The sequence below is a fragment of the Eretmochelys imbricata genome, chromosome 23, assembly GCF_965152235.1.
Source record: "Eretmochelys imbricata isolate rEreImb1 chromosome 23, rEreImb1.hap1, whole genome shotgun sequence".
In the NCBI taxonomy this organism is placed as follows: Eukaryota; Metazoa; Chordata; order Testudines; family Cheloniidae; genus Eretmochelys; species Eretmochelys imbricata.
This window is the reverse complement of record NC_135594.1, coordinates 15,932,553-15,998,220: the sequence shown is the minus strand read 5'-3', so window position 1 is coordinate 15,998,220 and position 65,668 is coordinate 15,932,553. Positions and strand designations below refer to the sequence as shown.

Below are 65,668 nucleotides of genomic sequence, written 5' to 3'. Positions count from 1 at the left end.
TGCCCCGAGAGGCAGGCCGGGGAGGGGAGGAAGGGCCCGGCCACACCGACAGGCCAGCTGGGCGCGGGGGGCATTCCCAGGCCGGGCACCTACCTGGGAGGCCAGGTCTGCCCACTGGGCGGGCTCGGGGTCGTGCAGGGTGACCGACTTGACACCGCCCAGGGTGATGTTCTTGGCAATCTCCACGCCCAGCCCCCGCAGCCCCGACACCAGGACGCTGGCATTCTGTAGCCGCTTCATGGCCTCGTGGCCCAGCACGTACCTGTGGGGAGGGTGCAGTCAGGGCGGGCGTAGTGCAGGGTGCCCCAGCCAGCCTGTGCCCACAGCTCCAGGAGCCAGGGGCCCTGGGCCCATTCCCCACGTGTGACCCACCACCGCGCCCCTCGGCCTCAGTTTCCCAGACAGGGAAACAGCCTTTGTTCTGGGGCGGTTTTGACGGGGTCCGGGGCGGGCAGACGGGCCCACAGGCTCCTGCTGGGGCCCCTGGGTGTGCCCCCCGCTGGTACTTACAGCTGCCTGGAGTACAGGCCCTCGTCAATGTCGGCGTCGCTGCCATTCTTAGCCATGCCCTGTGAGCAGAGGGATCAGAGGTCAGCAGGGCCCTGTGCAGGGGGAGCCCGCTGTGGCCGGGTCATGCCCCTCCCCCCGTGGCGCTCGCTGCCAGGGTAGGCCAGAATCGGAGAGAGGGCCCTCAGTCTGATCCAGGGGTGAGGGAGATACCTTGGGAGGTCTGATCTGAAGGAGAAGGAGGTAATTGCAGGAGGGTGGGTGTGTGTGGGGGCCCCCCACAACGTGCAGACGTCCCCTGGGGGCAGGGCAGGCCGGCATTAGTTCTGGTCCCAGACTGGCAGGACTCCACCCCCCCGAGTCCTGCTGGGCAGCCAGCGACTGCAGGGTTAGCAGCACCTTAGGAACCCAACAGCCATGGCTGCGAGGGCTCTCGCTTGGGGGGCGCGGGGCTGGGTGCCCCGCAGACTCACGTTGGCGGGCGCTGCGCGCGGGTCACTCTGTACGGAGTTGCCAGAGGAGCAGTTTGAACCCGTCTTCGGCTCAGATCCAGACACGCGGCGCTTCTTGGACAACGGCGAGCTGGACATCTGGGGGGGGGGGGTACGGGGCAGAACAGGGGGTCAGAGCAAAGCCCACATCCCCCCAACACCCAACCCTGGGGACACCAAGGGAACCACGCAGCTACTGGATTCCTGAGCAGAGCCAAACACAGGGCGGGGGCTGCTGGGAGGGGGCTGGGCAGGGGTCAGTCTCCCAGGCAGGCAGGGCCTGGGTACTGCTCAGCCCTGCCCCGGGTGCGCTGAGAACTCAGGGCCCCCAAGGGGAGAAGGGAAACCCCAGATTGCTCCACTTCCCCAGGGTCTGAGGGGCCCACACTCCTCCCACAGCTGCAGAGAGAACCCCAGCGTCCCAGCCGAAGCATTGCAACACACGCTCTTCCTACGCCATGCCTCGCAGTGCCCAGCGGCCCGGCACCGCCCGCGTGGGCAGAGACAGCTGCAAGGGGATCAGAAGGGTCAGGATTCAAGTGGTGCTTCCCCTCTGCTAGCAAAAGACGCCACCCCGATGCTCCTCGAAGGGGCTTCCCCCAGCACCGTACCAGCTTCAGCAGCCTTACGTCAAGCTTAACCCCGCTCCTGCGCCAGCCCACTCTCCCTTGCAAGCCGGCCAACGGTCACACTGCCAGTTAGTGAAAGACTGGTTTATCCACCGGACTGAACGATCTCACTTCAGGGGATGCACCCCCGGCCCTGAGATGCAGCCACCTAGGTGGCAGGGCAGTGATGGAAGAGCCACACAACACTGCACGGGACAGCTCGCCCGGGGCTTTCGGGTGCTCTCGTTCAGCTGATTGTCCCCCAAATCTCTCAGATCGCTGGCTGGGGAAGGGCTCTGCTAATGACTGATCCTCTGGTAATTAACCTACCCCCACCCCAGTTGCTGCCAAAGGCTGAGCTAACCCCGACATGCTCCCACAGGAGGCTTCTCTGCAACTCCCAGGCGCCTCCCCTGCTGATTTCACACAACGCTGAAGACCAGAGTTCTTTGAAAGTCATCACCAGGCGGCCGACTTTAAACGTCCGAGCCCTGGGGCAGAGCCAGCCCCGGGCGCAGAAACACGGAAATTCCAGGCGGACTCAAACCACCACCCACCGGCCCCAGTGCCCGGGACAGAACGACACAGAGATCCCACAAGCCCCACGGATGAGGACGCAGCAGCCACCCCAACTCTTCAGTCCTGTACCACCCGTCTAGTCAGACGGGCGTAAGCCCTGGTGGTGGACACCTTTATCCCGGGAAAACCCCGGCTTTTTCCAGTTTAAACTGAAACCCCTTCCCAAGTGGCATGAACACCCCCCAGGGTTTAAATTCACACCTTCGCTTCTACTGATGCACCGTTCCCAGGCAGAAAGGAGAGCACGCTCACCAGAGCAGCACATGGGCTGCCTCGCCCCACCCCAGAGACAGCCGCATTTCAGAGCCTCCTGACAATAATCTCCCCCAAATATATCCACTAAAAACCTCATCCTCCCCTCCCCCCGCTCCCACCCAAAATTATCCTGCAATAGCTACTTAAAGGGGAATTTAAACGAACTAGGCCCCTCTTCCTCAGCACCAGGCCTATGCTGCCCTTTAAATTCACCCCGTGCCATAATCCAAACTCACTTTCAAGTGCAGACAAGCCCCAGAGCAGCGTTCCCCCAGCATAGGGGGCCCCAGCAGAGGAGAAGATGGGCAGATCTCCTCTTAACAGTTTCCCAGGGGCTTACTTTCCTTTTGAAAATAAGAAGCCTGTCTCTGGCCATAACGGTGGAGAAAAGCCAGTGTCATGACACAGCAACACCGCCTGAGTCTGCAGAGAGCCTGAGCCCATTGCTGCCCCAAGTACAAGAACCCGAACTGCTGCCCAAACCCACCACTCTGAGCCGCGCGCCCCATTCACTCCAACGGCGTCATTCCATTTCAACACCGGTGACTATCTCACTCCTTAGTGCACATGAAGAACCCCGAGGGCTGGGAGGATTCCCAGAGGCAGGGCCCCAGACAGGATCCAAATTAAGACAAGCAAGCCATAGGCACCCCGCCAGGGGCTGAGATGGGCTTCCTTTTCCCAAAAGGGCCGGCTGCAGGCTGTCCTGTAACTGAGGGGCAGGGGAGGTCTACACAGCCAACTGGACTGGGATAGACAGGACACTGAGCTGGACAGAAAAGTGTCCTGACGTTCACGTGTCCCTGAGCCACACGTTTAACCAAAACAGAAACAACCCCCCGCTGCCCGTCCTAGGACTGCCCCCGAAGGGTTCTGCATTTAAATTCCCTTTTGCTTCGATCCTAAGAGATCCCCGTGCACACACCCTGCCCCGAGACACAGAACAAGCAGTGGCTGAGAGCAGAAGAAAGGAACGAGAGACAGGCAGCGGGACGGAGATTGGGACTGTTTGAGCACAGAGGGAATGGTGGCAGATTAAAGGCATTTCCCCACTCAGTGGGTGTCCCTACACACCCTGGCTGGGGTGACTGGGTGCCTGCAGAGACTACACGTCTCAGACCAGGCGTCTGGCTCAGCTGGACTCGCTGGGCAGAGCTCACGGGGCAAAGCAGGAGGGCGGGAGCGCAGGGGCTCAGTCTCGGAGGAGTGGAGGTCCCTGAAAACAGAGTGAGACCTGACAGTGGACCGGCCCACTGATGCGGTTCCTCCAAGGGAGGGTTTCAAAGCTGGGCCAGAGCACCAAACCAGTAGCTGCATGACAACAGGACTCCAGAGAGGGACAGGAATAGCCGGTCGTAACCATCAAACTATGACCCTTCTGGGGACCAACAGCAACGGATGCCACGACACAAGGGGAGGGTGGATTGTCCATGCAAGCGGCTGGGACGCTGGGCTAGATGGAGTCTGCGCCAGGCCTCAGCCCCTGGAAAGCCGCAGCGTTCACGAGCTTCCGACAACCCACCGCATTTCGGCAGCCGCGGGCTCACAAGGCACATGCATCCCCTCACTGAGCTGAGAGGCCTTTTGGGGCCAGAAAAAGCCACCAGGTGGGTTGAGGGCTGATCCACAGCCCGTCAGGCCGGATGAAATGGAGAGGAAGGGGAGCGGGAAGCAGATGAATACGAAAGAGAAACCAGTGTCTCCTGTGCCCCCAACTCACTGCCACAGGCCCGAAGGCAAGGCTGACTCAGCTCGCAAGGTTTAACCCCCCAACAATCATTCTTGCTGTGACCCCCCGTGTCTAATGGCGCCCTCTGGCACAGGGCGGGTCCCAGCCTGTCCCCTGTGGGCACCAGAAAGGCAAATGGGCCTCATCTTCTCAGCTGGGTTAGAGGCCGAGATGAGCGACACCCCCTGCCCCGGTGCCCGAAGGCTCAGAGGGCACAAGACGGCAGGGAGCGGGACAGCAGCTGGTTGTCAGTCAGTCACACCAGGGGCTAGCCCAGGACTTCTCCTCAGGGAAGTCAGGGGCTCTCAGGGGAATCCGCCAAGGCGGGAAGATGGCAGACAGGGTGCGGCGGGAGAAGGGAGCCCCAGCTGGGCAGGAGAGCAGGAGGCCCCAGACTGCTAGGTGGCTCTGTCACTACCTGGAGTCATGTTTCCTCCGATAGAAACTGCCATCCCCAGAGACCCCCCCCAGGCCTAGCACTGCTGGGAAAGCAGAGCTGGGCCAGCCAGATTCGCAGCTGAAATGAACATGCCTAGCGCTGGGAGGAGAGGGAGCCTAGGAACTGGGAACCAGGAATCCTGGGTCCTATCCCCAGCTCTGGGAGGGACGTGCTCTCACGTCTTAGACTCCACTCTCCTCCCAGAGCCGGGGAGAGAACTTAGGAGTCCTGGCTCCCAGCCCCCCTGCTCTAACCCACCAGCCCCCACTCCCCTCTCAGAGCCAGGGAGAGAACCCAGGAGTCCTGGCCCCAAAGCCCCACTGCCCAAGGTAACCATGGTCCCACAGGAGGCACAGCCCCCCCAGCTCAGGGCCACAGGACACGAAGTCATGCCAGGGCTCTGCTTCCCAAGCACCCCCTGCCCCACACTGAGCAGGGGGAGGGGCAGTCCCCTCCATCGGGTGGAGTAGCCGGCCGGGCTCAGACCCATCCCCAGGAGCTGGTGAAGGTCCCACGAGGACACCATGAAGCCGCACCCCGCACAGGGGGCTGTACTGCAGGGGCTCCCCCAAGTCCCCCAGCACCAGGGCTCCCAGATCCCTCCCTCAGGGGACCCCCAGGCCCGGGCAGACAAGGGTCCCTGTCAGCTCAGGAACGTTGGGTTGGGGGATCCAGGTCGGGTCTGAGGAGCCAGGAGAGGACCCTGGCTAGGCTTGGGGGGCCGTGGATGGGTCAGGGGAATCAAGGGGCAAGGGGACGCTGGCCAGGCAAGGGATCCCGGCCTGGGAGGATCGGGGGGACAGGTCAGTCCCAGGGGGGTTCGGCCCCCACCCCAGGCGCTTCTCGGCCCAAGGAGAATCAGGGACGGGGGGTTCGGGACGGGATCCCGGAACAAGTGAGCCCGGCTGGTCTCTGGGGGGGTCCGGTTCGAAACCCGGTCTATGGGTGGTGGTTTCCCAGCCAGCTGGGCCCGGTCTCGGAGGGGGGGGGGGATTCGGGGCCCGGTCTAAGGGGGGGGGGGTTTCCCAGCCAGCCGGACCCGGTCTATGTGGGGGGGTCCGGTTCGAAACCCGGTCTATAGGGGGGGTTTCCCACCCAGCCGGACCCGGCCTATGGGGGGGGGATTTCCCAGCCAGCCGGACCCGGTCTATGGGGGGGGGTCCGGTTCGGGGCCCGGTCTATGGGGGGGGGGGGGGTGTTTCCTAGCCAGCCGGACCCGGTCTATGGGGGGGGGTCCGGTTCGAAACTCGGTCTATTGGGGGGGGGTTTCCCAGCCAACCGGACCGGTCTATTGGGGGGGGGTTTCCCCAGCCAACCGGGCCCGGTCTCGGGGGGGGGGGGTGTCCGGTTCGGGGCCCGGTCTATTGGGGGGGGGTTTCCCAGCCAGCCGGACCCGGTCTATGGGGAAGTCCGCTTCGGGGCCCGGTTCCCAGTTACCAATGAGGCTGGCCCGGCCCGGCCCCGCTCGCTTCCCCCGCTCGGCTCCTCTCACAAGATGGCGGCTGCCGGGCCCGGAACAAAAACCCCCCTCTCGCGGCGCACGCCAGGCCCCGCCCCCCGCCGCCCATTGGCCGCCCGGCCCGACCGACGCGCCCCGCGACGCTTACGCCGGCCGCCCATTGGCTGGAAGGGAGAGCGGCCCGCCCCGTGACCCGGGACACGCCCCCTGCCGGCTGCAGACACCCGGATGTGGGGAGAGGAACCGGATGGGACGGTACCCCCGCCCATCTCATGAATAATGCATATCGTAATGAATAATAACGGCCTCGCCCCCTCAGGTCTCCTACAGGGAGTGGAAGGGGCAGGGCTAGAGATGCGAGAGGGAAGGGGAGGGGCTGGGGGCGGGGCGTGGGGCAGGGCTGGGGGGCGGGAGAGTGAAGGGGCGGGGCTACAGGGGCAGGGCAGGGAAGGGGCGGGGTGTGGGAGAGGGAAGGGGCGGGGCTGGGGGGCGGGGCGTGGGGCGGGAGAGGGAAGGGGCGGGACTGGGGGCGCGGCCTGGGGCAGGGCTGGGGGGGCGGGAGGGGGGCAGGGCGTGGGGCAGGGCAGTGGTCCTCACTACCCACCAGATAACCATTCATTAAATTTGGACCCAAAGTGGGCTGCACAGGATGAAGCAAATCCAGAGCCCCCCCACACACACACACACGCCCGCACATGCCCACCCGGACACACACACACACACGCCTGCACACGCCCGCCCGCACACACACACGCCCGCACATGCCCACCCGGACACACACACGCCTGCACATGCCCACACTCACACACACACACACACACGCCCGCCCGGACACACCTGCCCGCCCGCACACACACACACACACACGCCCGCACACACACACGCCCGCCCGCACACACACACGCCCGCACATGCCCACCCGCACACACACACGCACACACACACGCACACACACACGCCCGCACATGCCCACCCGCACACACACACGCACACACACACGACTGCACATGCCCACCCGGACACACACACGCCTGCACATGCCCACCCGCACACACACACGCACACACACACGACTGCACATGCCCACCCGCACACACACACGCACACACACACGCCCGCACATGCCCACCCGCACACACACACGCACACACACACGCCCGCACATGCCCACCCGCACACACACACGCACACACACACGACTGCACATGCCCACCCGGACACACACACGCCTGCACATGCCCGCACTCACACACACACACACGCCCGCCCGCACACACACACGCCCGCACATGCCCGCCCGGACACACACACACACCTGCCCACACACACACACGCACACACGCCCGCACATGCCCGCCCGCACACACACACGCCTGCCCCCACACACACACCCGCGCACACACACGCCCGCACATGCCCGCCCGCACACACACACGCCTGCCCCCACACACACACACACGCCTGCACATGCCCGCACTCACACACACACACACGCCCGCCCGCACACACACACGCCTGCACATGCCCACCCGGACACACACACGCCCGCACGCACACACACACGCACACACACGCCCGCACGCACACAAACACACGCCCGCACATGCCCGCCCGCACACAAACACACGCCCGCACATGCCCGCCCGCACACACACACGCCTGCACACGCACACACACACACGACCGCGCATGCCCACACACACACATCCACCCACGCACACACGACCGCACATGCCCACCCGCACACACACACGCCTGCCCACACACACACACACGCCCACCCACGCACACACACGCCCGCACATGCCCACCCGCACACACACACACCTGCCCACACACGCACATGCCCACACACACACACGCCCACCCACGCACACACATGCTCGCTCATGCCCACCCGCACACACACACGCCTGCCCACACACACACACGCCCGCCCACACACACACACGCCCGCCCACACACACACACACGCCCGCACATGCCCACCCGCACACACACACGCCTGCCCACCCACACACACCCGCCCACGCACACACCCGCCCGCACACACACACACCCGCACACACACACACCCGCCCACGCACACACACGCCTGCACATGCCCACCCGTGCACACACACACACGCCCGCACGCCCAGTGGCAGAGGCCCCAGCTACCCGCGCTCAGCGAGCCGGCCTGGCCCCTGCCCCATTCCAAGCGGGTCGCTCGCCCCGTCCAGCCAGCGCTCGCTGTACGGGCCAGGGAAGCGGCGGCCGCGCTGCAAACCCAGCCCCGCACCCGCGAGCCTGAGCCCGGCTCCAGTGACTCGGGCTGGCGTGGCGCGCTTCACACGGCATGGCACAGCCCACTGGGGCTCTGGGTCCTGACGTGCGGGGCCAGGCTCAGAGCCCCAGTGGGAACGGCAGCGTGCCTGCTTTTAGACCCATAGCAGGGTCAGGGAGAGAACCCAGGAGTCCTGGCACCCAGCCCCCCTGTTCTAACCCCTAGACCTAACTTCCCTCCCAGGTAGAAAGAAGAGGAAATAACAGTGAGAGGGGAAGATTGGGGGGCCCAGGAATGTGGGGCACACAGAGCCCCAGGCAGGGGGGAGGTCGGGGACCCTGGTATGGCAAGGGGGTGACAGGGAGGCATACCCAGAGCAGGACTCTGAGCCCTGCCATGTGTGCGTCCCTGGTCCCTACTGGAGGGGGCGAGGCCTGCTCTTTTCCCTCCCGGCGGGACCGATTCTGGAGCCCTGTGCCCAGTTCTGGTGGGGGGCGACTGCCGAGGGGGTGGAGAAGAGCCCCTAGACCTGCTCTGGCCTATCTGGGAGGCCAGCCTGGGTGGTCTAGAGACCCCTTCTGCCCTCAAACTCTGGGGTAGTGTAATGGGGCCCAGAGAGGTACACGCCCAGGATCAGAAGGGCACATCTAGCCCGGTATCCTGGCTCCAGCCCTCGCCAGCCACACAGGAAGAGGGAATTACCCTGGAAGGGGGGGGGGCTTTCTGCCCCCCATGTTAGCTCAGTCCCCCAGTAATAATTAAAATTGGGTTTAATCCCTGAGGGAAGAGGCTCACTATCACTTCCAGAACGCATCAACCTGGATTAGAACTACCCTGGAACCTTGGCAGATGGGGGGAGATGCCCCACCTGGTGTGAATCCAGCTCAATCCATACACCCAGGGCCCTAAAGCCAGAAGGGTCTGTTACCCCGTCCAATCTCACACACATGGCACAAGCTGGAGAATTCCCCCTGGATTAGCCCTCCTGGCCACAGCGTCGTCCTAGGAGCTGACAGGGAATGGCCGGGTTCTTGGCGTCAATGACAATCAGTGGCAAGGAGTCCCACTGGCTAACATCTCCCGCTGCCTTTGAGTCCAACCCCTGTCCATGGCATCGAAGGGCTCCTCGTTCTCCTCAGGAGCCGGGGCAGGACTGCACACACGGGCAGACGTCCTGTATGCTCTGACCCCGTGACCCATAGCGCCCTCTCAGCAAAGCTCTGGAGTCTGAATATTCGGGGACTGAGCAGCGTCCCACATGACAGGGGGCCCTGATCTTGGTTGGGGTCTGGGCAGTGCCCAGCATAACAGGGGGCCCTGATCTCGGTTGGGGTCTGCGCATTGCCCGGCACAATGGGGCCCTGATCTCAGTTATGGTCTGCACAGCACCCAGCACAACGGGGCCCTGAACTTAGTCAAGTGGCTTGCACAGGGCCTGGCCTAACAGGGCTCTGCTTGGCCATACCCCAAACAATCACAAACCTAATCTAAATTTTGCTGGTGCGATTTCCCAGCCATCGCTGTGGTTTTGGTCCCATTAACCCAGGTTTCAGTCTGACTTTCCCTACGTGGATTTTTTTGACTCTCAACTAAGTTTTTGCACATGGAATTTCCCAGCCCTGGTTTGTTTTTCTTTTCTTGTTGGCTGCAAGAAACCAATTTGTTGTTTTCGTCAAAGGCCCTTTGGTTAATTGTCTAGATCACCCTAGAGAATCCCAGGATCACACCCTGTGACCATCCCTTGTATGTTCCCCCACACCGGTGTTGAGAGCATCGCATCTGGGAGTGAAAAACACAACTACACGCACAGGGCAGGGCTCTCAGTGATAACCAGCTTGGCAGGACGCTCAACCCTTCCTACCACAGCTAGATCAAACCCCATCTTCACCAAGGGAACCATCTCCAAGGCCCATATTGGTCCCCCAAGCCCGACTCTCCAAGCTGTCCCCTTTCAGAGCTCAAGCGAGTGGGAGGAGCCATCAGAAACTGGATTTGGTGGGTGGGGTTTACAAAGAAATAAGATGCACACATGCAAATCAGCATTCGCAAAATCGCTCCAATCAGCAAACCAGACCAACAAAAAGCCAGTTTGGGGAAGGTCCAAACGAGTGACAATCATAGAATATCAGGATTAGAAGAGACCTCAGGAGGTCATCTAGTCCAACCCCCTGCTCAAAGCAGGACCAATCCTCAATTTTTGCCCCAAATCCCTAAATGGCCCCCTCAAGGATTGAACTCACAACCCTGGGTTTAGCAGGCCAATGCTCAAACCACTGAGCTATCCCTCCCCCCCATCTAATCAATGACTGGCAAGGGAAAGGCTGACACAGCTTTCAACCCCAGGCCTCTCTGGACTCCCCCAACAGCAAGAAAGTGTCCCCTGGGCGCTGAGATGGGGAAACTGAGGCACAGAGAAAGGAAGTTATGTGCACAAAAACACGCAGCATGTGGGAGAGCCAATACACAGGAGCCCTGGATTCCAGGCTCCCCTGCTCTAACCCACTAGACCCCACGCCCCTCCCAGAGCCAGGCAGAGAACCCAGGAGTCCTGGCTCCCAGGCCCCAACCAATACACTACAGAGAAGCGTGGGGCAGGGAGTGGAGGCTAGATATACGTTGAGCGTCGCTGATTCTCAGCAAAGGATCAGACATTTCGGGGGCAGCCAAAGCAGCCCCCCCAGCGCAATGCGGTATAAAGGATTCTCTGGGCACAGAGGAGCAAACCAGACAGTTGGGGGGACAGCACACAAAGGGGGGTCCCCACTCACACCCCTAATAACAAAACGTCAGGGTCACGTGGTGAATTCCCCCTCCTTGCCTCATTCCCCCCCACCACCAAGGGCTGTGCCCCTCACTCCCCACTCCCTACCAATGCTGCCCCCATCTCCCTCCTCCCAGCCACACCCTGGTGCCCCCCATACTCCTCGCCCCACTGGCTGTGAATCTCCAGTGTCCTAGCTCAGTCACCATCCCCCAGCCCCGCTCCTCCGCCTCCTGACCCCCACCTACCTCCTTACATTCCCCAACATCCCTCCCCAGGGTCCCTTCCCTCCTACCCCCCACCCTCTCTGGTCCCCACCGATTTCCCCCCCAAGGTGCCCCCACCCCACTCTACCTGCCTCCAGGGGGCCCCCTCATAAGGGCACCCCTGCCCATCCCTCCCACAGCCCTTCCTGGCCACCTCTGAGGGTCTCTTAGCTATCCACCTGTGCCCCCACCCCTTACCCAGGCCCCCCGTTCCCCCTTACCCGGGTCCCCAGCTCCCCCCAGCCCTGTGTCCCCCTGCTCCCCCCTTACCCGTGCCCCCCTGCTCCCCCTTACCCAGGCCCCCAGCTCCCCCCACCCGTGTCCCCCTGCTCCCCCTTACCCAGGCCCCCCTGCTCCCCCCACCCGTGTCCCCCTGCTCCCCCCTTAACCGTGTCCCCCTGCTCCCCCCACCCCTGTGTCCCCCTGCTCCCCCTTACCCGTGTCCCCCTGCTCTCCCCACCCCTGTGTCCCCCTGCTCTCCCCACCCCTGTGTCCCCCAGCTCCCCCCACCCCTGTGTCCCCCAGCTCCCCCTTACCCAGGCCCCCAGCTCCCCCTTCTTACCCAGCCCCCCCTGCGCCCCCCAGAGCCCCGCCCCCTTACCCAGGCCCCGCTGCCCCAGGCCCCCTGCTCCCCCCCTACCCAGGCCCCCCCTGCGCCCCCCAGAGCCCCGCCCCCTTGTGCTCCCCGCGCCCCGCCCCCCGCTCACCCCTCTCTCTCTCTCTCTCTCTCTCTCTCTCCCCCTCGCGCCGCTCTCGCCGCTGACGGACCCTCCGGGTTCGGGCTGAACCACGCGCCACGCGGGGGCGCGGGGCCGAACCATCCGGGGAGGGAGGGGTACCCGCCCCCCTGCCCGCATCCGCATGGCCCCGAGAGCCCGCGGCCCCCCCTCTCCTGCCGACGGGATGGTCCGGCCCGGCCGCGCGGGGCCTACTGGGGGCTGTAGTCCTGGGGGCGCAGGGAGGGCCAGACAGACACGGGGACAGACATAGGGACAGGAACGTGGGGGAGAGATCACCGGGGTGAGGGGGGTGGACAGACAGACAGGGGGGTGCTGCGGGGGCGCGGCTGGATGGGTCCCCACTGCCCATCCCCTTAACTCTGCCCCTTTGGGCCACCTTGACGGCAGCAATGACCCCATCACAGAGGGATGTTGGCGCCCACTCCCCACCTCCTGCCACACCCGAGGCGGGCCGTGCCCCGGGGCTGGGTCCGTAGGACGCCCCACCAGTTGGCGGGCATGGGGTGAGGGAAGCAGGACGGCCTCGTACTCAGGTGGCCATAGCCCGGCCTCTGACGGACACGGCCCTGCCTCAGTTTCCCCACTCTGCCACGTCTATTCCCCTGGTGGCTGAGACAAGCGCTCGACAGTTGGCGGGGATCCTGTGTGACACGCCACGGTGGCCTTACGGAGTCGATGGGGTGGAGAAGGGGACCCCGGTCACCGGGAGCAACTTTACCAGGCATGCTCCTGCTGCCATGAATCCTGGGGTGTCTGAACCCCGCAGACCTTGCTTGGCTGCCTCAATCGTTGTCTTTTAACCAACGGTGTTTGCATGGAATTTCCTTTGCTTTTATCCCTGGCTCTGGGAGGGGAGCGGGGTCTGCTGGGTTAGAGTTGGGGGGGAGCGGGGGCTGGGAGCCAGGACTCCTGGGTTCTCCCCCTAGCTCGGGGAAGGGAGCCCTGTGGGTTAGAGTCGGGGGGGGTGGGGGCTGGGATCCAGGACTCCTGGATTATCCCCTGGCTCTGGGAGGGGAACCCAGTGGGTTAGAGTCAGGGGCTGGGGGGCTGAGAGACAGGACTCCTGGGTTCTCTTCCCGGCTCTGGGAGAGGAGTGGGGACTAGTAGTTAGAGCAGGGAGGCCTGGGAGCCCGGACTCCTGGGTTCTCTCCCCAGCTCTGGGAGGGGAGTGGGGTCTGGTGGGTTAGAGCAGCAGGGCTGGGAACCAGGACTCCTGGGTTCTATTCTCGGCACCAGGAAGGAAGTGGGGTCTAACTGTTAGATCCTTCTCTCCCGTCCTACTGCTCCAGGCTGTTCCCCGCCTACCTTGGAGGGACGACAGAGGAAGAACTGACCATAAAGGCTGCCAGAGACAAAATCTCTGTTTATTTTGTTATTTCCAGGCTCCCTGTAGGGGCAGGGGGGACAAGGTCAATTCCGCGGGGGGACAGCCTGGGATTTCTGTATTAAAATAGCATCTTCACAAAACATGCAGCTGCCCTGGTGGGTGGACGTGCACATCCCAGTGCTGTGGGTCGGTCCTGAGCTGGGGCCACGGTTGGGGACAGAGCCAGGTTGGGAGTGGGACCCAGGGCCTTTCCCCTCTCGGGGGCGCTGGGTCGGATCCAGGTGCACGGAGCTGTACAAATGGGTTATTGCGTCTTTTCTTTCGTGGGCTCTGCTGGCTCGCTCGGTCGCCCCGTGTTGGGGGGTTCTGTGGGGCGGGGGCGGGGCTCTTCCACCGTCACCTCGGGGAGCGACACGGGGGGGCGGGCGCCAGGCTCCAGGGCACGGAGCCTCTGCATGAAGGTGGTGACTCGAATGGCCTTCTGTGGGGAGAGGGGAGAGGGTCAGATAGTCCCACAATACACCGCCCACTGTCCCCCCACGGCACCCCCCAGCGCCCGGCACAGCCTGCCAGGGGAGAGCACCCCCTGCCCCACAGCACCCCCCAGCACCCGGCCCACCCTGCCAGGGGAGAGTGCTCCCTGCCCAGCCCCCACCCTGCTCCACAGCACGGCACCCCCCAGCACCCAGCCCTGCCTGCCAGGGGAGAGCGACCACTGCCCAGCCCCCCACCCCACAGCACGGCACCCCCCAGCCTCGGCCCTGACTGCCAGGGGAGAACGATCCCTGCCCAGCCCCAACCCTGCCCCACGGCGCCCCCCAGCCTCGGCCCTGCATGCTGGGGAGAGCGCCCCCTGCCCCACAGCACCCCCCAGCACCTGGCCCTGCCTGCCAGGGGAGAGCACCCCCTGCCCCACAGCACGGCACTCCCCAGTGCCCGGCCCTGCCTGCCAGGGGAGAGCACCCCCTGCCCCACAGCACGGCACTCCCCAGCGCCCGGCCCTGCCTGCCAGGGGAGAGCGCCCCCTGCCCAGCCCCCACCCTGCCCCACAGCACGGCACTCCCCAGCGCCCGGCCCTGCCTGCCAGGGGAGAGCGCCCCCTGCCCAGCCCTCCACCCCATGGCGCCCTCCAACACCCCTGGGGAAACTCACCCGCCATTTGGCTTTGGCAAAGTTCTTCTCGATCTGGGCACAGACCCCCTCCTTGAGGTTCTTTTCCGAAGCCACGTTGCCCGCGATCCTGGGGGGTCGGGGTTGAGGGGCGTCCAGGATGGGGGGAGGATGCAGTGGGGGGGCCAGGTCGGGGTGGGGATCAGGGGTGGTGGATGCAGGTGAGATGGGGGGAGGGGAGATTGGGGGGATGTGGGGTGTAGATGGGGGGATGCAGGTGATCGTGGGGGTGGGGGGCACAAAAAGACCCAGTGTGTGGGGGGGAAACATAGGCAGCCATTAGCCTGGGCTGTGAGGAGCAGGTTTGGGGGAGCTGACCCCAAACCAGGGGTGTCAGGCTAAGGCCTTGCAGCAGAGAGCCGCCCCCCCCCACACCCTGGCCAGATGGCCCCACGTACCTCCCTGCCCCCCAGCTGAGAGTGAGTGACCCCCCCTTCAACCTCCATACTCTCCCATGCCCACTCGCCACTCGCCTGCCCCTCCCCCCACTCACTCGCTCTGACCCTCCCCCACTCACCTGCCCTGCTCCTTCCCCCCAGCCCCCCCGCCCCTCACCAGACGTGTCCCAGGGCCTCCTGTGCCGTGATCCTCTGGTCCTGATCCACGTCCAGCAGCTGCGACACCAGCTTCTTGGCTGCAATGGGGGGCAGGGGAGGGTCAGTGCAGGGTAAACGCCCCCCCCCATCCCAGAGTGGCAGGGCCATGGGGGAAGAAGAGTGAGGTGGGGGGGTCTCATCAGTGGGAGAGACCTTGTCCCAGCAGGGCGGGGCGGGGCAGTGGGGGGCAGTGTGGGGGCTGTGGGGGGCTGGGGACTCACCGGCGGGGGAGAACTCATCCCAGTAGGGGGGTCGGGGCAGTGGGGGGCTGTGGGGGGCTGGGGACTCACCGGCGGGGGAGATCTCATCCCAGTAGGGGGGTCGGGGCAGTGGGGGGCTGGGGACTCACCGGCAGGTAAGATCTCGTCCCAGTAGGGGGGTTGGGGCAGTGGGGGGCTGTGGGGGGCTGGGGACTCACCGGCGGGGGAGATCTCGTCCCAGTAGGGGGGGTCGAAGCTGTACTCCCCAGCCAGGATCTGACGGAAGAGCTGCCGGTCCTGCCCCCGGCCGGACTCCTGCTCCTCCTCAGCGTAGAACGGGGGGTTCCCTGACAGCCTGTGGGGGAGGGGCAGTCAGGGGGGGTCGTGGGGTCCCAGGCACCCCCCAGGGACACCCTAATGCCACCCTCCTGACCCCTAGCCCCGACACCTCCCGACCCCCCGGGGCCCCAGCCCCACTCACAGGATGAAGAGGATGACCCCCACGGCCCAGCAGTCCACGGGGCGGCCGTAGCGCTGGCGAGCGATGACCTCGGGGGCTGGGGGCAGAGAGAGACGGGGTGAGACCCCCAGACATAACGGCGGGAGATGAGGTCAAAGGTGGGGGTGGGGCGGTGGTACTCAGGGGAGGGTCCCACACCCAGGTACTCAGGCGGAGGAGGGGGTGTCGTACCCAGGTACTCAGGGGAGGGTCCCATACCCAGGTACTCGGGGGGATGGGGGGGCCGTACCCCGGTATTTGGGGGGGGCGTACCCAGGTCCTCAGGGGAATGGGGGGCCATACCCAGGTACTGTGGGGGGTACCCAGGTACTGTGGGGGGACAGGGGGCCCGTACCCAGGTACTCGGGGCGATGGGAGGGGAGTACACAGGTACTCAGGGGGGGCATACCCAGGTACTCAGGGGGATGGGGGGCTGTACGCAGGTACTTGGGGGGGTACCCAGGTACCCGGGGGGATGGGAGGCCATACCCAGGTAGTTGGGGGGGTGTATCCAGGTACTCGGGGGGCAGGGGGTCTGTGCCCAGGTACTCAGGCATGAGGGCAATGGTACGCAGGTGTCATAAATATAAAGGGAATGGAAAACACCTTTAAAATCTCTCCTGGCCCAGGGCAAAACCCTTTCACCTGTAAAGGGTTAAGAAGCTCAGGTAACCTGGCTGGCACCTGGCCCAAATGACCAATGAGGGGACAAGATACTTTCAAAGCTGGGGGGAGAAACAAAGGCTCCGGGTGTGTCTGGGTGAGGCTTTTGCCAGGGACAGGTCAGGAATGGAGTCTGAGAGGTGGATCTCGTAAGGGGTCTCGTTAGATTCCGATTCCTTTAAACAGCCGGTGAAATAGGCTGTGCTGGAGGGAGCGGAGATTCCTGTTTTTGTGTCTTTTTATCGCTGAAGGTTTGGCATAGAGGGAGTCTCTAGGTTTTGAATCTGATTACCCTGTAAGGTATTGACCATCCGGATGTTATAGAGGGGATTCTTTTACTTTTTCTTCTATTAAAATTCTTCTTTTCAGAACCTGGTTGCTTCTTCATTGTTCTTAAGATCCCAGGGTTTGGGTCTGGGTTCACCTTGGCAAATGGGTGAGGATTTTTATCAAGCCTTCCCCAGGAAAGGGGGTGTAGGGCTTGGGAGGATTACGGGGGGGAAAGACGTTTCCAAGCGGGATCTTTCCCGGTTATATATTTGTTAGACGCTTGGTGGTGGCAGCAATAAAGTCCAAGGGCAAAAGGTAAAATAGTTTGTACCTTGGGGAAGTTTTAACCTAAGCTGGTAAGAATAAGCTTAGGGGGTTTTCAGGCAGGTCCCCACATCTGTACCCCAGAGTAGGTACTGAGGGGTGTGGGGGAATGGGGGCCATACCCAGATACTCAAGGGGGAGACAGAGGAGGCTGTACCCAGATACTCAGGGTGGGGAGATGGGGGCCATACCCAGGTCCTGGGAGGCAATGGGGGGGCCATACCCAGGTACTCACAGGGGGGTGTACCCAGGTACTCGAGGGGATTGGAGGCCATACCCAGATACTTGGGGGGGGGAGCGTACCCAGGTACTTGGGGGGAATGGGGGGCCATACCCAAGTACTCAGGGAGGCATACTCGGAGGGATGGGGGGCCATACCCAGGTACTCAGGGGGGTACCTAGGTACTTGGGGAAAGGGGGGACATACCCAGGTACTTGGGGGGAATGGGGGGCTGTACCCAGGTACTTGGGGGGTACCCAGGTATTCAAGGGGATGGGTGACCGTACCCAGGTAATCGGGGTGAAGGGCGGGGCATACCCAGGTACTTGGGGGGCATACCCAGGTATTCAAGGGCATGGGGGGCTGTACCCAGGTACTTGGGGCCATAGGAGGGGTGTACCCAGGCACTCGGGGGGGTACCCCGGTATTCGAGGGGATGGGGGGCCATACCCAGATACTCAGGGGGGGCATACCCAGGTACTTGGGAGGAATGGGGGGGCTGTATCAAGGTACTCAGGGGGGCGTCCCAGGGTACTCGGAAGGATGGGGGGCCATACCCAGGTACTTGGGGTGCATAACCAGGTACTCGGGGTGATGGGAGGGGCGAACCCAGGTACTCGGGGGAAATGGGGTGTGTACCCAGGTACTTGGGGGGTACCCAGGTATTTGAGGGGATGGGGAGCCGTACCCATATACCTGGGGCGATGGGAGGGGCATACCCAGGTACTCGGGGGGGTGTACCCAGGTACTCGGGGTATGGGGGGGCATACCCAGGTACTCGGGCGTCCCGCAGGGCTCGGTGATGGCTCCATTCTCGAAGCGCGACAGGTAGAAATCCCGGAGCACGACCTTGGCGTGGCTTTGCTGGGTGTGATAGACCAGGTTCTCCAGCTGGGGGGCACACCGGGCATCAGACCCTCCTGCCAGCCCCACAGCACCAGCCCCACAGCGCCCCCTTCCCCCGCCGGCCCCACACCATCCCCTCCCCTACAAGCCCCACACACCGTCCCCTCCCTTCCCACCAGCCTGCCCCACATCACTCCACCCCTTTCCCCACTCCCAGCCCTCCCCTACCCCTTAGACCCCCACCTCACCCTCACGGCACAGAAATGGCCACTGGGGGGGATGTGAGCTAAAGAAACCAGCCAGCGAGCCTCGCTATGCATGAAACCTGGGGGCCTGGCAGCCAGGACTCCTGGGTTCTCTCCCCAGGGAGGGGAGTGGGGTTTAGTGGTTAGAGCGAGGGGGAGCTGGAAGCCAGGACGCCTGGGTTCTCTCCCCAGCTCTGGGAGGGGAGTGGGGTCTAATGGCTAGAGCGAGGGGGAGCTGGGAACCAGGACGCCTGAGTTCTCTCCCCAGCTGTGGGAGGGGAGTGGGGTCTAGTGGCTAGAGCGAGGGGGAGCTGGGAGCCAGGACACCTGGGTTCTCTCCCCAGCTCTGGGAGGGGAGTGGGGTCTAATGGCTAGAGCGAGGGGGAGCTGGGAGCCAGGACGCCTGGGTTCTCTCCCCAGCTCTGGGAGGGGAGTGGGGTTTAGTGGTTAGAGCGAGGGGGAGCTGGGAGCCAGGACTCCTGGGTTCTCTCCCCAGGGAGGGGAGTGGGGTCTAGTGGCTAGAGCGAGGGGGAGCTGGGAGCCAGGACACCTGGGTTCTCTCCCCAGCTCTGGGAGGGGAGTGGGGTCTAGTGGCTAGAGCGAGGGGGGGCTGGGAGCCAGGACACCTGGGTTCTCTCCCCAGCTCTGGGAGGGGAGTGGGGTCTAGTGGCTAGAGCGAGGGGGGGCTGGGAGCCAGGACGCCTGGGTTCTCTCCCCAGGGAAGGGAGTGGGGTTTAGTGGTTAGAGCGAGGGGGAGCTGGGAGCCAGGACTCCTGGGTTCTCTCCCCAGGGAGGGGAGTGGGGTCTAGTGGCTAGAGCGAGGGGGGGCTGGGAGCCAGGACGCCTGGGTTCTCTCTGGCTCTGGGAGGGCAGTGGGGCCCGGTGGGTAGAGCGGGGGTGGGGGCAAAGCCCAGATGCCTGGCTCCCTGACCTTGAGGTTGCGGTGCACAATGCAGAGGCTATGCAGATAGGCCAGGGCCTCCAGCACCTGCCGGATCAGGCTGCTGGCGTCTCGCTCCGTGTAGCAGCCCAGGTCCAGAATCCAGTCGAACACGTCCCCGCCCGTCGCCCTGCAGGGGGCGGCACCGGGCTGGCTCAGCCCTGGGGGACCCCCGAGCTCCCCATGAGCCTGGAGCCCCCTCCCCCCTGCTCCCTGCCCTGGGGGTCCCCCCACCCATATCCCCTCGCTCCCCCCATTTCCCTCTGCTCCCAGGGTGGGATCAGCCCCCTGCCAATCCTCCCCAAACCCTGGCATCCCCCCACAGCTATGGGACCCCCCCACCCTGTTCCCTGCCCCGATTTCACCCCCTCCCCACCCCCGGCCCCTGAACTCACAACTCCTGGATGATGTAAAATTCCCTGCGTGTCTCAAAGGTGTCAATCAGCTGGAGGATGTTGGGGTGACTCACCCTGGGGGGGGAGAAGAAATTGGGGGGGTCAAGCAATTGGCACAGCTTCCTTCCTGCCCCCGGCTTGCCCTACCCCGCTGCTGGGAGCCCCCCTGGCCTCCCCGCCCCCTCTACAGAGGGATACCCCCCCCACACCTGGCACAGCAGATACACACGGGCTCTTGCCCAAAGAGACACCCCGATTCCCACATGGCAATTCTGACAAGCGCCAGGTGTGACGAAGCAGGACTGTTCTTAATGTTTCCTCTGAATAGTGTGGGGGTGCCTCAGTTTCCCCTACGCAGTTCTTAAGTATCTAGGTGGTGGGGTAAGGGTGTATGATCATTGCAGAGCCCTAGAGGGCAGGTGTGTGCAGGGGTCTGGACACAGAGAATGGCCGACACCCTGTTTCCTGGCCACCGATGGCCTGGGCCCTTCCCCCCTGCAAGCTGAGAGCTAAAGGGTTGGAGAACAAAGGAATCAGGTGCCCTCCTGGCCCGGGAAAGGGACAAAGCCCAGAGGAGGGGGGGCTGGAGGGAGTTTCAGTTTGGGGCTGGCTGGGACGTGGAGTGAAGGGCAGACGTGGTTGTCTGGCTCACTGCCCCCCAAAATGGACCCAACTGAGGGGTCCTGTTCTCTGCACCTACAAGCTCTGTGTTAGACCATGTTCCTGTCGTCTAATAAACCCCTGTTTTACTGGCTGGCTGAGAGTCACGTCTGACTGCGGAGTTGGGGGGCAGGACCCTCTGGCTGCCCCAGGACCCTGCCTGGGCGGACTCGCTGGGGGAAGCGCACGGAGGGGCAGAGGAGGCTGAATGCTCCGAGGTCAGATCCAGGAAGGTGGAAGCCGTGTGAGCTGTGTGTCCTGGGACAGGCTGCTCACAGAAAGGAGATTTCCCCAGAATCCTGCCTGGTTTCGTAGGGAGCAGTTCCCGAGCATCGCCCAGGGACTCTGTGACAACTGGTGTCAGCAGTGGGATGTACTGCACCTCGCGGATGGTGCTTCCTGCAGTAAGCGACTGGGGAGCAGTAAAACGAAGGGGGACTGACGAGGACCAGGCGTGCTGAAGGCTCAGAGAGGAGCGGTTTCGGGGGGCGGTTAACCCCTGGGGGTGTGTGACCAGTGAGAAGGACTGTGTAGTAATGGGGTCCCCCTGGGGACTGCGGGGAGCAGTCTCAGGGGCGGAGGAGCCTGCGGCTTGGCCCTGGGAGAGAGAAGGACTTTTGCAGTAACAGGGTTCCCCTGGGGATTGCAGCGAGCGGCCCCAGGGGCGGAGGAGTCTGCAGCTGGACCCTGGCAAAGAGGTGGTGACCTCGAGAAGGGCTGGCACACGAGGGGTTCTCCCTGGAAATCGTGGGGAGCTGAGAGCACACAGGCCTGTGAGTCCACAACAGCTTGGGAAGAGCGGAGTGACGGCCTGTCACCGTCTCCTTAAGAAGGACATTGTAACCCTGTGCAGAAAGAGAGGGTTGAGCATTGGAAAGTTCACCAAAGCACAGTTCATCGTGCAGCTGGAGGAGGATGACCGCTCTAAGGAACAGATTCCTGACCCCAAATGGGGCTAGAGCAGGATCTGGGAGCGGCCGGAGTAGTAGCCAGACATCCCCAAGACTCCTGTCTCCGGCCAGACGAGGGTCTTCACGATCGGGTTCCCCATCGGGGGATCGGAGACGGACGGGATTGGAGCTGAGTCTGAGAGAGCAAGAGGACTGTGAGAGACAGCGAGAGCCCAAGAAAGAGCTGCAGAAGCAGCAGCAGCATGAACTGGCGGTGGGGGAGCGGAGAGGCCTAGGGGACCTCCCCGGGGTGAGTGGGGATAGACCCCAGGGGGCCAGTTCTGCAGGGAACCTTGAGACTAAATTGCTGCCCCTGGTTAAGGGGGGTTGAGGATGTGGAAGCCACCCTACTGCCTTTGAGCAGGCTGGAGATTTGAACCAGGGGGACCCTGCGGAAAAGCCCCGGTGTCTAGCTCCCTTGCTGGGTCCCCAGGCCATAGACTCTGTCAGCCAGATGGGTGGGGATGAGGACAGGCTCCCACTCCTGACCCCAACCTATATGTCTGTGTGGAGTCTCCTGGGGTCGGGCCCCTCGGACCCCCAGTGGGAGCGGAAGGTGATGGTCAATGGGGAGACATTCCTGGGGTGGCGAGATCCTGGGACAGAGAGAACTGTTGTCAGGCCCTGGGTGGTGCAGCCTCAGAGGCTGAGGGGCTGTGAGCTGGGTGAGGGTCCCAGGGACGAAGCCCCTTGCCCTGCCTATGGCCCAGATCCCTGTGCAGACCCAGGAGGGGTGGGGCTGGCTGGTCGTTGGGGTTCTCCAGGATACCAGCTGCGAGACCCTGTTGTGGGGTGACTGTGTCTCTTTGGGACAGGATCCAGGCCCTGCTCCTGTAACGGCCAAGGGTTGGAATTTGAATCCAGGGAACCAATCGGTGGAGAGGGAAACGGTCAGTGAAAATGCAGATGACCTGGCTGGCAGCAGGGAGGAGCTGCTAGGCTTGGGCTACCTGCCTGCCTGTAACCAGCCCCTGGGGCTGGGTGGGACAGAGATGCTCCCCGCCCCCCTTGCACACAAGAGTGGGGACTCTCGCTGGCTCTGACGCAGTGAGGAAAGCAGCGAGCTCGCTGCCTACCCCCATTGGGACAGCAAGGGCAGCGCTGAGCACAGTGGGAGCTGAGATCCCAGCTGAGTGGGGGGAGACACAGGCAGGGCAGGGGATCTGTTGGGCGTGGCAAGGTGCTTGGTAAGGAAAGTCTGGATGAGCCTAGGCAGCCTTGTGAGCTGATGGCTGTGTCTAGTCAGCAGGGCGGGAAGGCAAAGAGAGTGGAAGATGAGTGTCCCTGGATCTTACCTGTTAGCTGGGTGGAGAAGTGGGACAGTGAAGGAAACTTGCCTGTGTCTGTCAGGGGTGTTGACTTGCCCATGGAGGGAGCTACCCCGATCTCCAAGCAGTTGACTGTGATCAGCCCTGTGTGCTGGGACAAGGGAAATGAGATCCCAAGCTGGGTGTCTGGGAAAGGAGAAAGTGTGTCCGGCTCTTCTTAGTCTATGGAGCAGACAGAAGGGGCCTTGCAGCCTGTGACGGTTGAGGGTCGTGCAGTTGTCTCAGAGTTGGTTCTGGATTCAGCTAAAGCCCAGGAAGGGAAGGGTCCGAAGTTTGTGTCTGGTCGGGAGAATGGCCCTGTAACTAGGTTGCATCCAGTTAGTGTCTATGCAAAATCCCAGAGCCCAGACAATTCTGGAGCTTGTATTTTGCCTGTTGCTACAGTGTGGCTGGGAAAGGGTGTCGCAACTCTGTCTGATCAGGGTGAGATCCTAGCCAGGGCACAAGGAGAGCAGGAAGGTGATGTGATTGTGTTACCTACTGAGTGTGTGGAAACCTGTAGCAAGAAGGAAAAGATTCCTGAACTTGTGTGTGGCAAAGGGAAGGAGAAGGCTTCTAACCTTTTATCTAGGAAGTCTGTCAGTTTGCCTGAAAGGGGATTTTGTAGGAATCCGCCGGATGGGCCAGGGGTAATTCTGGATGTAAGGGAGACCCAGAAAGAGTCTGTTGCTCAGGAAAGTGTTCCCCTAGAGCAAGCCCTCGGTGAAGAGGGTAAGAGCAGAATTTCTGTGAGGGGTGAATTGTTGCATAGAAAAGCCCTAGGGAAAGGAATCCTCATGGAGTCTTTGCAAGCAGTTTACTGCAACTGAAGGGTGTGAAAGTGATTTAATCAAGACAGTTTCAGTTCCTAACTGCCAGAAATTTTCTGTTGTGAATGGATGCACTGACTTTCCTGTTGAAAGATCCAGTGTGGATAGCTTTGAGAAGGTCTCAGATGGGGCGAAAGCTGTTAAGAAAGTTAAACAGTCCTATAACCCAGTGGCTGTGTTTGGCCAGCTTGTTGGGGAGACAAGGTTGTTGAGAAAGGGATGTCTCCATGCTAGTTCTGTAAGTGAACAGTATGTGGTCCAGGTCAAGATGGGGGCCCTTAACCAAGAGAGCCCGAATTGCAGCCCTCCAGACTGGAGCTCTGGGAGAAGACCTGATCCCAGTTTGACCCCTGGGGGTTTTGGGATGGCAAAAGGGCACGGGCCACATAAACATTCCCACATGCAGCCTGCAAGTGCTATCGACCACCCCCGACCTAAGGGAGGGCGTGAAACTGGAAGGGCCTGGTGTAACTTCCACCAAGGAATGGGAGAGATGCTGGGGCATCCATGGGAACACTGGTGGCTTCGAACTTCCCCAGGTCACCAGCTAAAGTGACCCCGCTCAGTTCGATCTTGAAGGGGGGAGAGATGTGACGAAGCGGGACTGTTCTTAATATTTCCTCTGAACAGTGTGGGGGTGCCTCAGTTTCCCCTAGGCAGTTCTTAAGTATCTCGGTGGTGGGATAAGGGTGTATGATCGTTGCAGAGCCCTAGAGGGCAGGTGTGTGCAGGGGTCTGGACACAGAGAAGGGCCAACACTCTGTTTCCTGGCAACTGATGGCCTGGGCCCTTCCCCCCTGCAAGGTGAGAGCTAAAGGGTTGGAGAACAAAGGAATCAGGTGCCCTCCTGGCCCGGGAAAGGGACAAAGCCGGGGGGGGGGGGGGGGGGGCGGGGGGGGGGCTGGAGAGAGTTTCAGTTTGGGGCTGGCTGGGGACATGGAGTGAAGGGCAGACATGGCTGTCTGGGTCACTGCCCCCCAAAATGGACCCAACTGAGGGGTCCTGTTCTCTGCACCTACAAGCTCTGTGTTAGACCATGTTCCTGTCGTCTAATAAACCCTCTGTTTTACTGGCTGGCTGAGAGTCCCGTCTGACTGCGGAGTCGGGGGGCAGGACCCTCTGGCTTTCCCAAGACCCCGCCTGGGCGGACTCGCTGTGGGAAGCGCACGGAGGGGCAGAGGAGGCTGAATGATCCGGGGTCAGACCCAGGAAGGTGGAAGCCGGGGGAGCTGTGTGCCCTGCAGACAGGCTGCTCACAGAGAGGAGACTCCCCAGAATCCTGACTGCCTTCATGGGGAGCAGTTCCAGAGCATCGTCCAGGGACTCCGTGACACCAGGACACCCGAGCCTGCCTCAGTTTCCCTCCGCCATGCCCTGAGCAGAACGGGGAGGGACTGGCCAGAGGCCAGAGTCATTCGCAACGGAAACCCCAGAGGCTGGGACACCCCCTCCTCCTCGTCCCTGGGCAGGGCGGCGGGGCAAGGGCCCCCCCGAGCTGCAGAGCAAAGGGGAACAGTGCCGGGTGTGCCGACAGAGAGACACAGCAAGTCCAGAAATGTACAACCACACAGGGATTTTCTGAAGGCCAGGCCTGCCTCAGTTTCCCCTTGTATATTGCCGTGCTACCCATCAGGCACAGGAGGGGTGGGTGACTGGAGAAAGGGGACTCGGGAGCCGGGGTGCCGAAGGCTTTCAGGGCTCCCCGAGTCTGGGGCCAGAACCCCTGCCCCCCTTTGCCAGTACTCCCGGCCTGGCTGCAAGGGTGGGGTCCGGCTCCGGCACCTACATCTTCAGGATGAGGATCTCGTTGCGGGCCGCCTGGCGAACCTTCCTGCCGTCCTTCTTCCGGAACCGCTTGCACACGACAAGCCGGTCGGTCCGGCGCTCACGAGCCAGGCACAGCTCACAGAACTCCTTCCTGAGGGGATGGGCGGGTGAGACGTCACACAGCCCCCCATAGCCCGCCCCCCTCAGCTACCCCCGCATCCCACCCCCTCTGGAACCCCCCAACAGCCCCCCAGCACCCTTCTGCCACCATGAATTACTGGCATTACCCTTCCCAGCATAGCACGTGCCTCAGTTTCCCCCCACTGGCCAGCGTTCTGCGCAGCACGGCCCGGCCCAGGTGGACTCTGCTGCGCTCCGGGGATGGAACTGGATCAGCCCATCAATGGAGGAGCCGGGGGGGAGGCTGGGGTGGGGGGCTGGAGCACCCACGCGCCCCCCTCCCAGATACTCACATGCTCAGCAGCTCCCCGATCTCATACTTGTCCGTGATGTCGCCCACGGAATTGTAGTTCTTCTCCTCCCGCAGCCGGAGACACCCCCACGGCATCCTGTGGGGGGAGGCAGGGGAATCAGACATAGCCACCCCCCCGCCCACCCTGCCCTCCTCCCTGCCCCCTGCAGCATGACACCCCCCAATGAGCCTCCCACCCTGCCCCCTGCAGCCCAGCACCCCCCACAGAGCCCCCCACCTACGTCCTGCAGCCCGGCGCTCCCCGCTGAGCCAGCCAGACCCTTTATCCTGGGGCTGGAACTCGCCTGCCAGAAACGGCTCCTTATGGGACCTGGCTGGGGGCAGGGCTGGGGCCTGTGGGATTCGGGACCTCGACTCCCCTCGAAATTCCAACCGGGCTGCCATCACCTCCCAGCAGAGCCTTGGGAGCCCCCTCCCAGAGCTGGGGAGAGAACCCAGGAGTCCTGGCTCCCAGCCCCGCCCCCTCACCACCAGACCCCACTCCCCTCCCAGAGCCAGTTCCCCTCCCAGGGTATCAAACTGATGGGCAGCCACTGCCTCCTGGCCTCTGATCCCAGCGAAGCCGGGCCCGGCTGGCAAAGCCAGTGACCCAGACGGTGGGATCCAGGGCTGGGCTGGCAGGGGGCTTCAGGTCGGGAGTGAGGAGCACCGGCAGGGCTGGGGGGCAGGGCTGGGCTGGCAGGGGGCTGTGGGTCGGGAGTCGGGGGCAGTGGCAGGGCTGGGGGGGCCCAGGGCTGGGCTAGCAGGGGGCTGCGGGTCGGGAGTGAGGGGCACCGGCAGGGCTGGGGGCAGGGCTGGGCTGGCAGAGGGCTGCGGGTCGGGAGTGAGGGGCACCGGCAGGGCTGGGGGGGGCCTAGGGCTGGGCTGGCAGGGGGCTGCGGGTCGGGAGTGAGGGGCACCGGCAGGGCTGGGGGGCAGGGCTGGGCTGGCAGGGGGCTGTGGGTCGGGAGTCGGGGGCACCGGCAGGGCTGGGGGGGCCCAGGGCTGGGCTGGCAGGGGGCTGCGGGTCGGGAGCGAGGGGCACTGGCAGGGCTGGAGGGCAGGGCTGGGCTGGCAGGGGGCTGTGGGTCGGGAGTCGGGGGGCACCGGCAGAGCTGGGCTGGCAGGGGGCTGCGGGTCGGGAGTCGGGGGCACCGGCAGGGCTGGGGGGCAGGGCTGGGCTGGCAGGGGGCTGTGGGTCGGGAGTCGGGGGCACCGGCAGGGCTGGGGGGGCCCAGGGCTGGGCTGGCAGGGGGCTGCGGGTCAGGAGCGAGGGGCACTGGCAGGGCTGGGGGGCAGGGCTGAACCCCCCTGCCTGTCACCCCGCCCCCCGCCCCGGGCGCTGAGCGGTGACAACCGGCTGGATGGTCCCAGAACCCTCCTATCACCACGGTAACCCCGAGAACCCCAGCTGTCGCCATGGCAACCCAGCGACAGCAGCTTGAAGGCAACAGGAACCCGAACCTGGTGTAACCTGGCGGGGGGAGGGGCACCAACAATCACAACCCACAACCCAGACAGTTACCGACCCCTGCACTGCACACCTACACACAGACTGTGAGACCCGCACCGCACCCCCGCACCCCCCCTGCGACACACAGAGCACAATCACGCACACCCCACAACTGCACACACCCTGCGACACGCACCACACAACCTCACACACACGCACCCCAGCTGCACACATGCAGTGCGACAGTCCACACACCTCGACGCACACAAGGCAGCCGCCCGTACGCGCCGTGCGAAGACAACCCTGCGCACATGTTGTGTCACACACACGGCAACCACACACACGCTGCGACACACACCACAGCCAGGAGCGCACATTGCAACAGGCAAGGCAGTCGCACACGTGCACTGCAATAGACCCAGCAGACCCAGCCACGCACAGACTTACACGCAACACGGAAAAAAACCCCCCACACCGCAGAACAGTACCTGTGAAACAAACACCACAACCGCACTCAACACTCCGACACAACGCCGCACACGGACGAGACACACAACGCACCTGGGCCCCGTTGTGCACCGAGCCACACACAGCACATCGTCGCAAACACGCAAACGGAGATAACGACACACGACACCTGGGCAGCCCAACACAGCGCGGGGCCTGGCCCCTCCAGCAGAAGGCACCTACACACACTCACACACTCACACACACTCACACACTCACACACTCACACACAGAGCAGGGCAAAAGGGTCGGGGCCGAGGCTGAGAACTGAAAATGCCCAGATCACCTGTTGGCAAGCGAGAGCCGCTGGCGTCAGTGAGTAAAATCGGGGAGCCCCCCCCCAACGTAAGTCCCCCATCAGCACCCGGCCCTGACAGGCCTGGGGAGAGCGCCCCCTGCCCAACCCCCCACCCCCCAGCACCGTGCCCCCCAAGTGCCCAGCCCTTACTGCTAAGGGAGAAAGCCCCCTGCCCAGCCCCCCCATCCTGCTCCCTGCAGCATGGAGCCCCCGCAATTCCCGGCCCTGAGTGCCAGGGGAGAGAGGAAGCCCCCTGCCCAGCCCAGCCCCACAGCACAGCGCCCCCTGGCGCTGCCCTGGGGCTAGCCCAGACCCCCTTTGCAGGGGGCCAACCTTCAGCCCCTTCTAACTTTGCCAAACTTCACCGGCTGGTTCCCTTCCAAGCAGAATGTGCCTAGAGTTGCCACCCCACAGAGACAACAGCAACCTTCCCCGCCATGTAACCACTAGACCCCGCTGCCCTCCGGAGCCAGGGAGAGAACCCAGGAGTCCCGGCTCCCAGCCCCCTGCTCTAACCACTAGACCCCACTCCCCTCCCCGAGCCAGGGAGAGAACCCAGGAGTCCCGGCTCCCAGCCCCCTGCTCTAACCACTAGACCCCACTCCCCTCCCCGAGCCAGGGAGAGAACCCAGGAGTCCCGGCTCCCAGCCCCCTGCTCTAACCACTAGACCCCGCTGCCCTCCCGAGCCAGGGAGAGAACCCAGGAGTCCCGGCTCCCAGCCCCCTGCTCTAACCACTAGACCCCGCTGCCCTCCCGAGCCAGGGAGAGAACCCAGGAGTCCCGGCTCCCAGCCCCCTGCTCTAACCACTAGACCCCGCTGCCCTCCCGAGCCAGGGAGAGAACCCAAGAGTCCTGGCTCTCAGCCCCCTGCTCTAACCACTAGACCCCACTCCCCTCCCGGAGCGGGGAGAGAACCCAGGAGTCCTGGCTCCCAGCCAGTCCCCCTCCCCGAACCGGGGAGAGAACCCAGGAGTCCTGGCTCCCCTCCCCACGCTTCACCTGGGGCTAGGTCCAGTCACCGCCGCTCGCAGGCGCAGGGGGCCATGTCCGGAGCCCGGCTCCAGGCTCCTGCCTGCCCGGATCCGCCGGGGACTCTGAGCCCAGCCCAGCCCGGAGCCGCGCGGGGCGGAGCGCACGGGAGACAGCGAGAGAAATAGGTCGGCAAGAGGAGGGCGGGGGGAGCCAGGACTCCTGGGTTCTCTCCCCTGATATGGGTGGGGACGGGACGCTAGTGGTTACAGCGTGGGGGCCGGGGAGCCCAGGGCTGGGGGCTGCGAGTCGGGAGTGAGGGGCATCGGCAGGACGGGGGGGGGGGGGGGAACTGGGCTAGCGGGGAGCTGCGGGTCAGGAGCGAGGGGCACTGGCGGAGCTGGGGGGGACCCCAGGGGTGGGTTATGGGGGGGCTGCGGGTCAGGAGCGAGGGGCACTGGCGGAGCTGGGGGGGCCCCAGGGGTGGGTTATGGGGGGCTGGGGGTCAGGAGCGAGGGGCACTGGCAGAGCTGGGGGGGCCCCAGGGGTGGGTTATGGGGGGGGGGGCTGGCCTGATAGAGCCATCGCCCCGCGGGGGATTCGGTTCCCCATGAATATTTCAGTGTCTGCCGCAGACACGGAGAAGGAAACGTCTCGCTCCGGACTTGAGAGTCTGCAACGCCCCCCCCCCTCCCCCCGCCAGCTCTTCTGGTGCCCCCCACCCCTGACCCGCAGCCCCGGGCTCCCCCCCACCCCCTCCCAGCTGTGCTGACCGGGATCAGGGTAACTCCACTTTGCCTGGCCCAGGGGGCCCGGAATCCCCAAGGGGGGGCCTGTCCCCCAGCACCCCACATGGGGTTAACAGGGACAAGCTCTACCCACCCCCCCTCCAGGCACCGATTCCCACATGGCCCAGCCCAGGATGACTCTCACCCCCCACCCCCACAGCTACCCCCCTTGGCCAGGGCCAGGCCCCACACCTGGGCAGACTGGAGGTGGTTCTGGGCCACACCCACCTCCAGGGTGGAGCAGCTGGGAACAGCCCCAGGTAAGGCTGCAGGGGGTGGTGTGCCCGGTCTGGAGATGCAGCCACCTCTGGGGCAGGGCCACTGGGGAACAGCCCGCTATAACCGCGCTGGGGGACTGCTCGCCCCGGGCTGAGATGCTGTTTCTGGGGCTGTGAACAGCTGCGGCAGTTAGCACTGAACGAGGGCAGAGCCAGCGGTGACGCACGAAGCCGCGGCTCAGAGAAATGGCAGAACCTCTCCTGAGGGGGGTAAGTCTGGACTCCTGGGTTCTCTCCCCAGCTCGGGGGGGGGGGGGGGGGCGGGCTGGGAGGCAGGACTCTTGTGTAGTTGACTCTCACCTGCTCTTCATGACTCAGTTTCCCCCCTTGGGAGAATGTCAGCTGGCCAAACCAGGGGGAGGAGCAGGGAGTGGGTCACACAGGCAGCTGGCAGGGAGGGGCACCTGTAGAGACAGGTAGCTGGGGGAGGGGGGCAGAAGGGGTGTCAGCAGACAGAGGGGATGGTGGGGGACACACAGCCAGCTGTAGAAGAGGTGCATGGCTGGCTATGGGGCGGGGAGAGGTAGGGGGGCCCAGACCACCAGCTGGGTCGTTCCTGGAGATCCCAGGTTAGCCTCCCGCCCAGTTCCAAAGAGCCGTTCACCCCAGCCACGGCCACCTCCTGCCTGCCCCTGCACGGTGCTCAAGGGGACAGCTCACCCAGCACCAAGATGCAGCCACTTCTGGGGCAGGGCAGCTGGGGAACAGCCCCACAGCTGCGCCCGTGGCAAAGGGCACACGGCTAGAGCCAGAACTTGGGCCGTCTGGGTCTGAGCCCGCGAAGGTCAGAGCCCCCCCCCCCCATCAGGGCCAGCCACAGTCAGTGGGCTGGGGATGGAACCCAGGAGTCCTGGCTCCCCTGTCCCCCCACAAGTCCCCTCCCTCCCTGCCCCATAGACAGACGGACGGAGGCAGGGCGCGGTGGCTCAGCAGGTTTATTCAAACAGCCCTGGGGGGCCAGGGGGCGCCGGCTCAGCCCCCCTCACTCCTCGTCCGGCAGCACCAGCTTGCTGGGGTCGAAGTAATTGGAGTCCAGGATGGGCAGCCCCAGCCGCTCGCGTTCCTTCACCATCCGCTCGGCCTCCCGGCGCGCCCACTTCCGCATGCTGGGGAGAGAGGGGGTGAGAACTGGGGGTCCAGCACCCCCTGCCCCATTCCCCACCCCCATGCAGCTCCCATGCCAAGGCCCCAGGAGCCCGGCTGGCGGCGGGCGGAGGTGAGGGCAGGGCCAAGGCACTGGATCGGCGCCTGAAAGAACCTGGCAGCCCGCGGGGTGGCTGGTGGGAGCAGCCCCAGCACACAACCGTCCGGCAGCCCCCCGACCAAGTGTGTGTGGGGACAGCCACGTTCCGCCATCCATGGGGGCAGGAGCACACACCCAGCAGGGCCGGGGGGGGGGAGGGGGGGGCGCGTAAAGTCAGCTTCAGCACCGAGAACGGAGATACAGAAAGTAAGGGGGGTGGGCTAGCAGGGGGCTGCAGGTCGGGAGTGAGGGGCACGGCAGGGCTGGTGGGGGTCCCAGGGCTGGGCTGGCGGGGGGCTGCGGGTCGGGAGTGAGGGGCACTGGCAGGGCTGGGGGACCCAGGGATGGGCTAGCAGGGAGCTGAGGGTTGGCACCGGGGGCCCTAGCAGAGCTGGGCTGCATATTGCTCTCCGCGCCGGGAGCTGGACAGAGCGGGCGAGAACTCACCCGTGAGGAATCAGCTGACGTGAGACAGGCAGTTCCCAGCCAGGGCAGCCGCTCACTAAGCCCACGGGCGGTGGTCTCAGCCAGGGGCCAGCCCAGGCTCCTCCCAGCCTAGCTGAGGGGGCTGTGGGGCTTGGGACATTTGTGGCGCTGATTTCCTGGCCCCCACTCTCCAGATACAGGACCACCCCTCCCCCAGTGAGGACATGTGCCATCAGCACAGCCGGGAGATGGAGGAGGAGTCAGTCCTGGCTCCCAGCCCCCCCCCGCTCTAACCAGCAGACCCCACTCCCCTCCCAGAGCCAGGAAGAGAACCCAGGAGTCCTGACTCCCAGCCCCCACTGCTCCAACCACTAGACCCACAGGGATTTGGCCAGAATACAAGGCTTCATGGCTAACAGCCCCTGGCGAGCCCCCTGCACCCCATAGCGCCTGCCCTGACTGCCAGGGGAGAGCACCCCCAACCCAGCCCCCCGCCCCGCAGCACAGTGCCCCCTAGCTCCACAGTGGGGTGTGGGGGTGCAGGGGAGCCGGTCAGCTCTTGCCTGCCTGCCTGCCAGCCAGCCAAGGCGGTATATTTAGCCCTGTGATATAGATAGCCCCACGTCGGAGCTGCAGGCAAGGGGCGGAGGGGGGCCAGACGCTCTGATGTGTGGGGGGAAGGGGGGGCTGCTGACGCACTTGGAGCCAGCGGAAGAAAAGCAACTTACGTTGCTGCTGCTCCTGTCTGCTCGCAAAGTTGAGAGCTCCTGTGGCCCAGCCGTGTAATGAGCCCTGCCCCTCAGAGAACCCAGGAGTCCTGGCTCCCAGATCCCACCGCTCTAACCTACCAGACCCTGCTCCCCTCCCAGAGCCAGGGAGAGAACCCAGGAGTCCTGGCTCCCAGCCCCCGCCCTGCTCTAACCACTAGCCCCCTCTCCCGCTGCTCTTCCACATGGGGTCTGGTTCTGAGGCACCCCTGTTCTCGGGGCAGGCGCTGTGGGGCCCCGGGGTCCTGCCCTGTGCCCCCCACTCACCCGTGGTCCGGCAGGTAGTGCACGAAGGTGGACCCCACCACAATGCAGAGGGAGATCCCGAAGAAGAAGGCCAGACGCATGTTCCATACGTCCACCACAGGGTCCGCATCGAAGCCATGGTAGTCAGGGTTCTGGGGGGCAGAGAGGGGTCAGCCTACCCATGCCGCCCCCCCACAGCACTCAGGGCACTCGCAACTTCCCAGGGGAATCGCCCTGCCCCCCCCCCGCTGCCCCCTGACCTTACAGCCCCCCCACCCCACAGATTCCCCCCAATCTAGCCTCCCTCTCTGACCCCCCAACCCCTCAGGGGCCCTCCAATCTGGTGCTCAACTGTCCGTGCCTGCGACCCTCCCATAGCAGCTGTGACACCCCCAGACCCCCACTCTGCTGCCTCTTTCTGTGACCCCCAGCCCCGTGGCTGCACCCCAGTGCCACAGCCCCCCACCCCCTATCTGTCCGCACTGGCAATTCCCATGATCTGGCACCTGCCCACATCTGGCCCCACCCCATTAGCCACCAGACCCCTCGCACCCCAGGCAACCCTGCCTGGAACCATCAGCAGGGCTGGGGGGGGAGTGTAGGGAGCCAGGACTCCTGGGTTCTCTCCCCAACTTCAAGAGGGGAGTGGGGCCTAGTGGGTATGGGGGGGCTGGGAGTCAGGACTCCTGGGTTCTCTCCCTGGCCCTGGGAGGGGAGTGCTGCAGGGCTGGAGCCCTGCTCCGGGATGCCTGGCTTTGCCTCGTGTTCCCTCGCCCACTCTCTAGCTGGAATGAGTCAGGCGGGAAGCAGGTCACCGCGCCCCCTCCCCGTTCACACCCCACCAGCTGCCACAACTCTCCCCCCCAAGCCAGCTGCTGAGCAGAGACAGTTGATGAGCAGAGACTGCTCCAGGGAAGAGCAGGGTGCAGAAAAACAGGGGTGAGGGAATGCGGGGGGGGGGGGAGAGCAGTTGGGGAACAGCCGCACATAACGTCACGCAAGGACAGCTCGCTCGGCGCTGAGATGCAGCCACTTCTGGGGCAGGGCAGCTGGGGAACGGCTGCACATAACACAGCATAACCATTGAAGAGGAGTGGCTGGCAACGACTGCAGGGGAACCTCTGCTGCCCACAGCACAATGCTGCCCCACGCCCGGCCCGCCAGGGGACAGCACCCCCCAGCTGTGAGTGCCGGGGAGAGCGCCCCACGGTGCACCCCCCCCCACCCCTCACCACAGGCCAGCTCTACCTCTGCAGAGGGCTGGGTCCCCCTCAAAGCTGGGGGGGAGGGTCGTGTGCCAGGGGGTGGGGTGGAGGGCGGCAGGCAGCGCTGGGCATGCGGGGGAGGCATTCTTGACATACTGGGAGCAGGAGCTAATTATCCCCATTGTTGTCAGCCATCCCCCATGACACCGCCCCACCCCTTGCTGGGGAGGGGGCGGCCTGCCAGCCACCCCATCCCTCTCGGCTCCACAGCAAGGAAGCAGGGGGGCTGCACCCCCAGGGCTGTCACCGAGATCCCAGCCACACTGCAGGGTTGGAGATCAAGCCACCCTGCGACATGGGGCCTGGCCGCCCTGGCCCAGAGATGGCTACATCTCCACACCAGGCGAGTCCTCCCTGGGCTGCGTTGCGTGAGACTGTTTCCCAGCTGACCTGCCCCAGAGGTGGCTGCATGTCAACGCTGGGCAGGAACTAATCCAGCCAGTCCCTCTGTCCCGGCGCTCAGCGCCTAGCTACCAGTCCTCAGAGCCCCGCTGGAACCCCCTCACGCTGGCGCAGCTGTGTTGTTTCTGCTAGGCAGCGGAACCAGCGGGGTCAACCCCTAGGCCGCCCAACTGCTCCTGCCAGCCCTCCCCACCGTCCCTTCCCCCCCTCTCTGCAGGCAGCAGCTGGATTCCCCCGGCTGGTCCCAAGCGGATTAACATCCAAGCTGGAGAAAGGGAGCGGGGGCACAAACCCACAGCTCCAGCAGGACAGGACCATGGTGCAGGGAGGGGAATGGGGTCTAGTGGTTAGAGCCAGGGAGGGGCTGGGAGCCCGGACTCCTAGGTTCTCCCCCGACCCAGGAAAGCCATAAGGTCCACACAGGGCGATCAGACCCCTGATACAAGGGTAAGGCTCGGAAGGTGCCAGCTGGATTGGGAGGGGCCCGGCCGAGACCAGGAGCTGGGTTTAAAATAATCCAGACGGGGAAGTGGGGAGCCCGGAGGAGCAAAGTCAGCCTGGTTCCCAGCTCGGGGGGAGGCCCATGAGCACATCAAGGACAGCCTGATTCACAGCTGCAGCAGCACAGATGAGAGTCACCACGGCTGCCTTCCTCTGTCCTGCAGAGTGCTCTCCCCCTGGTGCTGGGAGGCAGCCACCTCTGGGGCAGGGCAGCCGGGGAACGGCTGTGCAGAACACCACACAGGGGACGGCCCGCCCAGCACCACGCTGCACCCCCTGCTGGGGAGGTAGGGGACTGTCTTCAGACCCACCCCAGACATGCCCCCTGCTGCGGAGGCTGTCTGCAGAGGCAGGCAGGTTCTCTGCCTGGAGTTGAACATGCTGGGGCCGGGGCACATCCCCCAAACTCCAGGCAGCAGACAGCATGGCCCCACCGTTGGGGAGGAAGGGGGGACAGGACCTGGGGAGCTGAAGCCCCCGCAAAACCCTGTGGGAGCTAAGGATCGACCCCTGCAGGCCTGCCAAAGCCTGCTCCAACAAGGGGAAAGGCACAGTCCCTGGGCAGCTCCCCACCCTCCTGCTCCAACCCACTAAACCCCTCTTTCCTCCCAGCGCCAGGGAGAGAACCCAGGAGTCCTGGCTCCCAGGCAGAGATGCGAGCCCCGGGACAGGCCTAGCAGTTCCCAGGTGAACGGCAGGGAGAAAGGGGAGAATGCGCTCCCCCCCCCGCCCGCACCCAATCCCAGCAGACAAAGGCCGCTGGCACCAGCTCCCCCAGCCAGGGCTGGCTGGCAGCTGGCACCCATGCCAGGCACTGCCTGTGACCCATATAGTGCCAGCCACACAGGGATTACAGGTTGGGGGTGGGAATCTAAACAGGGAAACTGGGTCGGGGGGGGCTGCAGCTGCTGTGTGGGGGCTGAGCCTAGCCCTTCCATGTGCAAGGGAGATATGGGCTAGAGGCTGAAGGAGGGATTAGGACTCTAGCTCCAAGTCCCCCCCTGCTCTAACCATTGGACCCCACTCCCCTCCCAGAGCTGGGGAGAAAACCCAGGTGTCCTGACTCCCAGCCCACCACTCCCCTCCCAGAAGTGAAGCCCAGACACCGAGCTCCCGCTGCAGCCAGCCTGGGAACAGCAGCCCCGGGGGTAGGCGCTGAAGTTGATGAGGCAGAGACACTAAACTCCCACTGGCCTCCTGGGCGAGGATGGGGGCTGGCAGGAAGGATGCAGCGCCAGGCCTGGGGATCCTGGCAGCGGGCACAGCTGTCTGAGCCAGGCGAGGCCAGGAGCCAGGGGCTGCTCACACAGGCAGAGCTCCTGAGGACTCTCAAGAGGCTGTGACTGAATGCCAGCCCCAGTATGGCCCTGGGGGGCGCTGTGCTGCAGGGAGTGGGGCAGGGGCCTGGGCAGGGGGTGCTCTTCCCCAGCTGGTCAGAGCCGGGCACTGGGGGGGGGGTCACTGTGCCGTGGGGCACTGGGCAGGGGTCACTCGCCAAGCACTGGGGGGCGCTGGGCTGGGGAGAGCGGGGTGGGCAGCGCTGTCCCCCGGCAGTCAAGGCTAGGCGCTGGGGGTGCTGTGCTGTGGGGCAGGTGTCAGGTAGATCCATGCACATCCCCTTTCAGAGGCAGCGTTACCCACATGTGACATTGTCCGAGCCCCGCCAAGGGCGACACTCAAAGGAGACCAGGCAGCCCTGCTGAACAGTCAGAGCTGGGGAGAGAACCCAGGAGTCCTGGATCCCGGCCTCCCGCCACTCGAGGCCTCGCACCCCAGGCTGCAGCAGCATGGGGCTCCTATTGCCCTGGGTCTGACTAGCCGAGCGCGTGGGGCCTCGGCCCGGGGCCACCCAGCACAGCTGATGCTAAGGGAAGGACGCACCCTGAGCGTGGTCTCACCCCCTAATCCCAATATCAAATCCCCCACTGTCAGCCCCTTGGCACCCCCAGGTGATGCCTACCACCCCTCTCCACCAGCTACCCCCGCAACCCACCCCAGTCCTCCTCCTCCACACCTGTACCCCAGCTCCAACCCACAGCCCCTTCCCCAGCTCCCCAGCCTGCCCCCCCGCCTCTCCGCTGCTCCCCCAACCCTCCCTCAGCCCCCACTGGCTCCCCAGCTCCAGGGTATTTATTTGGCTCCCCCCCATAGTATCCTCACACCTCACAATCCTTGTCCTCCAACCGTACAGAAGGGAAACTGAGGCACAGACAGGCCCAAGATCATGCAAGGAAGCTGTTGCAAGCCAGGAATTGAATCCTGGGGATCTCCTAGGCTAGAACCCAAACTACAGCCCCCCCCATCCCACACCCCCCAGCCCCTCCAATGCTCTCCCCATCCTCATGCCACCTGCCCTCCATCTGCCAGGTCCTGCCCCCAGTGAATGCACTCCCGCCCCATGCAATCCGCACCCCCCCTCCCTGAACTCTCCCAGCTCCCCCCACTGCCCCCTCGCCCTCTGCCCCCTCCAGCCCCCCACCTCCCTGCCCCACAACGTTGTCCCCCCCACTGCCCCCTCCCCCAGGCGCCCCCCCGCCCTGTGCCCCCTCCAGCCCCTCACCTCCCTGTCCCACAACATTGCCCCCCCAGCTCCCCCCACTGCCCCCTCCCCCAGGCGCCCCCCCGCCCTCTGCCCCCTCCAGCCCCCCACCTCCCTGCCCCACAACGTTGTCCCCCCCACTGCCCCCTCCCCCAGGCGCCCCCCCCGCCCTCTGCCCCCTCCAGCCCCCCACCTCCCTGCCCCACAACGTTGTCGTCCCCCCCCGCCCTCTCCCCCAGGCGCCCCCCCGCCCTCTGCCCCCTCCAGCCCCTCATCTCCCTGCCCCACAACATTTCCCCCCCAGCTCCCCCCACTGCCCTCTCCCCCAGGCACCCCCCCGCCCTCTGCCCCTCCACCTCCCTGCCCCCCCGAGCTCTCCCAGCTCCCCCCACTGCCCCCTCCCCCAGGCACCCCCCCGCGTGACCCTCAGCTCCCCCGCCCCCCTGACCTTGCGCAGCGCCGCCACCATGTCCCCCTCCTCCTCCTCCTCGTGCTGCTGCTGGCGCGGGGCCCGCGCGGCGGGGGGCGGGGTCACAACGGCAGCCGCGGCTCCGCCCCCCGGGCCGGAGCCCGCGCGAGCCCCACGCGCCGGGGAGCCCCGCAGGAGCAGCAAGCTCCGCGCGCACCGGCCCAGCGCCGCCATCGTACCCCTGGGGGTGGGGTGGGGGCCTAGGACACTAGCGGCGCGCGGAACCGGAAACCCCGCCCTGGGAGGAATCTCGCGCCGCCCGTGCGCGCCACAAAGGGACCGGGGCTGAAGTAGGCGGGCCGCGCGCGGGGTTAAATACTGGTCTTCGCGGGCTGTACCATATTGGCCCCCCTGGACTGTACCATTGCACCCTTCCCCCCCGGACAGTACCATATCTCGGCCCCCTGGAGTGTACCATGTTGCCCCATTTCTGGACTGAACCATACCCATCCCCTCTACAGGGCTCCCGCAGCGCTACCATATTTCCCCTGGGCAATACTCGTGTCTCCCCCCCTCATGTTTCCCAGGGCCCCTGCTCAGTGTCCGGCTCCTACCCGGGGGTGCAGTGAGGTGCCTGTAGCGTGTGGACGTCACCGAGGTGCTGGAGCCCCCCGAAGAAGGGCTGGCCCCATGATGACATCACAACTAGATCAGTGACGTCATCGGATGTTATTGCCGCGCACCTTGACAGCGCGCTGTGATGACGTCACTGCCCAACGCACACTGATGACACAAACATAGTCGTCACGTCGTGACGTTATATGACGTCAGGACAGTGAGCCATGAGTCACTTTTTTGGGTCATGACCTGGAGGCGGGATCAGTGAGAGGCTGCACCAATCGCTTGCGAGCAGAAACGGACTCTCTACCGTTTTCCTACACATCCACCAATGTGATTTATGCCATCATGTGCCAGCAATGCCCCTCTGCCATGTACATTGGTCAAACTGGACAGTCTCTACGTAAAAGAATAAATGGACACAAATCAGATGTCAAAAATTATAACATTCATAAACCAGTCGGAGAACACTTCAATCTCTCTGGTCACGCAATCACAGACATGAAGGTCGCTATCTTAAAACAAAAAGAAAAGGAGTCCTTGTGGCACCTTAGAGACGAACCAATTTATTTGAGCATGAGCTTTCGTGAGCTACAGCTCACTTCATCAGATGCATACCGTGGAAACTGCAGAAGTCTGCTGCAGTTTCCACGGTATGCATCTGATGAAGTGAGCTGTAGCTCACGAAAGCTCATGCTCAAATAAATTGGTTCGTCTCTAAGGTGCCACAAGGACTCCTTTTCTTTTTGCGAATGCAGACTAACAGGCTGTTACTCTGAAACCTACCCTTTTCACCAATCCCTTGCGAGCAGAGGCGGGCCCTGTGCCACTTCCACCAATCACCAATGAATAATGCAGGGCCTAATGCCCACCCACCATTCATCTGCCAGCAGAGGCGGGCCGTCTCACAGTCCAACCAATCCCCTGTCAGTGGAGGCGGGTCTTCAAGGGGACTCCGGGCGGTGCCGCGAGCGCCTGTGGGAGCGACTGGACGCGGTCCCACCCATCCGGCGCACGCGGAGCGGCAGGTTTCCCGGCCAATGGGATCGGGGCACCCCGGCCAATGGGCGCGCGGGGTGGGGTGGGAGCCGGCGCGCGGGGGGCGTGGCCACGTTCTCCGCCGCCGGGAGTCGCCAGGACTCGGCCGCTGGCGCCGCCGCCATCTTGCGTGTCGGGGGCGCGCGCGCGCGCGAGGAGTGTCCTGCCCGGCCAGCGGCCTGCCGCGGCCCAGGTCAGCGCCGCCTCGGGGCCGAGGGGGAGCGCGGGGGGAGGGGCCGGTAGGGGTGGGACTTGGTCTGGGGACCCTGTGGGGGGAGGGGTGCGTGGTCTGGGGGTCCGGGAGAGGGGGCTGGGCTGGGCTGGGGGAGCCTGTGGGGGGCTTTGGGGGAGGAGCTTGTGGGGCGGTGGCGTGGCCTGGGGAGCTGGTGGAGAGGGGGTTGGGGGAGGGGGGCTGGGCTGGGGAAGCCTGTGGGGGGCTTTGGGGGAGGAGCTTGTGGGGCGGGGGCGTGGCCTGGGGAGCTGGCGGAGAGGGGAGGGGGGCTGGGCTGGGGGCTTTGGGGGAGAAGCTTGTGGGGCGGGGGCGTGGTCTGGGGAGTTGGCGGGGGGGGGGCTGGGCTGGGGACTGGGGGAGCCTGTGGGGGCTTTGGGGGAGGAGCTTGTAGGGAGGGGGCGTGGCCTGGGGAGCTGGCAGAGAGGGGAGGGGAGCTGGGCTGGGGGAGCCTGTGGAGGGCTTTGGGGGAGGAACTTGTGGGGCGGGGGCGTGGCCTGGGGAGCTGGCTGGGCTGGTGGCTGGGACAGTCTGTGGGGAGAGGTGTTGGGGGAGGAGGAGCATGTGGGTGGGGGGCGTCTAGGGGAGGAGCCGGGGGGGAGGGAGGAACTGACGGGGAGGGGGAGTCTGGAGTGAGGGTTGGGCTTGAGTTGGGGGGGAGGGTCTGGGAATGGGGAGGGGTCCTGGCCTGGCGGTTTTGGGGGTGGGGAAGAGGCGAGGGGTTTGGGGGGAGCCCTGAAGAGGGGGAAGGCGGCTGGTGGGTGAGGCCGGTGAAGGGAGCGACGAGGAGGCGCGGGTTCACCTTGGCGGGGGGGTGGCCGGCCAAGTGGGCAGCTGGACTCTAGATAAAAATACCCCGATCTGGTCACGATAGGGCCAGCAGAGGGTGGAGTCTAGACTGGGATTGGGGGCTCCCTCCTTCCCATTGTGCCGGGCGCTATGCAGACCCTGCCCGGGGTTGGGGGTCCCCTGCCGTGCCGGGCGCTGTACAGACAGCTCCTGTCTGCTAGCTAGGCAGGGGAAAGTCTGGGAAGGGCTGTGGAGGTGCCGAGAGGGTTGGCTTGGTTGAGGTTATGTGGCAGGTCAGTGCAGAGCCGGGGTTTAGTCAGGCCTGGAGGGGGAGCAGAGACAGGTGCCTAGGAGAGAATGCTCCCTACGCCATGTTCCCTCCTCTCCGGCTCCCCCATATCCTCTCTCTGCCAGGGGCCAGTACCAGATGCTGTCGGGGAAAAGAGGCAAGGAATTGTGACGGGATGACTTGTCTCCTCTTAGCTCCCATTTATGAAAGGTCGGCTTGTGTGTGGGGCTTGCTTTGCGGTTTTGAAGCCTTGTTAGAATTGCCCCACCCTTGATTTTAATCCTGCCTCAGTGTCACCTTGTGGCAATGAGTTTCACAGGCTCCGCGTTTTGTCTCCGTGTGACCCCAGGCTGTTGGCTTCATCTCCCTGGGATTCACACATCAGCAGAAGGGCCTGGTGTCATGAAGCCCAGGATGGGTGCTATGCCCCAGCTTTTAGACAGTGGACCAGTCCAGACCCCTTCATTCCACTCCAGGCTCTTACATGATACATGTTTCTAGCTCTGATCCAAGAGCAACGTGTTAACCCTTTCACCCCCCGCTGGGTAGCAGTGCAAAGTATGGAGAGAAACTGAGGCACACACAGGCATCAAATTCCTGCTTTGTCACTCCTGGTTTGGTGGGATCTCCATTGTCCTCTGTCCCGTGCTGGCTCAGACCTGGGAAGCCCTGGCAGCTTTGTCCTTTCCCAGCTGCTGCAAGGTTCAACAGCTTGTTTGGCAAAGGAGGACCTGAGCCCCAGAGAGATGGATGACCTGGAGTTCAGAGGTGCTGCAGGCAGCCTCACCCACAGCACAGCTGGGACCCCCCTTTGCGGGGGTACCTTGTCAGCGTGATCTCAGCGGGAAAGTGGGTCGGTGTTGCAGGCTTGGAGCCGAGGGGGAGAGAGACTCCCACTTCCCGTCCAGCTTTGTCCCTGGCAGCCTGCGCTCAGCTCCGGAAAGCGCGGCTCATTTGGTTGGAGGTGTGGCGAGCCTGCAGCAGTCTGAGTGGAGAATCGAACCGCAGAGTGCTTGGCAGGGTTCTGAGCCAGTTCCATAGGCTCCTGCCCTCTCGGTATCGGTTGTGACCATTTCACGGCGTCAGTGCAAGAGAGTTGATCTTGGGTAGACAGGCAGGCTTTGTGTCTTGCGACAGAGACCTCCAGCTGGGCTGTATATTGGCAAGCAGGGTGTAGAGAGCTGGGTACCCGGGGTGTGTGTGTGTGCATGCTGAGCAGAGGGGCTGTGTGTATGTGCCACACCATGGCCAGTGCAATGATGCCCGACCTTCTGGCTAGTTGCAGAGGGAAGTGGGTATCGTCTCAGGACTCATTGCAATAGAAATAATCAATAGCAACTGTTAGCATATGGGGAGACCAGCCCCTGCATGTAGCTCGGGGCAAAGCAACCCAGGCCCTGGAGGAATCAATCTGTGTGGGGGGATGTTTTGGGGTTGTGGGTGGAGCTTGGGTAGTGTCCCCCCGCCCCCTCCATCGGACTCCTCCTCTCGCTGCCTAAGAGCCCAGCAAGTTCGCAGGTGTCCAGTGAAGGTAGGATCCGTAGCCTGGGGGTGCTGAGTCTGCTACTTGCTGGGAAGAATTAAATAAATCGCAGCCTATGCTGTGTGGGGCCGCGTGCTTGCAAAGCTGGCTGGCTCAAGGGGGGCGGGGAATGGGACCTAGGGTCTTTCCCCTCTTGGTGTTGCTGGGTCGGATCCAGCCCCAGGGCAGTGGGACTGGCTGGCTGCTACCCTTACGTTACCTGCTGCTAAGGGAAGAATTGTGTGTGTTACTCTGGGATTGCATGCATCATGTGCTCCTTAGGTTTGGGAAGCTGGTCAGTTGGCCACCTGTTGGAACACGATCTAATCTGGTTTGATAGTGCAGTGAGGAAGCCGGGATGTAGCTGGCGTCTTACCTCTTTGGTTGCATCTTGGTGCCATTTATTTATTTTTAGAACTTCATTTTGGTGTGTCACATTGTTTAAAGTTAAAATAACTCAGGAAACTCTGTACGGTGAAGCCTCGCAGAAACCAGAAAGTCTTACTCTGGTCTCTTCCTGTCGCTACTGCTGTGAGACATTAGTGCTCTGAACTATTTGCCTGGGATGTGACCAGTCTCCTGCATGGAACCAGACTGAGGGATGAATTCTGAGCTGCTAAGGCTGGTGTTGGGGGGGGTTCAGGTACCGTTTCTGCATTTTAATCCAGCCAGAGGCTTCTAGGAATACTTACTTCTAGGAGCCCGGTGTGCAGGCCGTTCCTGCGGAATGGGTTCCTGGGAAGGATCTAGGCCTCAGCAGCACGGACAGGCAGCTGAGCCGGACCTCCCACAGCAGTGCCATGGCCAAAAGCGCTAATGGGATCCTTAGCTCCTCAGTTCAGCTCCTGCCAGGGAGAAGAGGCCGGGGAGGGGAAGGGCCATGCTGAGAGCCAAAGGGAAAGTGGGTGACAGAGCTGGGACTGGAGCATTGATTCCTGACTCCCACTCCCCCCATCTCTGACCCACTAGACCCTGCTCCCCTCCCAGAGCCATGGAGAAAACCCAGGAGTCCAGGCTCCCAACCTCCCCACCAAAAAAAAACAACCAACAACTAGACTCTTCCTTCACATGTGTATATGGGAGACCAGGATTGGCATGGCCATGAGTTCGGATTGAGGGGCAGTGGCAGGACTGGGCAAGCAGGGGGCTGCAGGTCGGGAGTGACGGACGCTGGCAGGGCTGGTGGGGAGCCCAGGGCTGGGCTAGCAGGGGCTGTGTCAAGATCCTCGCTCAGCCCCTGATGCCATCTGTCTGGCACTACTTGGTTGATTTCATGGGTCTCGTTCCCCGCGCCCTGTGGACGGCCATGCTAACCCCCGCCCGCCCCGCTCTCTCTGCCTCCAGGGCTTGTGGACACAGCTGGTGGCAGTGCTGTGTGGTGAGTGCCCACCGAAGAGCCTGGCCTGTTCCGAAGCGCTGACCCGCTGCAGGAGGAAATGGAGTATGAACGGAGGTACCATCTCCCCACGCCAATGGGCCCGTGCGCCCCTGTATCGGGAGGGCTGGGGATGCTGGGGGGGCGCTGTGCTGTGGGGCAGGAGGCTGGGCAGGCCAGGCACTGAGGGGCGCTGTGCTGTAGGGAGCAGGGCTGGGGACACTCTGCCCTGGCAGGCAGGGCTGGGCGTGGAGCAGGGCGGGGGCTCAGCAGGGGGTGCTCTGCCCTGGCAGCCAACGGTGCTGAACCTACACCCCTCATTCCCTCCAGATCGAGGGACGTGATCGTTCCCCTCTATTCGACATTGGTGAGGCCTCATCTGGAGTACTGTGTCCAGTTTTGGGCCCCACACTACAAGAAGGATGTGGAGAAATTGGAGAGAGTCCAGTGAAGGGCAACAAAAATGATTAGGGGACTGGAACACATGACTTATGAGGAGAGGCTGAGGGAACTGGGATTGTTTAGTCTGCGGAAGAGAAGAATGAGGGGGGATTTGATAGCTGCTTTCAATTACCTGAAAGGGGGTTCCAAAGAGGATGGATCTAGACTGTTCTCAGTGGTAGCTGATGACAGAGCAAGAAGCAATGGTCTCAAGTTGCATTGGGGGAGGTTTAGGTTGGATCTTAGGAAAAACTTCTTCACTAGGAGGGTGGTGAAACACTGGAATGCGTTACCTAGGGAGGTGGTGGAATCTCCTTCCTTAGAAGTTTTTAAGGTCAGGCTTGACAAAGCCCTGGCTGGGATGATTTAATTGGGGATTGGTCCTGCTTTGAGCAGGGGGTTGGACTAGATGACCTCCTGAGGTGTCCCTTCCAACCCTGATATTCTATGATTCAGAGGTGGCCGTGGGGACCGGACGGGCCGATACGGCGCTGCTGACCGGTCCCAGGACGACAGCGTGGACGGGCGGACCCAGCGAGACCACGACTATCGGGACATGGATTACCGCTCGTACCCCCGCGACTTCAGCAGCCACGAGGCCGCTAACGAGTATGACTCATCCGAGGAGCAGAGCGCCGAGGTGGGCTCTGGACCCAGGGGCTGTAGTCTTGTGGGGCTGGGCGGGCCTCTCTGCCGGGGATGGGGATGGGACGCGAGTGCCGGGCTCCCCTGATCCCATCCTCTCTTGCCAGGATTCCTACGAGGCCTCTTCAGGGTCAGAGACTCAGCGCAAGCGGGACAGCCCCACCGAGCCCCTGGGCTACCCCGGCGACGGGGACTACCGCGACCAGGACTACCGGCCCGAGCCAGAGGAGGAGCAGAAGGCCAGCAGCATCGTCATGCTGAGGATGCTGCCCCAGTCCGCCTCCGAGAACGATGTAGGTCGGGGTGGGGTGGGGCTGGGAACCAGAATGCCTGGGTTCTTTTCCCCAGCTCTGGGAGGAGAGCGGGGTCTCGTGGTTGTGGGGAGGGAGGGTGCTGGGAGCTGCTTTTCCATGGATCAATGCATGATCTCACATGAGTGGCGCCTTCTACCTCAGTTTCCCCTTGTCCATACCCTGGAGGTGGATGGTGCTGACTGTGTCCCTTCTGTGTGTGCTCCCCCACAGATCCGGGCCCAGCTGCAGGCGCATGGGATCCAGCCCCGCGAGGTGCGGCTGATGCGGAACAAAGCCTCAGGTGAGCTCCTGTTCACAGTTCTGCCTCCTGCCCCCCTTTCTGGCTAGGAGCCTGCGGCGGTTCCCCCTGCGGTGCGCGCGGTCGGTGTGTCTCTCTCGCTGGCAGAAACTACCCAGGCCCTGGTGCAGCCGGCTTCCCAACCCGCACCAGGCTTTTGGCTGGTACCAGTCCCTTGCCCGTGGGTCCGTGCAGAGCAGGGCCGGTTTGGTCAGTCTGCATGCAGATCCCGCACTCGCTGCTCTCTCCCTGTCCTTGGAGAGCGCGGAGGAATCCACGGCCAGGCGCGTGCCCCTCTCGCCCTCTCCTTGCTGGGCGTGAACCCTGGCCGGAATGGAGCTGTACTAGAGGCCGCGGCTGGGTTCTGCTGCGGCCCGCTTCTCCTCCCAGAGTGAGCCAGCGCTAGGGAACGCCGGCACTGGGCCAGCCTTTCTGGGGAGCGCATGGCCAGGATGGGCTGGGCTGAACAGGTGAGTTGGCTGTTGTCTCGAAGGTATTTCCTTGGTGTGTGTTGCACACTCACTCACTCACTCACACACAGCCAGTGTTCTCTCTCCTTCCAAAGCAGGGTGTGTATATATTTATATTTTTTTCTCTGCGTTAGTCCTGTGTTGTGCCAGGCCTCACAGGGGCGCTGTGGAGAGGAACCCTACTTTCCAGGGGCCCCTCCAGCCAGCTCAAGGCACAGCCCCCTGCAGAGATGTTTCCCAGCATGCACTGGCCCAGTGCTGGGAGCACCGCATGCTGGGATCCAGAGCCTCGGCGCTGGGCTGGGAGCCAATAATCCAGCCCAGGGGGTCTCGTCTGGGGGTTGGGCCTGCTGTGTTCGTCCCACGTAGCTCAGTGGAGGTGGGGGGGGGGGAGGGACCGATGATTACCCCCACTGGAGTCCTTACTCCCAGCCCCCTAGCTTGGGAACCCTCAGCCAGGCCGAGCTAAAGGCAAAGGGGTCTGTGCGATGGGACAGAGCAAAACCTGTGCTTGACTGGGAGACCTGGATGGGAGTGTGGGGGCTGGGCAGGGGGTGCTCTCCCCTGGCAGACAGGGCCGGGCACTGGGGAGCGCTGTGCTGCAGGCCGGGGGGCTCTCCCCTGGCAGTCAGGGCTGTGTTATGGGGTGGGGAGCTTTATAGGGGGTGCTCACTCTGGCACTTAGGGCCGGGCGCTGGGGGGCGCCCTGCTATGGGGCAGGAAGCTCTGCAGGGGGCACTCTGCCCTGCAGACTGTGCTCACACCAGTACTCCAGCATGATGCTAGGGGTGCCTGTGACCAGAGCCGGGTCCTAGGACACTGAGCGGTGAGGGGGGGGGCTGGAGCCTGTTCTCCCTAGGGGAAAGCGATGCTCTGGGGAGGCAGCATGAGCAAGTGGAGAGGAAGCTGGTCCAGCAGCCAGGACTCCTGGGTTCTCTCCTGGGCTTTGGGAGGGGAGTGGGGTCTAGTGGTTGGGGGGGTGGGGGGGCTCCAGGACTCCGGGGCTCTATTATGCTAGCAGCCCCTTGGCTGCGTGGCTGGTGCTTCCCCTGCCCTTGCCCCCCACCCCGTGTCCAGGCCGGGTGCCCCCTCCGCGCCCCCGGCCCCGCCCCAGGGGGTGCAGCGAGAGGGTGCGTGATGTTGGCTGGATCTGTTGACTAACACACTGCGTCTGTATCTGAATGCTGTCCTCCAGGTCAGAGCCGCGGCTTCGCCTTCGTCGAGTTTAATCACTTGCAGGACGCTACCCGATGGATGGAAGCCAATCAGGTTGCTTTGCCGCACTTGACCCCCACAAGTACTGCTCCTGTTACTGCCTGACCCACACGCCTGGGCCTGCTCCAGCCCCTCAGGGAGAGCATCACCCCCCCACCCCCTTAAGGATTCACTAGTGCTTAGAGGCAGAGCAGTGGGAGGGCAGTGGGGTCTAGTAGTTAGAGCGGGGGGGGGCTGAGAGCCAGGACTCCTGGGTTCTCTTCCCAGCCCTGGGAGGGAGCGTGTTTAGAACATGGGGACCAGGAGCCGGGACTCCTGGGTTCTCTCCGTGTCTCCGACAAGTGTGTTCTGGTGGGTGGCTGGAAATGAGGATGCATGTGTTCTTTGCCTGGCTTCGGGCGGGGAGTGGGGGCTAGTGGTTAGAGCAGGGGGGGCTGGGAGCCAGGACTCCTGGATTCTCTCTGTGGCTCTGCAAGGGGAGTGTTGTGCAGTGGTTAGAGCAGCAGTGATGGGTGCCAGGACTCCTGGGTTCTGTGTCCCGCTCTGGAAGGCAGTGCGACATAGTGCATGGCAGAAGTGGATGTTGAGTGATGGCATCAGCCCTTTTCGTGCCGCAGGGCCCAGACACTGGCACCTGGCCCCCCTCCCACCCTCCAGGGGGTCACTCCATCTCCAGTCTCCCACGGGGGGCCAGGCTGCGAGCTTTCCCATGGCAGTGCCAGCGCCAGGAGCTAGGGCAGGGAGGGCGCCCGGCATCAGCCTTCGTTAAGCCTGTGCCCACCGGACCCGGAGGAGGCCCGCCGGCAGAAGAGCGAGCACCTGTCAGACCAACCTCCAGGCCCCATAGCCCTGAGATCTTGGTCTCCCTGGCCAGCTGGTGGATTGGAATTGGCTTTCACAACACCCCTTGACCTGCGCGGCTCCGTTCCTCTCCTAGCCGGACCGAGTGCGTGGGCGGGCGTCCCCAGTGGGAGCCGCCACGCGTGGCCGAGACGCTGTGCTTTGCGGGGTGGGGCGCTGCGCAGGAGGGGATCGAGGCAGCGCGGCGAGAGGCCGTCGGATCAGGCTCCGGCAGGGCCGTAGGCAGAGCAGATAGGCCGAGGGGGCGGGTGGGGGCTGTGCCGAGGTGGTGGCCCAGAGGTTGCCGGAGGAGCCGCTGGCTAGCAGGGCACGCATCGGTGGTTCCCAGCGGTGTCAGGTGTTGTGCCGCGCGGGTGTCTTGGATCATGGCTGCCCTCTCTTTCTTTCTCTCTCTCTCTCTCTCTTTCTTTCTCTCTCTCTCTCTCTCTCTCATCCACTCCCTCCATCCTAGCAGCCGTTGGTAGCTCGGAGCCGGCCGTGCCGGCAGCCCCAAATGCTGGGCCGGCACAGGTTAGCTTTGCGGTAGCCACGTAGCCGAGACCCAAACGTCTCCGGGCCTGCGGCCCTTCCCTCCCTCCCTCCCCTCCCTCATCCGTTCAGCAGAAGGGTTTAAATCTCTCTCTCTCTCTCTGCTGAGGCAGTGACGGGTGCCCCCCGCCACCCGCCGGCGCTCACCACTCTGCCTTTCCCCCGGCAGCACTCCCTCAGCATCCTGGGCCAGAAAGTCTCCATGCACTACAGCGACCCCAAGCCCAAGATCAATGAGGACTGGCTCTGCAGCAAGGTACAGGAGTGGGGTTGTGATCCTACGGTAATGGCCACTGAGCTGAGGGGCAGTGTGCTGTGGCGAGAGGGGCCAGGGGCTGGGCAGGGATCACTCTCCCCTGGCAATCAGGGCTGGGCACTGGGGGCGCTGTGCTGCGGGGAGAGGGGCAGGGGACTGGGCAGGGGGCACTCTCCCCTGGCAGTCAGGGCTGGGCACTGGGGGCGCTGTGCTGCGGGGAGAGGGGCAGGGGACTGGGCAGGGGGCAGTCAGGGCCGAGCATGGCAGGGGCCTCAGCAGAGGGTTTTCTCCATTAAGAGTCTCTTGTTAATTCCTGTTGCAGTGTGGAGTGCAGAATTTCAAACGAAGGGAGAAATGCTTTAAATGTGGCGTACCCAAATCAGGTGAGCTAGAAACAGTGCTGGTTTTAGCCCCCCATCTGACCCTGCTGCAGAGAATGCCACAGGTTAATGCCCTGGCTGAGCTATTCCTCTCCCCACCATCAGATCATGCAGCAGGGAGTTCCGCAGGTTAATACATACTTTCTGCCCCATCCAGAGGCCGAGCAGAAGCTGCCCCCAGGGAGCCGGCTAGACCAGCTGGTGGCGCTGTCGGGCCGGGAGCTGAGTCAGGGCCTGCTGCCCCTGCCGCAGCCCTACCAGGCCTCGGTGCTGTCAGCAACGCAGCCCCTGGCCCAGGCGTCAGAGCCCTGCGCTGAGAACGCCAACGACAGTGAGTGGGGGTCGAGCGGTGGGGGGTGGGCCATGGGGGGGAGCAGGGGGCAGGGAGTGGGGTTGGGGGAGCCCTCCGGTTGCCAGGAGCGGGTATCGGGTGACGGGGCAGTGGGACCGGTGCCCAGGTCGGTGGAGTGGATGGAGGGTACTTGGGAGGAATTGTTCGGGGCTGACCAATGCAGGGGGGTTTCTAAGTGGGGGTGTCTGGCTGATGGGGTGCGGGCTGTAAGAGGGTGGGGCCTGGAGCCTGACTGGCAGTGGGTTTGCCCCAAGGGGGTGGGGCCTAACAGTTGGGTTGGCTCTAAGGGGGCGGAGCCTGGCTGCTGCTGGTGGGTGGGACCTTATGGGGGGCGGCCTGTTAGGCAGGGCCGGAGGGGGGGGGTGTCCAGTCCCTCCTCACGCTGTCCCCCCCCCCCCCCCCCAGCCATCATCCTGCGGAACCTGAACCCGCACAGCACCCTGGAGTCGATCCTGGCGGCCCTGGCGCCCTACGCGGTGCTCTCCGCCTCCAATGTCCGCGTCATCAAAGACAAGCAGACCCAGCTCAACCGCGGCTTCGCCTTCATCCAGCTGGCCACCATCGTGGTGAGCCGCCGAGGCCCCCGGGGCTCTGCTGGTGCTGGGAGGGGAGCGGGGTCTGCTGGTTAGAGCGGGGGGGCTGGGGGCCAGGACTCCTGGGTTCTCTCCTCGGCTCTGGGAGAGGAGCAGGGTCTGCTGGTTAGAGCAGGGGGGGCTGGAGGCCAGGACTCCTGGGTTCTCTCCTCGGCTCTGGGAGGGGAGCAGGGTTTGCTGGTTAGAGCAGGGTGGGCTGGAGGCCAGGACTCCTGGGTTCTCTCCTCGGCTCTGGGAGGGGAGCGGGGTTTGCTGGTTAGAGCAGGGGGGGCTGGAGGCCAGGACTCCTGGGTGCTCTCCCCGGCTCTGGGAGGGGAGCGGGGTGGGGCAGGGCTGTGTGGCTGGAGAGGCCTGGGCGGGTCTGGGCCCCTCTCACTCCATCTGCCCCCCGCAGGAGGCAGCCCAGCTGCTGCAGATCCTGCAGGCCCTCCACCCCCCGCTGCACATTGACGGCAAGACCATCAACGTGGAATTTGCCAAGGGCTCCAAGCGGTGAGTGCAGGGGCGGGAGGGGCGGGGGGTGGGGGGCCCCCACCCAATCCCACAGAGTGACAGGTCCCTTCCCTCTCCCCCACCCCCACAGGGACATGGGCTCCTCCGACAGTAACCGAATCAGCGCCGCCTCTGTCGCCAGCACTGCGATTGCTGCGGCCCAGTGGGCCATCTCCCAGGTAACCCCGCCCTGCCCGGGGCCTCGTGAGTAACTCGCCAAGGGGGGGCAGATCGGGAGGTGTGGGGGGGTGTTAATCCCCTGGACCCCCTGCTGCAGGGGTGTGTGGCGGGGCGTTAATCCCTGGGACTTCCTGCTGCAGGAGTGTGGACCATGTGGCTCCAGCCTGGATGGGGCTGGCTGGCGGGACGCCCCCACACCTGGCACTGCGGGGGGGTGCTCTGCTGGCTGGGTCCCTGCCCCCACAGCAGATGAGGGGTGGGGGCTGGTGGTGCCCTCCGGTCCCCTCACCCTGCCCTCTGCCCCCAGGCATCACAGGGAAGTGAGGGGGCCTGGGCAGCCTCGGAGGAGCAGCCGGCCGACTACGCCTACTACCAGCAGGAGGAGGCCTACGGCGCGGAGCCGGCCCTCTACTCCCACGCCTACCTGAAGGGCTCCCCAGCCCAGCCCGGCACCAACGGGGAGGCTGCAGCCACTGGTGAGAGCGGGCGTGGGACATAGGGCCGGCCCCTGGCGCTACCCTCCCACCACCTGGGGGCTGGGAGGGGGCAGGGGTTGGATCCCCTGTCGTGGTCAGGTTGAATTGTGGCAGCCTCTTACCCCGCCATGGGGTTCGGTGGGGTTCTCCTCCCCCCTTTCACTTAGAAGCTTTGGAGCCTCAGGGAACGGATGGGTAGGATCCCCTGGGGGACTAACATGAAAGGGAAAGGAGTCCAGGAGAGCTGGCTGTATTTCAAGGAATCCCTGTTGAGGTTACAGGGACAAACCATCCCGATGTGTCGAAAGAACAGTAAATATGGCAGGCGACCAGCTTGGCTTAACGGTGAAATCCTAGCGGATCTTAAACATAAAAAAGAAGCTTACAAGAAGTGGAAGGTTGGACATATGACCAGGGAAGAGTATAAAAATATTGCTCGGGCATGTAGGAATGAAATTAGGAGGGCCAAATTGCACCTGGAGCTGCAGCTAGCGAGAGATGTTAAGAGTAACAAGAAGGGTTTCTTCAGGTATGTTGGCAACAAGAAGAAAGCCAAGGAAAGTGTGGGCCCCTTAATGAATGAGGGAGGCAACCTAGTGACGGAGGATGTGGAAAAAGCTAATGTACTCAGTGATTTTTTTGCCTCTGTCTTCACGAACAAGGTCAGCTCCCAGACTGCTGTGCTGGGCATCACAACATGGGGAATAGATGGCCAGCCCTCTGTGGAGAAAGAGGTGGTTAGGGACTATTTAGAAAAACTGGACGTGCACAAGTCCATGGGGCCGGACGAGTTGCATCCGAGAGTGCTAAAGGAACTGGCGGCTGTGATTGCAGAGCCATTGGCCATTATCTTTGAAAACTCGTGGCAAACGGGGGAAGTCCCGGATGACTGGAAAAAGGCTAATGTAGTGCTAATCTTTAAAAAAGGGAAGAAGGAGGATCCTGGGAACTACAGGCCAGTCAGCCTCACCTCAGTCCCCAGAAAAATCATGGAGCAGGTCCTCAAAGAATCAATCCTGAAGCACTTACATGAGAGGAAAGTGATCAGGAACAGTCAGCATGGATTCACCAAGGGAAGGTCATGCCTGACTAATCTAATCGCCTTCTATGATGAGATTACTGGTTCTGTGGATGAAGGGAAAGCAGTGGATGTATTGTTTCTTGACTTTAGCAAAGCTTTTGACACGGTCTCCCACAGTATTCTTGTCAGCAAGTTAAGGAAGTATGGGCTGGATGAATGCACCATAAGGTGGGTAGAAAGTTGGCTAGATTGTCGGGCTCAACGGGTAGTGATCAATGGCTCCATGTCTAGTTGGCAGCCGGTGTCAAGTGGAGTGCCCCAGGGGTCGGTCCTGGGGCCGGTTTTGTTCAATATCTTCATAAATGATCTGGAGGATGGTGTGGATTGCACTCTCAGCAAATTTGCGGATGATACTAAACTGGGAGGAGAGGTAGATACGCTGGAAGGCAGGGATAGGATACAGAGGGACCTAGACAAATTGGAGGATTGGGCCAAAAGAAATCTGATGAGGTTCAATAAGGATAAGTGCAGGGTCCTGCACTTAGGACGGAAGAATCCAATGCACCGTTACAGACTAGGGACCGAATGGCTGGGCAGCAGTTCTGCGGAAAAGGACCTAGGGGTGACAGTGGACGAGACGCTGGATATGAGTCAGCAGTGTGCCCTTGTTGCCAAGAAGGCCAATGGCATTTTGGGATGTATAAGTAGGGGCATAGCGAGCAGATCGAGGGACGTGATCGTCCCCCTCTGTTCGACATTGGTGAGGCCTCATCTGGAGTACTGTGTCCAGTTTTGGGCCCCACACTACAAGAAGGATGTGGATAAATTGGAGAGAGCCCAGCAAAGGGCAACAAAAATGATTAGGGGTCTGGAACACATGAGTTACGAGGAGAGGCTGAGGGAACTGGGATTGTTTAGTCTGCAGAAGAGAAGAATGAGGGGGGATTTGATAGCTGCTTTCAACTACCTGAGAGGTGGTTCCAGAGAGGATGGTTCTAGACTATTCTCAGTGGTAGAAGAGGACAAGACAAGGAGTAATGGTCTCAAGTTGCAGTGGGGGAGGTTCAGGTTGGATATTAGGAAAAACTTTTTCACTAGGAGGGTGGTGAAACACTGGAATGCGTTGCCTAGGGAGGTGGTAGAATCTCCTTCCTTAGAAGTTTTTAAGGTCAGGCTTGACAAAGCCCTGGCTGGGATGATTTAGTTGGGTATGGGTCCTGCTTTTGAGCAGGGGGTTGGACTAGATGACCTCCTGAGGTCCCTTCCAACCCTGATATTCTATGATTCTATGAGTGTCTTGGGGTCCTGGCTCCCAGCCCCATAGCTCTAACCACTAGCCCCCACTCCCCTCCTGGAGCTGGGGAGAGAACCCAGGAGTCCTGAATGGCTCCAGCCTGGGCAGTGGGTCTCTGGGGACCTCCCCTCACCCTCGCTCTCCCCTGCCCTCACAGGGGTGGAGCCGACCCTAGAGCCTGGTGTGCCGGGTGTCGACCCAGTGCCCGTCCTGCAGAGCTTCCCCCACGCCGCCCAGACCACCGCCGTGCCCGTCGTGTACCAGCCGCCCGGCGGGGCCGAGACCACAGGCACCACAGCGGGCACTGCTGCCACTGCCCAGGTAGGGCTGTCGGCCTGGCCTCGGGGCGGGGGTCTGCCCTCCCTGCTCGGGGGCTGGCGGGGGCTGTATGGAGGGCGGGGCTCTGCCCTCCCTGCTCGGGGGCTGGCGGGGGCTGTATGGAGGGCGGGGCTCTGCCCTCCCTGCTCGGGGGCTGGCGGGGGCTGTATGGAGGGCGGGGCTCTGCCCTCCCTGCTCGGGGGCTGGCGGGGGCTGTATGGAGGGCGGGGCTCTGCCCTCCCTGCTCGGGGGCTGGCGGGGGCTGTATGGAGGGCGGGGCTCTGCCCTCCCTGCTCGGGGGCTGGCGGGGGCTGTATGGAGGGCGGGGCTCTGCCCTCCCTGCTCGGGGGCTGGCGGGGGCTGTATGGAGGGCGGGGCTCTGCCCTCCCTGCTCGGGGGCTGGCGGGGGCTGTATGGAGGGCGGGGCTCTGCCCTCCCTGCTCGGGGGCTGGCGGGGGCTGTATGGAGGGCGGGGCTCTGCCCTCCCTGCTCGGGGGCTGGCGGGGGCTGTATGGAGGGGTCTCTCCTCTCTGCTTGGGGGCAGCGGGGCCTGTATGGGAGGGGGTCTCTCCTCCCTGCTCTGGGTTGGGGGTTCTGCCCGGGGCTATGAGGGGGTTTCTCCCCAGGGTGTCCCCACCCTGCTCTGGGTCGGGGGGCTCTCCTGGCGGCCTCCCCACTGCCTGCCGTCCTGCCGCAGAGCCAGCCCTACACCATCGTGTCCCCGGCCGTGCTGAAGCCGGAGACGCCGAGCCCAGCCCAGCCGAGCAGCACCGCTCTCCCCGTGCCCAGCACCGGCCTGCCCCTGCCCACCCCCGCGCCGCAGGAGCCCTACGGCCAGTACCGTGAGTGGGGGGCTGGAGGGGTGCATCGGTGGGAGGGGCCTTGTTGGGGCTGAGTGGGACTGTGCTACACTGGGGGGTCTCTGGGGGTTGGAGGGCCATGCTTCACGGGGACCAGTGTGGTGGCTCTGGGGGGTGCGTGCGCCATAGTGGGGGGATGTGTGGGGCTCTGGGGGGGGGTGCCACGTTGGGCAGGGGAGGGGGTTGGAGGGCCCTGGTGTGGGGAGGATGTTGGGGCTGTTGGGGAGGATGTGCTATGTCGGGAGGGGTAACTCTGCTTTGGGGGGGCTGTTGGGGGGCTGGGATATTGGCCCTCCCGGCCCGCCCCCAGCTGAGCCCCGCTCTGCGCCCCCCAGCCGTCCCAGACGTATCCACCTACCAGTATGACGAAACCTCCGGCTATTACTACGACCCGCTGACTGGTCTCTATTATGACCCCAACTCCCAGGTGAGCTGAGGGGGGTGCAGCCTGGGGGGGAAGGGTGCGGACGGAGGGGGGGGCACAGCCTGCAGCACCTGACGCCCCCCATCTGTCCGGCCCCACAGTACTACTACAATGCACAGAGCCAGCAGTACCTGTACTGGGATGGCGAGCGCAGGACCTACGTGCCGGCCTCTGACCAGGGTGCCGACGCCCACAAGGAGGGCTCTGGGGGCAGCGGCAAGGAGGGCAAGGAGAAGAAGGAGAAACACAAGACTAAAACAGCTCAGCAGGTGGGTGCTGCCTGCCCCCCAGGAGTGCTGTGCCCTGGCCCCCTCGGGCGTCTGGGTAGGACAGGGCCTCCCCCGCGCTGCCTCTCCTCACCCGCTGCTCAGCAGAGGTTGCCCCCCCCCCCCCCCCGAGGGAGCTGCATGATCCCCTTTTCCATCCAGCCTGTTAAGCAGTTTGGCTCTAGATGCACAAGAGGTGTTGCTAGCCCAGCCTTCACTGGCAAGATGCAGCCACCTCTGGGGCAGGACAGCTGGGGAACAGCTGCATGTAACGCCACATGGGGATAGCTCGTCCGGTGCTGAGATGGAGCCAGCTCTGGGGTGAGGTGGCTGGGAACAGCCACACGTAACGCTGCATGGGAATGGCTTGCTCGACGCTGAGATGCAGCCAGCTCTGGGGTGCGGCAGCTGGGGACCAGCATCAGAAGCTTGGGACAGAAAGTGAAGGAGAATCCTGCAGCCTGTCTATGAGCTTCCCTCCCTGCCCCCCAACATGGGGTCAGCGCCCCACTGACAGCCCCCTGCCCCCCCACAGATCGCCAAGGACATGGAGCGCTGGGCCCGCAGCCTCAACAAACAGAAGGAGAACTTCAAGAACAGCTTCCAGCCGATCAGCTCGCTGCGGGAGGACGAGCGGCGCGAGTCGGCCACGGCCGACGCCGGCTACGCCATCCTGGAGAAGAAGGTACGGCCAGCATGGGGGAAAACCCCGGCCCTGCCAGGAGCCCCACAGCCCTTCCCATCCCTCCATGCCCACAGGTGCCGGTGCCGTGCCAGGCCCCCCGGCCCTGAGCTGCCCAACCCTGCCTCCTCCTCGAAGAGCGAAGGCTCTAGGCTGGCCGGGCAGGCCCTTGCCCCCCCAACCCCGGCCTGCCCCTGATGCCCCCACATGAAGCATGGGGTCCAACGGGGGAGGTGGGTGCGGGGTGAACCTGCCAGGGCCCCTGGCTGATTTCAACCACTGTGCTTCTCCCCTAGGGGGCGCTGGCAGAGAGGCAGCACACGCCCATGGATCTGTCCAAGCTGGCCAGCGACGACAGGCTGGTAAGTGCCCAGTGCTGCAGGAGCCTGGGGCCCCTCCCGGCTCTGGGAGGGGAGTGGGGTCCGGTGGGTTAGAGCCGGGGCGGGCTGGGAGCCAGGACTGGCTCGGGGAGGGCAGGGCGTGTCGTGGTGAGGGGCCCCCATGACCAGCCGGCCCCACAGCGCTGTTTCTCCGCAGAGCCCGCCGCGGGGGCTGGTGGCCGCGTACAGCGGGGAGAGCGACAGCGAGGAGGAGCCGGAGCGGGCGTCTGACCGGGAGGAGAAGCTCACGGACTGGCACAAACTGGCCTGTCTGCTCTGCCGCCGGCAGTTCCCCAGCAAGGAGGCGCTGATCCGCCACCAGCAGCTCTCTGGGCTGCACAAGGTGTGAGGGGGGCGTCACGGGGCCTGGCCCCTCCAGGGGGTGCCGGCTCCCATCCAGCCTGGGGCAGGGACTGGCTGGCTCAGGGGAGCGGGGAATGGGGCACAGGACTCTTCCACTCTAGGGGGTGCTGGCTCCCATCCATCCCCGGGGTGGGGAATGGGGCCCAGGGCCTTTTCCCCAGAGGCGGCGCCAGCCCCGATTCAGCTTCTCCCTCCCCGGGGGCGACAGGGGTTTTCCTACCTACCTTCTCCTTTCATTGCAGCAAAACCTGGAGATTCACCGCCGCGCCCACCTGTCGGAGCAGGAGCTGGAGGCGTTGGAGAAGAACGACATGGAGGTGGGCAGGGGGCTGGGCTGTGGGCCTCCAGGGCAGGGGGGCCGGCATGGCGGGGTATAGCCGGGGGCGCGGATGGGATAATGGGCGGGCCATGCTGCACCAGAACAGTGGGGAAGGAAGAATGCAGGGGGCTGGGGCGGTGCTCTGACTCCAGGGTGGGGTTGGGGGGCACAGTGTGGGGGTGGGTCTAGGGGCTGGGGCGGCGCGCTGACTCCAGGGAGGGGTTGGGGGGTACAGTGGGGGGGTGGGATTGGGAGGCACGCTGACTCCAGGGAGGGGTTGGGGGGCACAGTGGGGGGTGGGTCTAGGGGCTGGGGCTGCGTGCTGACTCCAGGGGGGTTTGGGGGGCACGGGGGGGGTGGGGCGGGGGGAGCACTTTGTCTCCAGGGAGGGGTTGAGGGGTACAGTCGGGGGGTGGGGCTGGGAGGCACGCTGACTCCAGGGAGAGGTTGGGGGGCACAGTGGGGGGTGGGGCCTGGCCTTGGCTCTAACGGGCCCTCCCCCGGCAGATGAAGTACCGGGACCGCGCGGCTGAGCGCAGGGAGAAGTACGGCGTCCCCGAGCCCCCGGAGCCCAAGAAGAGGAAGTACTCCGCTGTGATGCCTGCCACTGTGTAAGCCCCCCCCGCCGCCATGCTGCCCCGCCCACTCTGGCGGAGCTCTGCCCTCCAGGAGCGCCCCTCCCCAGAGGTGGCTGCATCTGAGCGCGCTGGCGGAGCTGTCCCCATGCAGTGTTATGTGTGGTGGTTCTCCAGCTGCCCCGCCCCAGAGGTGGCTGCATCGCTGCAGTGCGCGAGTGGCCGTGTGTGGGGCTGTTCCCAGCTGCCCCACCCCAGAGGTGGCTGCGTCCCCGTCCCCTCATGGGCTGTCGCTATCAGGTGCGTCGGCCGTTGACCCTTTGCTCTCCCCGCAGAGACTTTGAGCAGCCGACGCGGGACGGGCTGGGCAGCGATAACATTGGGAGCCGCATGCTGCAGGCCATGGGCTGGAAGGAGGGCAGTGGCCTGGGCCGCAAGAAGCAAGGCATCGTGACCCCCATCGAGGTACTGGGGGCAGGGCGAGCAGGGAGCCCCGCCACCCTTGGGGGGGCAGGGGCTGGGGGTGGTTCCGAGGGGCAGGTCCCTGATCTCACCAGGTCTCCCCCTCCCCAGGCGCAGACCCGAGTGCGTGGCTCTGGCCTGGGTGCCCGCGGCAGCTCCTACGGGGTCTCGGCCGCCGAGTCGTACCGCGAGACGCTGCACAAGACCATGCTGACCCGCTTCAACGAGGCTGAGTGAGGCCCCGCCCCCGGAGACTCCCCCTGCAGGGGGGACTATGAACTTTTTTTTAATTAAAGGAGAAAAATGACTGTGTGTCCCTGTTGCCCCCTGCTGGAGCGGACGGGCCCTTGCTCCGTGTGTGTGTCTCTCTGCGCCCCCTGCTGGAGGGGATGGGCCCTTGCGCCCCCTGCTGGAGGGGATGGGCCCTTTCGCCGTGTGTGTCTCCCTGCGCCCCCTGCTGGAGGGGACGGGCCCTTGCTCCGTGTGTGTGTCTCCCTGCGCCCCCTGCTGGAGGGGACGGGCCCTTTCGCCGTGTGTGTCTCCCTGCGCCCCCTGCTGGAGGGGACGGGCCCTTGCTCCGTGTGTGTGTCTCTGCGCCCCCTGCTGGAGGGGACGGGCCCCTTTCGCCGTGTGTGTCTCCCTGCGCCCCCTGCTGGAGCGGACGGGCCCTTTCGCCGTGTGTGTCTCCCTGCGCCCCCTGCTGGAGGGGACGGGCCCTTGCTCCGTGTGTGTGTCTCTCTGCGCCCCCTGCTGGAGGGGACGGGCCCTTGCGCCGTGTGTGTGTGTCTCCCTGCGCCCCCTGCTGGAGCGGACGGGCCCTTTCGCCGTGTGTGTGTCTCTGCGCCCCCTGCTGGAGCGGACGGGCCCTTGCTCCGTGTGTGTGTCTCCCTGCGCCCCCTGCTGGAGGGGACGGGCCCTTGCGCCGTGTGTGTGTCTCCCTGCGCCCCCTGCTGGAGGGGACGGGCCCTTTCGCCGTGTGTGTCTCTCTGCGCCCCCTGCTGGAGGGGACGGGCCCTTGCTCCGTGTGTGTGTCTCCCTGCGCCCCCTGCTGGAGGGGACGGGCCCTTTCGCCGTGTGTGTCTCTCTGCGCCCCCTGCTGGAGGGGACGGGCCCTTGCTCCGTGTGTGTGTCTCCCTGCGCCCCCTGCTGGAGGGGTTGGGCCTTTTCGCCGTGTGTGTCTCCCTGCGCCCCCTGCTGGAGCGGACGGGCCCTTTCGCCGTGTGTGTCTCTCTGCGCCCCCTGCTGGAGGGGACGGGCCCTTGCGCCGTGTGTGTCTCCCTGCGCCCCCTGCTGGAGGGGACGGGCCCTTGCGCCGTGTGTGTCTCTCTGTGCCCCCTGCTGGAGGGGACGGGCCCTTGCTCCGTGTGTGTCTCCCTGCGCCCCCTGCTGGAGGGGACGGGCCCTTGCGCCGTGTGTGTGTCTCTCTGCACCCCCTGCTGGAGGGGATGGGCCCTTGCTCCGTGTGTGTGTCTCCCTGCGCCCCCTGCTGGAGGGGATGGGCCCTTTCGCCGTGTGTGTCTCCCTGCGCCCCCTGCTGGAGCGGACGGGCCCTTTCGCCGTGTGTGTCTCTCTGCGCCCCCTGCTGGAGGGGACGGGCCCTTGCGCCGTGTGTGTCTCCCTGCGCCCCCTGCTGGAGCGGATGGGCCCTTGCGCCGTGTGTGTCTCCCTGCGCCCCCTGCTGGAGGGGACGGGCCCTTGCGCCGTGTGTGTCTCTCTGTGCCCCCTGCTGGAGGGGACGGGCCCTTGCGCCGTGTGTGTCTCTCTGCGCCCCCTGCTGGAGCGGACGGGCCCTTTCGCCGTGTGTGTCTCTCTGCGCCCCCTGCTGGAGGGGACGGGCCCTTGCTCCGTGTGTGTCTCCCCTGCGCCCCCTGCTGGAGGGGACGGGCCCTTGCGCCGTGTGTGTGTCTCTCTGCGCCCCCTGCTGGAGGGGATGGGCCCTTTTGCCGTGTGTGTCTCCCTGCGCCCCCTGCTGGAGGGGACGGGCCCTTTCGCCGTGTGTGTCTCTCTGCGCCCCCTGCTGGAGAGGACGGGCCCTTGCGCCCCCTGCTGGAGCGGATGGGCCCTTGCGCTGTGTGTGTCTCCCTGCGCCCCCTGCTGGAGGGGACGGGCCCTTGCGCCGTGTGTGTGTCTCTCTGCACCCCCTGCTGGAGGGGATGGGCCCTTTTGCCGTGTGTGTCTCCCTGCGCCCCCTGCTGGAGGGGGACGGGCCCTTTCGCCGTGTGTGTCTCTCTGCGCCCCCTGCTGGAGAGGACGGGCCCTTGCGCCCCCTGCTGGAGCGGATGGGCCCTTGCGCTGTGTGTGTCTCCCTGCGCCCCCTGCTGGAGGGGACGGGGCCCTTGCGCCGTGTGTGTGTGTTCTCCCTGCGCCCCCTGCTGGAGCGGACGGGCCCTTGCGCCGTGTGTGTCTCTCTGCGCCCCCTGCTGGAGGGGACGGGCCCTTGCGCCCCCCTGCTGGAGCGGACGGGCCCTTGCGCTGTGTGTGTGTTTCCCTTGCGCCCCCTGCTGGAGGGGACGGGCCCTTGCGCCGTGTGTGTGTCTCTCTGCGCCCCCTGCTGGAGCGGACGGGCCCTTGCGCTGTGTGTGTGTTTTCCCTTGCGCCCCCTGCTGGAGCGGATGGGCCCTTTCGCCGTGTGTGTCTCCCTGCGCTCCCCCAGAACCAGGCGCACCCAGCAGCTGGGGGGAGGCAGGCTTTATTCAGGCAGGGGCCGGGGGCACAGGAGCGGTGGTCGCTGGGCGGGGGCAGCAGAAGCGGAGACGAGCGGCGACTTCTCACAGGGTCCGGTGCAGCCCCTCGACCAGCTCGGCGTAGTGGGGCTCTGGGGGAAGAACAGGGGCTGAGGCTGGTGGAAGCCCCTCACTCCTGACCCGCAGCCCCACCCCCCTGCCCCGTAGGCCCTGCGGTGCCCCTTACTCCCGCTCTGCAGCCCCCTAGGCTCTCCCCCAATACTGCCGGTGCCCCTCACTCCCAACCCTCAGCCCCCCTGCTTGCCCAGCCCTGGACTCCGCCCCCCACCCCGCAGGCCCTGCTGGTGCCCCTCGCTCCTGCTCCGCAGGCCTGGGTAGCCAAGCCCAGGGCTGTCCCCTTACCGTGGTGGGGCTGGATGTGGCCGTGCCGGATGAGGAAATCCAGGGCGACCAGCGCGCAGTTGGGTTTGAAGTCACCAGAGGCGATGGCGTTCTTCACCTGTGGGGGCGAGAGGCCTTCCACTGAGCGGCAGCCACCTCTGGGGGCGGAGCAGCTGGGGAACGACCACACACAACAGTGCCCGGGGCTCCCTAAGAAATGTGATAAGCACCACAACCTCCCTGGGGGCGGGGCAGCCACAGGGGCAGGAGCGGCAGCACTAACTGCCTGGGGGGTGCCCATGCCCCCCTCCCTGCAGCACGGCGTCCCCAGCACCTGGCCCTGACCGCCAGGGGAGAGCGCCCCCTGCCCAGCCCCCCCAGCACCCGGCCCTGACTGCCAGGGGAGAGCGCCCCCTGCCCAGCCCCCCCAGCGCCCGGCCCCTGACCGCCATGGGAGAGCGCCCCCTGCCCAGCCCCCCCCAGCACCCCGGCCCTGACCGCCAGGGGCGAGAGCCCCCTGCCCAGCCCCCACACTCTGCGCCGCCTCCCCCAGCACCCGGCCCTGACTGCCAGGGGCGAGAGCCCCCTGCCCAGCCCCACACTCTGCGCCGCCCCCCCAGCACCACGGCCCCTGACCGCCAGCGGCGAGTGCCCCTGCCCCAGCCCCCCCAGCACCCAGCCCTGACTGCCAGGGGTGAGAGCCCCTTGCCCAGCCCCACACTCTGCGCTGCCCCCCCAGCGCCCGGCCGCCCTGACCGCCAGGGGAGAGCGCCCCCCTGCCCAGCCCCCCCAGCACCCGGCCCTGACCGCCAGGGGGCGAGCGCCCCCTGCCCAGCCCCCCCCAGCGCCCGGCCCTGACCGACCGCCAGGGGAGAGTGCCCCCTGCCCAGCCCCCCCCCAGCGCCCGGCCCTGACCGCCCAGGGGCGAGCGCCCCCTGCCCAGCCCCCCCCCCCCCCCAGCGCCCGGCCCTGACCGCCAGGGGCGAGCGCCCCCTGCCCAGCCCCCCCCCCCCCCCCCAGCGCCCGGCCCCTGACCGCCAGGGGCAAGCGCCCCCTGCCCAGCCCCCCCCCCCCCCCCCAGCGCCCGGCCCTGACCGCCAGGGGCGAGCGACCGCCAGGGGCGAGCGCCCCCTGCTCACCTCATCTAGGCCCCACAGGTAAAACTCCTGCATCTCCCCGTCGCCCACGCGGGGCTCGAAGTCTTCGGGCAGCTCCAGGTCGAAAACAAACTGGCACTCGGGGAAGATGCCCCGATGGTCCTCATAGGTGTAGCTGTGGGGGAGGGAAGGGGGTCAATGGGGGGGAGCAGTGCCCAATTGGACCCTGCCTGGTTCCCCCCCACTGCCCCCTTGGAGATGGGCTCAGCACCCTGGCAGATCCAGGAGCTGGGGTGGGTCAGAGAAGAGAGGAAGGGGGAGGGGCTTGAGGGGTTGATCCCCCCGCCCCCCGAGTTACCTGATGGTGCCCACAGGCCGGGCCTTGGCTGCCAGCGTGGGGGGGATGCAGGCCTCCTCCTGGCACTCCTTCACCAGCGTCTCCATCACCCCCAGCCCCGCCGCGATGCCCCCCGCCGCCTGTGGGACAGCAGGGAGTGAGGGTGGTGCCCTGCATGTGGGGTACTTCCCCCTGGGCCCCTCCAGCGTGGTACATCCCCCAGGTCAGACCCATGCACCCCCCCCCCACACACACACACACTGTACCCTGCCAGGGGCAGAACCAGAGGGCCCCCCCCACACACACACATTACCCCCACCATGTCAGACCCATGGGTGCAGCCAGCTGTGTCAGAACCATCCCCCTGCTATGGGGGGGCGGGAGATTCCTTGCCCCCTCCCCCGCCGCTGGAGCTCTGCCCCCTGCATCCAGGGCCGTGCCCCTCCCCTGCGGTGCCCCCCTCACCAGGTTGTCCAGCCGGCCGGGGTAGGTGGGCTTGGTGGGGGCGCGGCGGCCAAGCCACATGCAGGGGCGGCCCCCGCGCCAGGTGTAACCATTCAGGTGGGTGCCGTAGCAGCGAACCCCCAGGAGCGCTGAGGAGGGGGGGGAGGGTCAGTCGGGGGCGTGGGATTTCCCCACCCTGGGGGAGTGGGAGCAAACCCCAGGCCATCACTCTGCCCCCCAGCTCCTCCCCTCCCCACTCCACCCCCCCGTCCTCCTGTCTGCCCTGCCCACCCCATTCCACACTCCCACTCTACCCCCACTCTGCCCCCCAGGTCCTCCCCTCCCCACTCCACCCCCTCCCTCTTGTCTGCCCTCCCCACCCCATTCCACACCCCCACTATCCCCCCTCTCCCTTCCCCCGCTGTGCCCCGCAGGCTTCCCCCCACCACTCCCACTCAGCAGGACTCACCGGTGGCCGCGCGCTCCATGCTGAACAGAGGCGGGTCGCAGAACCGGGGCATCACCTCATAGTGCTGCAAGGACAAGGGGGCCAGCTGAGAGAACCCAGGAGTCCTGGACCCCTGCCCCGCCCTGCCCCCCCCCAGTGGTTAGGGGCTGTAACCACTAGACATCCCTCCCCTCCCAGAGCCAGGATGGAACCCAGGAGTCCCTCCACTCCCCCGCAGGGGCTGGGCACCCGGCCTCACCTCGTCTCTCCATTCACGCAGGCAGGGGAAAGCCCCCAGGTCGCGCAGCTCCGTGAGCACCTGCCCCACGGCGGCCGTGCGCTGCTCGTGGGACGCCAGCTGTGGGTGGAGCTCAAGGTGGCCGGGCCCGGGGCACACGGTGAACACAGCCGGGTAGCCCTGGAGCCGCTGGGCTACCGGGGCGGGCACGGAGCCCACGCGCTGCCCCGCCACCAGGAACGGCAGGCACTGGTCCCGGGACGAGCCTGGGGAGAGGGCCACGGTTAGACCCCCCCACGCAGACACCCTGCAGCTCAGTGCTGCCCCTGCAGCCCCCTGCCCCCGCACAGCACCCCCTGAGCCTCCCCTGCAGCACCGAGCCCCCCAAATTCTTCCTGCAGTTCAGTGCCCCCCAAGCCCCTCTATAGGACTGTGCCTCCCCCCACTTCTCCCACAGCATGGCGCCCCCCACCTGCTCCCCGCGGCTAGAGCCCCCTGCCCCCCTGAGCCCCCCCACCTGTCCCTTTAATTAGCTCTGTGGTCCCCTCCCGCCACTAAATCCTGCCCCTTTAACAGTTAAAGGGGGTCACAAGTCTCCCAGCTCCCTGCCCGGCCCCTTTAAGTAGTGAAGCACGTGAGTGAGTCCCAGCCATTCCCGCCAGCGAATTCCTTCCCCGGCCCGCCCCTTTAACAACAACAGACCATTCGTTTCTGTCGGCTCAATTCTCTCCTCACAGCCGCACCTTTAAGAATTAAAGGGCAGTAGGTTATTTTTTGTCGGCTCATTTTCCACCCCCTCCTTCCCCTTTAAGAATTAAAGGTCCGTAGCCAGTATTGTTTGTCGGCTGACATTTCCCCCTTCGCTCACCTCCCCTTTAAGAATTAAAGGGGCGGCCAGGGCCTCATCTCGTGTCGGCCGATTGCAGCAGGCGCCGCTTGCAGGAGCCGGTTACCATGGCCACGCGCCCGCCCCGCCCCGCTAGGCCCCGCCCCGCACCGGGCTCGTGGAAATTGTTCATCCGCTTCAGCAGCTCCCGGACCCGCTCGGACCACGCGGGAGCCGCCATGACACCCCCGCCCCGCCTCCAGCCAATCACAGTCGAGCGGCTTTCGCCTCAGGCCCCGCCCCCTCGCCAATCAGGGGCCGAGCGGGTCGGTTCCCCCCCCCGACCAATCGGATCACGAGGCATGTTGTAAAACCCGCCCCCTCCCGCCTCTCCGAACTGAGACACCTCCTCAAGCCACGCCCCTTAGTAGTTGTTGGCCAATCAGATGGCAGGCTCCCTCCTGGCCACGCCCTCTCTCCACAGTTTGCCAGTTGGGTGGCAGGATCCCTGCCTGGCTACGCCCTCTCTCCATAGCTGGCCAAAGGGGTGGCAGGATCCCTGCCTGGCCACGCCCTCTCTCCACAGCTGGCCAATGGGGTGGCAGGGCCTGCCTCAGCGCTCCCCACCCCACCCCAGCCCCACTCCGTGCCTCTGCAGCCAGACTCAGGAGTTTGGGGCCCACCTCCTGCCGTGGCTCCACCCCTCCCATAGGCCCCACCCCCAGTGTAGGGGGACCCAGTGTCCCCCCTCTGGCCCCTCCCCCGGGGGCAGGCAGGGACCCCTCCCCCATGACAGGGCACAGCTGGGGGGGGCAGCTCGGGGTGACTCCCTCGGCTGGCAGCAGCAGTAGCCTGTTACCTGGCTGGGGGACACACAGAGGAATCGGGGCCTGGCCATGACCATCACAGGTTTATTGGCAGCTGGTCACAGAAAGGCCAGTGGGGCACAGGGCAGGGGGACACGCAAGGGCCCCCCGCAGAGGGGCAGCCCCTGGCCCCCCCACTCCCACTCCAGGGCGGCCAAGGGGCACCTTCG

At 64.6% G+C, this 65,668-nt stretch overlaps 6 protein-coding genes across 7 annotated transcripts in view; 1 reads left to right on the top strand and 5 right to left on the bottom strand.

Annotated features, from left to right (window-relative positions):
- The window catches only part of UBA1 (ubiquitin like modifier activating enzyme 1), a 16,349-nt gene extending 10,207 nt beyond the window's left edge, over positions 1 to 6,142 (bottom strand). The window contains exons 1-4 of the mRNA XM_077840604.1: positions 6,046 to 6,142; positions 981 to 1,097; positions 511 to 569; positions 94 to 262 (exon numbers count right to left, since the gene is read on the bottom strand). Coding sequence (XP_077696730.1) covers positions 94 to 262; positions 511 to 569; positions 981 to 1,097 — 345 coding nt within the window. The 5' untranslated portion in view covers positions 6,046 to 6,142. The remainder of the gene's footprint in view (positions 1 to 93; positions 263 to 510; positions 570 to 980; positions 1,098 to 6,045) is intronic.
- A 7,589-nt stretch (positions 6,143 to 13,731) lies between these two features.
- On the bottom strand, positions 13,732 to 25,877 carry LOC144278854 (caM kinase-like vesicle-associated protein). The gene is made up of 10 exons (XM_077840207.1): positions 25,783 to 25,877; positions 25,329 to 25,460; positions 19,796 to 19,870; positions 19,392 to 19,530; positions 18,140 to 18,260; positions 15,875 to 15,950; positions 15,612 to 15,748; positions 15,153 to 15,231; positions 14,580 to 14,667; positions 13,732 to 13,908 (listed from the first exon to the last, which is right to left on the bottom strand). The coding sequence occupies exons 1-10, from the start codon at positions 25,875 to 25,877 to the stop codon at positions 13,732 to 13,734; spliced, it is 1,119 nt and encodes a 372-aa protein (XP_077696333.1).
- Positions 25,878 to 30,993: 5,116 nt separating this feature from the next.
- On the bottom strand, positions 30,994 to 38,126 carry NDUFB11 (NADH:ubiquinone oxidoreductase subunit B11). The gene is made up of 3 exons (XM_077840660.1): positions 37,913 to 38,126; positions 32,779 to 32,909; positions 30,994 to 31,181 (listed from the first exon to the last, which is right to left on the bottom strand). The coding sequence occupies exons 1-3, from the start codon at positions 38,105 to 38,107 to the stop codon at positions 31,058 to 31,060; spliced, it is 450 nt and encodes a 149-aa protein (XP_077696786.1). The 5' UTR covers positions 38,108 to 38,126; the 3' UTR covers positions 30,994 to 31,057.
- Positions 38,127 to 39,598: 1,472 nt separating this feature from the next.
- Positions 39,599 to 58,484, top strand: RBM10 (RNA binding motif protein 10). Its single transcript, XM_077840606.1, has 24 exons — positions 39,599 to 39,722; positions 43,703 to 43,811; positions 44,631 to 44,814; positions 44,927 to 45,112; positions 45,344 to 45,413; positions 47,076 to 47,149; positions 48,654 to 48,740; positions 49,063 to 49,123; positions 49,278 to 49,451; positions 49,878 to 50,038; positions 50,460 to 50,557; positions 50,649 to 50,736; positions 51,045 to 51,213; positions 53,686 to 53,849; positions 54,544 to 54,688; positions 55,042 to 55,133; positions 55,232 to 55,399; positions 55,932 to 56,081; positions 56,375 to 56,440; positions 56,616 to 56,801; positions 57,064 to 57,138; positions 57,648 to 57,751; positions 58,051 to 58,180; positions 58,289 to 58,484. Exons 2-24 carry the CDS (start codon positions 43,795 to 43,797, stop codon positions 58,412 to 58,414), a joined length of 2,775 nt encoding a protein of 924 aa, XP_077696732.1. The 5' UTR covers positions 39,599 to 39,722; positions 43,703 to 43,794; the 3' UTR covers positions 58,415 to 58,484.
- A 2,374-nt stretch (positions 58,485 to 60,858) lies between these two features.
- On the bottom strand, positions 60,859 to 64,904 carry LOC144279163 (uncharacterized). Of its 2 annotated transcripts, none has more exons than XM_077840640.1 (8): positions 64,804 to 64,904; positions 63,828 to 64,072; positions 63,590 to 63,674; positions 63,142 to 63,269; positions 62,698 to 62,816; positions 62,382 to 62,514; positions 61,264 to 61,360; positions 60,859 to 60,992 (listed from the first exon to the last, which is right to left on the bottom strand). In XM_077840640.1, exons 1-8 carry the CDS (start codon positions 64,871 to 64,873, stop codon positions 60,946 to 60,948), a joined length of 924 nt encoding a protein of 307 aa, XP_077696766.1. In that variant the 5' UTR covers positions 64,874 to 64,904; the 3' UTR covers positions 60,859 to 60,945. The 2 variants fall into 2 exon arrangements, with proteins under 2 accessions (XP_077696766.1, XP_077696767.1); XM_077840641.1 differs by having other exon boundaries at positions 63,590 to 63,653.
- A 623-nt stretch (positions 64,905 to 65,527) lies between these two features.
- LOC144279153 (rho guanine nucleotide exchange factor 3-like) overlaps positions 65,528 to 65,668 on the bottom strand; it is a 7,530-nt gene continuing 7,389 nt past the window's right edge. The window contains 1 exon segment of the mRNA XM_077840628.1: positions 65,528 to 65,668. This exon segment is cut by the window's right edge and continues 409 nt beyond it. The gene's annotated coding sequence lies outside the window, so the exon portion shown is untranslated.

Excerpts from the sequence above, each read along its gene's own strand:
- NDUFB11 (XM_077840660.1), bottom strand. The coding sequence starts at position 38,107 with ATGGCGGCGCTGGGCCGGTGCGCGCGGAGCTTGCTGCTCCTGCGGGGC. Across the intron at positions 32,910-37,912 it reads TGGTGGCGGCGCTGCGCAAG|AACCCTGACTACCATGGCTT; the intron begins GTCAGGGGGGCG and ends TCTGCCCCCCAG. Across the intron at positions 31,182-32,778 it reads CACTACCTGCCGGACCACGG|CATGCGGAAGTGGGCGCGCC; the intron begins GTGAGTGGGGGG and ends CTCTCTCCCCAG.
- LOC144279163 (XM_077840640.1), bottom strand. The coding sequence starts at position 64,873 with ATGGCGGCTCCCGCGTGGTCCGAGCGGGTCCGGGAGCTGCTGAAGCGG. Across the intron at positions 64,073-64,803 it reads GAACAATTTCCACGAGCCCG|GCTCGTCCCGGGACCAGTGC; the intron begins GTGCGGGGCGGG and ends CCCTCTCCCCAG. Across the intron at positions 63,270-63,589 it reads CATGGAGCGCGCGGCCACCG|CGCTCCTGGGGGTTCGCTGC; the intron begins GTGAGTCCTGCT and ends CCCCCTCCTCAG.
- LOC144278854 (XM_077840207.1), bottom strand. The coding sequence starts at position 25,877 with ATGCCGTGGGGGTGTCTCCGGCTGCGGGAGGAGAAGAACTACAATTCC. Across the intron at positions 15,951-18,139 it reads CGGGACGCCCGAGTACCTGG|CCCCCGAGGTCATCGCTCGC; the intron begins GTATGCCCCCCC and ends CTCTGCCCCCAG. Across the intron at positions 15,749-15,874 it reads GGGGTCATCCTCTTCATCCT|GCTGTCAGGGAACCCCCCGT; the intron begins GTGAGTGGGGCT and ends CCTCCCCCACAG.
- RBM10 (XM_077840606.1), top strand. Across the intron at positions 48,741-49,062 it reads AGGACTGGCTCTGCAGCAAG|TGTGGAGTGCAGAATTTCAA; the intron begins GTACAGGAGTGG and ends TTCCTGTTGCAG. Across the intron at positions 50,737-51,044 it reads CCCAGTGGGCCATCTCCCAG|GCATCACAGGGAAGTGAGGG; the intron begins GTAACCCCGCCC and ends CTCTGCCCCCAG.